The sequence below is a fragment of the Oncorhynchus mykiss genome, chromosome 10 (genome assembly GCF_013265735.2).
Source record: "Oncorhynchus mykiss isolate Arlee chromosome 10, USDA_OmykA_1.1, whole genome shotgun sequence".
NCBI classification, from domain to species: Eukaryota; Metazoa; Chordata; class Actinopteri; order Salmoniformes; family Salmonidae; genus Oncorhynchus; species Oncorhynchus mykiss.
In genome coordinates, this window is record NC_048574.1 from 7,417,786 (window position 1) to 7,489,874 (window position 72,089).

Here is a 72,089-nt window from a genome sequence, read left to right on the forward strand (position 1 = left end):
TCATGCCAGATTGAGTCGAAGGCTTTTTTGAAATCAACAATGCATGAGAAGACTTTGCCTTTGTTTTGGTTTGTTTGGTTGTCAATTAGGGTGTGCAGGGTGAATACATGGTCTGTTGTACAGTAATCTGGTAAAAAGCCAATTTGACATTTGCTCAGTACATTACGTCTCTCTCTCTCTCTCTCTCTGTCGTCTCTGTCGTCTCTGTCTCTCTCTCTCTGTCGTCTCTGTCTCTTTCTCTCTCTCTCTCTCTCTCTCTGTCTCTGTCTCTGTCTCTGTCTCTCCCTTTCCCTCTCTCGTCAAGGTGCTCAAAAATTTAGCTCACAAGCCAGCAACCTGGTAGTAGGTGAATTCTTTGATGGTTAAGTAAGGTACATGGTTAAGCTGTGGTTAGGCTGTGGTCAGGCTGTGGTCAGGCTGTGGTCAGGCTGTGGTCAGTGCTGTGGTCAGGCTGTGGTCAGGCTGTGGTCAGTCTGTGGCCATGCTGTGGTCAGGCTGTGGTTAGGCTGTGGTTAGGCTGTGGTCTGTGCTGTGGTTAGGCTGTGGTCAGGCTGTGGTCAGTGCGGTGGTCAGGCTGTGGTCAGTGCGGTGCTCAGGCTGTGGTCAGGCTGTGGTTAAGCTGTGGTCAGTGCTGTGGTTAAACTGTGGTTAATCTCTGGTCAGGCTGTGGTCAGGCTGTGGTTAAGCTGTGGTTAAGCTCTGGTCAGGCTGTGGTCAGTGCGGTGGTCAGGCTGTGGTCAGTGCGGTGGTCAGGCTATGGTTAATCTGTGGTGAGGCTGTGGTTAAGCTGTGGTCAGTGCGGTGGTCAGGCTGTGGTTAGTGCGGTGGTCAGGCTGTGGTCAGTGCGGTGGTCAAGCTGTGGTCAGTGCGGTGGTCAATCTGTGGTCAGGCGGTGGTTAATCTGTGGTCAGTGCGGTGGTTAATCTGTGGTTAGGCGGTGGTTAATCTGTGGTCAGGCGGTGGTTAATCTGTGGTTAAACTGTGGTTAATCTGTGGTTAGGCTGTGGTTAATCTGTGGTCAGGCTGTGGTTAATCTGTGGTCAGGCGGTGGTTAATCTGTGGTCAGTGCGGTGGTTAATCTGTGGTCAGGTTGGCTGACTGACATGGTAGAGCTGCTTGGGCAGTTTGAACCCAGGAATGATGATGGCTCTTGGTGGATTTGTTCTGTAGCCTATTAGACCTGCACTCTGCTGCTCAACATAGAGGCTAGTCAATTACTGCAACATGCTATTCTAATCAAATCAGATTGTGACTAAACATGAAAGGTACCCTAGGCTCTACAAGTTCTCCCTATAGAGACCCTACGGGAAGTCTACACTAGACCTACTGTCACAGCATGTGTATGACAATAACCCTCTCTCTTAGTCTACGAATGTTCAATTATAGGGTGTGGTTAAATGGTTTAGAATACAACATACCACCTCGATACCACTACAGCACCCTGCACAGAGTAAAAGCGTATGATTCTAACGGTAGAATCCTATTCGTTAACCATTATCAGGCACTGACTGTGCTCCCAATAAGGATTGTTACATCACTACACACTGACACGCCTTTTTTTCTGGCGCTGACGCAATCCAGGGAAAGTGGTAATGTTGGGGAGGGAGTGTCTCGTCCGTACGCACAGACAGCCGGGAGCAGCTGAAGCAAGAGGAGTTCTGGTAACATTTCGCTGCATTGCTGAAAGTGACACATTATCATTTAAAACTTGAACAATTCTAGAATAGCATTGTATCAACGACAGCTAGAATGGTAGATCGCGAGCCACTGGTGCAGAAAGCCAGGCTGGCCGAACAGGCTGAAAGATATGATGATATGGCAGCAGCCATGAAATCGGTAAGTTCTGCTTTGGAATCGTATTTCTGAGTTTAATAAGCGATCATAAATATCCGCCACTAACGGTGTAATTTCCTCCCGTTTAAAAATGATATATACATTTACATACATAACAATTGCGATGTATCTATCCTATGGCAATCATCGTTGCCTGTTTATAGTATTCCATATTTAATTAGATGCATATTCGGTGTATTAAACATGCCCTGAAAGATCATTATTATGACAAAACCTTTACCTTGAATAAGACAGGTGATAGCCAACATATCATGCCATTTACATTTTCGGGAACGTGACAGGCCCATAGCTTACTTACTACAATACATATCCGTTTTGTTTTAAATCCAGCAATTGTTTGCACCACCACATTCGTTATCTAAATGAAAGGCATGTTTAGTGAAACATTGAGTTATGGTCAAGTATTGCCTTATAGGATAAAGTGGTTGTCAGTGTGGCCACGAGCTGTCAGATGAAGGAAACAAAAACTGAATGCGGACTGTTTGATCTTGGGGCGGTGCCTTTTTTTACGGTGGTGCTTTTTAATCAGCTAGACAGCATGGCAACAATGATGGGGAGTAATAACGGAATAACGGCTCTGGCGATGAAACCTGTTTGTTTACTTGTTGATCTAACTGAATGAAATGGGAAACGGATAATATTGGCAAGGAGAGGCAGGGGAATCTTCGTGTAAAATGATGTGCTTTTAGGGGTAGACACCAGAGAGAACAAGCAATTCAGTGGCACTGTAGCCTTTACTTTAAGCTACTGTTTAAAATAGTGACATGGCTGGAGGTAGGGATGGCTCAATCCCCTGATTGTGATACTGATCTCTAACCATGACAATTTCCCGCGAAGATCCATGTTGTATTAGTTCTATCTAACATTGTGAGGAAATACGTTTACGCACCACACACAAAGTCAGTAGCACGCGCTGTGTAGAATAAAGCAAACGTTAGCTGACTGTTGTAGCCTATATCGATTTTCGCAAAATACAATGTGTCGGTAAAATATCATCCTGGGAACGTGAAACGTGGGTGGTAGCAGAAATCCTTCTAGAACGTTCTTTGGTTGTCATATTGCAGTGGGGGCAGACTGGAGCGTGTTAGAATGGTCGGAATGGTTCTGAATTCCATCTCTAAGATAACCGGCATTGTTGCAGCCAATGCTGTATCATTGCATTCTCCTCGACCTCGTCGCAAGGAGGGCGTAGCAGATACTTGTACGAGGCGTGTCGCAGAATGTGCCAAGGTGCAGTACCCGTATTGCACCATTTCAGGAATCGGACTCAGCACCTTTTTATCATTGGCCTACTATTGAGAAATGCATAAGGGGGCTTGATATAATCAGAATGATGATATTGACTACTCGGTGTATAAACACTAGCTGAGATAGTGGATGATATGGTCAGGTCAGTATGTGGTAGTGGTCCCTGGCCTGGGATGTATGTCCAATGTGGTAGCCTGTCAAGCCTATCTCTTATCCTTATCCTGACCAAACAAACATGAAGGTACAATCTACCCAACACAGTAGGTTGGTGGTACCTTAATTGGGGAGGATGGGCTAGAGGTAATGGCTGGAGCAGAATCAGTGGAATGGTATCAAATACACCAAACATCCTTTTATTATTAATAATATTATTATTTGACCCTGCTGGTCATCTATGATCATTTGAACATCTTGGCCATGTTCTGTTATAATCTCCACCCGGCACAGCCAGAAGAGGACTGGCCACCCCTCATATTCTGTTTCCTTTCTAGGTTTCTTCCTAGGTTTTGGCCTTTCTAGGGAGTTTTTCCTAGCCACCGTGCTTCTACACCTGCATTGCTTGCTGTTTGGGGTTTTAGGCTGGGTTTCTGTTTGGGGTTTTAGGCTGGGTTTCTGTTTGGGGTTTTAGGCTGGGTTTCTGTTACAGCACTTTGAGATATCAGCTGATGTAAGACAGGCTTTATAAATGAATACACTTGATTGTGGTTTCCAGGTGTTTGATGCCATTCCATTTGCTCCGTTCCAGCCTTTACTGTGAGCCGTCCTCCCCTCAGCAGGCTCCACTGACACCCAGTAGTATATTCGGTCTCTATTACATCAATAGAATAGAGAAGGAAGAGAGCATAGCAGGCTATTCACCTTAATGAGTACACAAGCCAATAGTGATTGGCTATATTCACCTCTGAGGAAATGCTCTGTCACAGACTACTAGTCCATAGAGGGCATGGCATAATTGCCTTGAACAGGGCGCTCTAATGTTGAACGTTAGGTTGTCACTAAGCAGTTACCGTACTACACTGTAATAACACAGACACAGAGTCCATTGCAGAAGCTGGCTGTAGTATTAGCCAGCAAGTCAGCCAGTCAGTATGTAATGTAAAGGAATCATGTTCTCCAGGGTTAAGGTCAGTATGTAATGTAAAAGAATCATTGCATCCTAATCATTGCATCCTAATCATTGCATCCTAATCCCCAGCCCCCATCCTTCTCCCCCCGTCTCCAACCCCATCCTTATCCCCCATCCCCAGTCTCCAACCCCATCCTTATCCCCCATCCCCAACCCCATCCGTATCCCCCAGACCCAGCCCCAGCTCCATCTCCAACCCCATCCTTATCCCCCCATCCCCAACCCCATCCTTATCCCCCCATCCCCAACCCCATCCTTATCCCCCAGCCCCATCCCCAACCCCATCCTTATCCCCCCAGGCCCAGACCCAGCCCCATCTCCAACCCCATCCTTATCCCCCCAGACCCAGCCCCAACCCCATCCTTATCCCCCAACCCCAACCCCATCCTTATCCCCCCATCCCCAACCCCATCCCCTTATCCCCCCCATCCCCAACCCCATCCCCATCCCCAACTCCATCCTTCCCCCCCCATCCCCAACCCCATCCCCTTATCCCCCCCATCCCCAACCCCATCCCCAACCCCATCCTCCCCCCCATCCCCATCTCCAACCCCATCCTTATCCCCCCAGCCCCATCCTTATCCCCCCAGACCCAGCCAAATCCCCAACCCCATCCTTATCCCCCCAGCCCCATCCCCAACCCCATCCTTATCCCCAACCCCCAACCCCATCCTTATCCCCAACCCCATCCTTATCCCCCATCCCCAACCCCATCCCCTTATCCCCCCCATCCCCAACCCCATCCCCTTATCCCCCCAGACCCAGCCCCATCCTTATCCCCCAGCCCCATCCTTATCCCCAACCCCAATCCCCAGCCCCAACCCCATCCTATCCCCAGCCCCATCCTAATCCCCAGCCCCCATCCTTATCCCAGCCCCAACCCCAGCCCCTACCTCAACCCCAGCGGCAGCTCCAACCCAAGCCTTCTCCGGATTACAAATTACAGTAGACTATTACTATCTGGCTATTACTCAAATCTGCCAAATGGTAAATCCTGCCTCTATGTTGTGAATATACTGCCCCATCCTGATCAATCCTTTCTCAGTATGTTGTGAATATACTGCCCCATCCTGATAAATCCTGCCTCAGTATAATGTGAATATACTGCCCCATCCTGATAAATCCTGCCTCAGTATGTTGTAGCATAGACAGTTATCGCCCTTACTAGTAACATGAACCTGCTTTCATACCAACACAGTTACTAACTCTTGGTTTTTCTTCATGCCTTCTGGGTTATACAACTTTTATCCATTGTATTTTTAGAAGCCTTTAGCAGCTGCAATGAGAGGGAGAGAGAGAGAGAGAGAGAGAGAGAGAGAGAGAGAGAGAGAGAGAGAGAGAGAGAGAGAGAGAGAGAGAGAGAGAGAGAGAGAGAGAGAGAGAGAGAGAGAGAGAGAGAGAGAGAGAGAGAGAGAGAGAGAGAGAGAGAGAGAGAGAGAGAGAGAGAGAGAGAGAGAGAGAGAGAGAGAGAGAGAGAGAGAGAGAGAGAGAGAGAGAGAGAGAGAGAGAGAGAGAGAGAGAGAGAGAGAGAGAAAAAAAAATCTATAAAAAACTGCAGTCGTGTATGGTTATATAACAGCAAAGAGCTACTTGAAGCAACCCCCCCCCCCCCCGACACACACACACACACACACACATCCTCCTTTCTCTCTCTCTCTCTCTCTCTCTCTCCTTAACCAGCCATCCTCTCATAGCTCGTGACGTCAGGTAGCGCGCGCCGTCTTGGTGCTCTGCAGCCTGAGTGAAGGAGAGATGTCACTTTAGCTTAGAGATAAAGAGGGGAAACAAGGTAGTGAGGCAAGATAAAGGACAGTAAGGGTGAGAGGGAGATGGGGAGAGAAAGAGAGAGGTGGGTGGGTGTGAGAGATGGGGAGAGAAAGAGAGAGGTGGGTGGGTGTGAGTGATGGGGAGAAAGAGAGAGGTAGTGGGTGTGAGAAAGAAAGAGAGAGGTGGTGGGTGTGAGAGATGGGGAGAGAAAGAGAGAAATGGTGGGTGTGAGGTGAGTGATGGAAAGATGATGGGTGTGAGAGATGGGGAGAGAAAGGGAGAGGTTGTGGGTGTGAGAGAATGGAGAGAAAGAGAGAGGTAGTAGGTGTGGGAGATGGAGAGAAAGAGAGGTAGTAGGTGTGAGGTGAGGTGAGTGATGGAAAGGTGATGGGTGTGAGAGATGGGGAGAGAAAGAGAGAAATGGTGGGTGTGAGAGATGGGGAGAGAAAGAGAGAGCTTGTTGGTGTGAGAGATGGGGAGAGAAAGAGAGAGGTTGTGGGTGTGAGAGATTGAGAGAGAAAGAGAGGTGGTGGGTGTGAGTGATGGAGAGAGAGAAAGAGAGAGGTTGTGGGTGTGAGAGAAGGAGAGAAAAAGAGAGAGGTGCTGGGTGTGAGAGATGGAGAGAAAGAGAGAGGTGGTGGGTGTGAGAGATGGAGAGAGAAAGAGAGAGGTGGTGGGTGTGAGTGATGGAGAGAGAAAGAGAGAGGTAGTGGGTGTGAGAGATGGAAAGAGAGAGGTGGTGGGTGTGAGAGAAGGAGAGAGAAGAGAGAGGTGGTAGGTGTGAGAGATGGAGAGAGAAAGAGAGAGGTGGTGGGTGTGAGTGCTGGAGAGAGAAAGAGAGAGGTGGTGGGTGTGAGAGATGGAGAGAGAAAGAGAGAGGTGGTGGGTGTGAGAGAAGGAGAGAGAAGAGAGAGGTGGTGGGTGTGAGAGATGGAGAGAAAGAGAGAGGTGGTGGGTGTGAGAGGTGGAGAGAGAAAGAGAGAGGTAGTAGGTGTGAGAGATGGAGAGAAAGAGAGAGGTGATGGGTCTGAGAGATGGAGAGAAAGAGAGAGGTGGTGCGTGTGAGAGATGGAGAGAAAGAGAGAGGTGGTGGTTGTGAGGTGAGAGATGGGGAGAGAAAGAGAGAGGTGGTGGGTGTGAGAGATGGAGAGAGAAAAAGAGAGGTAGTGGGTGTGAGAGATGGAGAGAGAAAGAGAGAGGTGGTGGGTGTGAGAGATGGAGAGAGAAAGGGAGAGGTGGTGGGTGTGAGAGAAGAGAGAGGTGGTGGGTGTGAGAGATGTGGAGAGAAAGAGAGAGGTGGTGGGTGTGAGTGATGGAGAGAGAAAGAGAGAGGTGGTGGGTGTGAGAGATGGAGAGAGAAAGAGAGGTGGTGGGTGTGAGAGATGGAGAGAGAAAGAGAGAGGTAGTAGGTGTGAGAGAAGGAGAGAGAAAGAGAGAAGTAGTAGGTGTGAGAGAAGGAGAGAGAGAGGTAGTAGGTGTGAGAGGAGAGAGAAAGAGAGAGGTAGTAGGTTTGCGTGATGAAGAGAGAAAGAGAGAGGTAGTAGGTGTGAGTGATGGAGAGAGAAAGAGAGAGGTAGTGGGTGTGAGAGATGGAGAGAGAAAGAGAGAGGTAGTGGGTGTGAGTAATGGTGAGAGAAAGAGAGAGGTAGTAGGTGTGAGTGATGGAGAGAGAAAGAGAGAGGTAGTGGGTGTGAGAGATGGAGAGAGAAAGATAGAGGTAGTGGGTGTGAGAGACGGAGAGAAAGAGACAGGTGGTGGGTGTGAGAGATAAAGAGAGAGGTAGTGGGTGTGAGAGATGGAGACAAAGAGAGAGGTAGTGGGTGTGAGAGATGGAGAGAGAAAGGGAGAGGTGGTGGGTGTGAGAGAAGAGAGAGGTGGTGGGTGTGAGAGATTGGGAGAGAAAGAGAGAGGTGGTGGGTGTGAGTCATGGAGAGAGAAAGAGAGAGGTGGTGGGTGTGAGAGATAGAGAGAGGTGGTGGGTGTGAGAGATGGAGAGAGAAAGAGAGAGGTAGTAGGTGTGAGAGAAGGAGAGAGAAAGAGAGAAGTAGTAGGTGTGAGTGATGGAGAGAGAAAGAGAGAGGTGGTGGGTGTGAGCGATGGAGAGAGAAAGAGAGGGGTGGTGGGTGTGAGAGATGGAGAGAGAAAGAGAGAGGTGGTGGGTGTGAGAGATGGAGAGAGAAAGAGAGAGGTGGTGGGTGTGAGCGATGGAGAGAGAAAGAGAGGGGTGGTGGGTGTGAGAGATGGAGAGAGAAAGAGAGAGGTAGTAGGTGTGAGAGAAGGAGAGAGAAAGAGAGAAGTAGTAGGTGTGAGTGATGGAGAAAGAAAAAGAGAGGTGGTGGGTGTGAGCGATGGAGAGAGAAAGAGAGGGGTGGTGGGTGTGAGAGATGGAGAGAGAAAGAGAGAGGTAGTAGGTGTGAGAGAAGGAGAGAGAAAGAGAGAGGTGGTGGGTGTTAGCGATGGAGAGAGAAAGAGAGGGGTGGTGGGTGTGAGAGATGGAGAGAGAAAGAGAGAGGTAGTAGGTGTGAGAGAAGGAGAGAGAAAGAGAGAGGTAGTAGGTGTGCGAGAAGGAGAGAGAAAGAGAGAGGTAGTCGGTGTGAGTGATGGAGAGTTGGGGAGAGCCAGGGACATGTAGAACGAGGCCCACTCTTGTGTCAGCCCTATATTAGCCTATGTCCAGCCTTGTGAGGGGATACAGAGGTAGAACAAAACGAGTGAGGTGGGAGCTTCTTAGTTCTCCCCCTAACTCCTCCACTAACCTCCTCCCCTTGGGAACACCCTCTTATAGGGTTTTACTACTTTTATCTCACGTCTATAGACATCAGACATGTGTTTGCCTGAGGAATGATGCAGAGTAAACAGCCATTAGCCCTCCGAGAGAAATAATTGATCTTTTGGATTTCTGTTGCTTTTGTTGTTTGGAGTTGACAGCAGCTAGTGTGGGGATGAGTCACGAGAGAGCTAGGGACGATTGATGAGCATTACGGGCAGACAGAGGACTCTATTGTGATCCCTGCACCACAGCTTCCGTTAGTCCTTTCAGTTTCACCCCAAATGCTGCTTAAACACCCCCAGGCTCCGTCAAACTGCACACAGAGATATCAACATGGCATCCACAAGTTCACCTGACTCAATTCCAAAATCCCAAAGTATCCCTTTAAAACTGCAACTTATTTGTTGAAGCCCCATGGCATAATGTGTAGAATTGCAGGAAACAAACTCAGACATAATAATAATTTTAAAAAAATCTGTTGTCGAGAGGGAGGACCGCTAAAATGTTTTGCTCAAAAATGTCCCTTACGGCCTCCAAAAGGCTAGGGCCGGTATGTGTGGGTAGGGATGTGCATAAGCAGACCCGCGAGCCACTGTGGCCCCTCATGAGTTCAGATTTTTCAGTGCCCCCCCCCCCCCCCCACCCCTATCAAAGTTGCCCATCCCTGAATTAGCCCATAAACCAGTGATATTCAAACTTTTTCAGCGGGAACCCCATGTTTTTTCTGCTATAATTTCTGGGAACCCCAAATCGAATGACGACCTTAATTTCAATCAATTTTTACACCTTTTTTTTTGTTTACCTTAAATTCATTGCATTTTCATCTCTTATCAAAATAAAAATAAACCAATAAATACTTGTACTTAATAAAATAGTATTTTTCTATTTATCTTTCATTAAAAAACATTTGTATATTGTCCCATAAAATAATATTTTGCGGATCCCACTGTAGTTTCCCGTGACCCGGACTTTGAATACCACTGCCGTAGAGGGAATCGTCTTCTACACATCGATTTGTGGACTGTATATGTGTGTTTGTGTGTTACACCCCAACCTACTACTACCCCACTATACCCAACCCACTAAGCCACTATACCCCAACCCACTACCCCACTATACCCCAACCCACTACCCCACTATACCCCAACCCACTACCCCACTATACCCCAACCCACTACCCTACTATACCCCAAACCCACTACCTCACTATACCCCAACCCACTACCCCACTATACCCCAACCTACTACTACCCCACTATACCCCAACCCACTACTACCCCACTATACCCCAACCCACTACCCCACTATACCCCAACCTACTACTACCCCACTATACCCCACCCAATTCTACTACCCCACTATACCCCCAACCCACTACCCCACTATACCCCACCTACTACTACCCCACTATACCCCAACCCACTACCCCACTATACCCAACCCACTACCCCACTATACCCCAACCCACTACCCCACTATACCCCAACCCACTACCCCACTATACCCCAACCCACTACCCCACTATACCCCAAACCACTACACCCCAACCCACTACCCTACTATACCCCAAACCACTACCTCACTATACCCCAACCCACTACCCCACTATACCCCAACCTACTACTACCCCACTATACCCCAACCCACTACTACCCCACTATACCCCAACCCACTACCCCACTATACCCCAACCTACTACCCCACTATACCCCAACCCACTACCCCACTATACCCCAACCCACTACCCCACTATACCCCAACCTACTACTACCCCACTATACCCCACCCAATTCTACTACCCCCACTATACCCCCAACCCACTACCCCACTATACCCCACCTACTACTACCCCACTATACCCCAACCCACTACCCCACTATACCCAACCCACTACCCCACTATACCCCAACCCACTATACCCCAACCCACTACCCCACTATACCCCAACCCACTACCCCACTATACCCCAAACCACTACACCCCAACCCACTACCCTACTATACCCCAAACCACTACCTCACTATACCCCAACCCACTACCCCACTATACTACAACCTACTACTACCCACTATACCCCAACCCACTACTACCCCACTATACCCCAACCCACTACCCCACTATACCCCACCTACTACTACCCCACTATACCCCAACCCACTACCCCACTATACCCAACCCACTACCCCACTATACCCCAACCCACTACCCCACTATACCCCAACCCACTACCCCACTATATCCCAACCCACTACACCCCAACCCACTACCCCACTATACCCCAACCCGCTACCCCACTATATCCCAACCCGCTACACCACTATACCCCAACCCGCTACACCACTATACCCCAACCCGCTACACCACTATACCCCAACCCGCTACCCCACTATACCCCAACCCACTACCCCACTATACCCCAACCCACTACCCCACTATACCCCAACCCACTACCCCCCAAACCACTGCCCCACTATACCCCAATCCACTACTCCACTATACCCCAACCCACTACCCCACTATACCCCAACCCGCTACACCACTATACCCCAACCCGCTACCCCACTATACCCCAACCCGCTACCCCACTATACCACAACCCACTACCCCACTATACCCCAATCCACTACCCCACTATACCCCAACCCACTAAGCCACTATACCCCAACCCACTACCCCACTATACCCCAAACCACTACACCCCAACCCACTACCCCACTATACCCCAAACCACTACACCCCAACCCACTACCCGACTCTACCCCAACCCACCTCCCTACTATAACCCAAACCACTACACCCAAACCCACTACCCTACTACCCCACTATACCCCAACCCACTACCCCACTATACCCCAACCCACTACCCCACTACCACACTATACCCCAAACCCACTACCCCACTATACTCCCAACCCACTACCCCACTATACCCCAACCCACTACCCCACTATACCCCAAACCCCCTACCCCACTATACCCCAAACCCACTACCCCACTATACCCCAAACCCACTACCCCACTATATCCCAAACCCACTACCCCACTATATCCCAATCCCACTACCCCACTACCCCACTATACCCCAAACCCACTACCCCACTATACCCCAAACCCACTACCCCACTATATCCCAAACCCACTACCCCACTACCCCACTATATCCCAAACCCACTACCCCACTACCCCACTATATCCCAATCCCACTACCCCACTACCCCACTACCCCACTACCCCACTACCACACTATACCCCAACCCACTACCCCACTATACCCCAAACCACTACTCCACTATACCCCAACCCACTACCCCACTATACCCCAACCCGCTACACCACTATACCCCAACCCGCTACCCCACTATACCCCAACCCGCTACCCCACTATACCCCAACCCACTACCCCACTATATCCCAACCCACTACACCCCAAACCACTACCCCACTATACCCCAATCCACTACTCCACTATACCCCAACCCACTACCCCACTATACCCCAACCCGCTACACCACTATACCCCAACCCGCTACCCCACTATACCCCAACCCGCTACCCCACTATACCACAACCCACTACCCCACTATACCCCAATCCACTACCCCACTATACCCCAACCCACTAAGCCACTATACCCCAACCCACTACCCCACTATACCCCAAACCACTACACCCCAACCCACTACCCCACTATACCCCAAACCACTACACCCCAACCCACTACCCTACTCTACCCCAACCCACCTCCCTACTATAACCCAACCCACTACACCCCAAACCACTACCCCACTATACCCCAATCCACTACTCCACTATACCCCAACCCACTACCCCACTATACCCCAACCCGCTACACCACTATACCCCAACCCGCTACCCCACTATACCCCAACCCGCTACCCCACTATACCACAACCCACTACCCCACTATACCCCAATCCACTACCCCGCTATACCCCAACCCACTAAGCCACTATACCCCAACCCACTACCTCACTATTCCCCAACCCACTACCCCACTACACCCCAACCCACTACCCTACTATACCCCAACCCACTACCCCATTATACCCCAAACCACTACACTCAAGCCCACTACCCCACTTTACCCCAACCCACTACCCCACTATACCCTAAACCCACTACCCCACTATACCCCAAATCCACTACCCCACTATACCCCACCCCACTACCCCACTACACCCCAACCCACTACCCTACTATACCCCAACCCACTACCCTACTATACCCCAACCCACTACCCCACTATACCCCAAACCCACTACCCCACTACCCCACTATACCCCAACCCACTACCCCACTATATCCCAACCCACTACCCCACTATACCCCAACCCACTACCCCACTATACCCCAAACCCCCTACCCTACTATACCCCAAACCCACTTCCCCGCTATACCCCCAACCTACTACCCCACTACCCCACTATACCCCAAACCCACTACCCCACTATACCCCAAACCCACTACCCCACTATACCCCAAACCCACTACCCCACTATACCCCAAACCCACTACCCCACTATACCCCAAACCCCCTACCCCACTATACCCCAAACCCACTACACCACTAAACCCCCTAACCCACTACCCCACTATATCCCAAACCCACTACCCCACTATACCCCAAACCCACTACCCCACTACCCCACTATATCCCAAACCCACTACCCCACTATACCCCAAACCCACTACCCTACTACCCCACTATACCCCAACCCACTACCCCACTATACCCCAACCCACTACCCCACTACCCCACTATACCCCAAACCCACTACCCCACTATACCCCAAACCCACTACCCTACTATACCCCAAAACCACTACCCCACTATACCCCAACCCACTACCCCACTATACCCCAAACCCCCTACCCCACTATACCCCAAACCCACTACCCCACTATACCCCAAACCCACTACCCCACTATATCCCAAACCCACTACCCCACTACCCCACTATATCCCAAACCCACTACCCCACTACCCCACTATATCCCAATCCCACTACCCCACTACCCCACTATACCCCAAACCCACTACCCCACTATATCCCAAACCCACTACCCCACTACCCCACTATATCCCAAACCCACTACCCCACTACCCCACTATATCCCAATCCCCACTACCCCACTACCCCACTATATCCCAAACCCACCACCCACTACCGCACTATATCCCAAACCCACTACCCCACTACCCCACTATATCCCAAACCCACCACCCACTACCGCACTATATCCCAAACCCACTACCCCACTACCCCACTATATCCCAAACCCACTACCCCACTATACCCCAACCCACTACCCCATTTCCCCACTATACCCCAACCCACTAACCCACTACCCTACTATACCCCAAACCCACTACCCTACTATACCCCAAACCCACTACCCCACTATACCCCAACCCACTACCCCCACTATACCCCAACCCACTACCCCACTACCGCACTATACCCCAACCCACTACCTCACTACCCCACTATACCCCAAATCCACTACCCACTACACCCCAACCCACTACCCTACTCTACCCCAACCCACCTCCCTACTATAACCCAACCCACTACACCCCAAACCACTACCCCACTATACCCCAATCCACTACTCCACTATACCCCAACCCACTACCCCACTATACCCCAACCCGCTACACCACTATACCCCAACCCGCTACCCCACTATACCCCAACCCGCTACCCCACTATACCACAATCCACTACCCCACTATACCCCAATCCACTACCCCACTATACCCCAACCCACTAAGCCACTATACCCCAACCCACTACCTCACTATTCCCCAACCCACTACCCCACTATACCCCAACCCACCACCCCACTATACCCTAAACCCACTACCCCACTACCCCACTATACCCCAAATCCACTACCCCACTATCCCCCCACCCACTACCCCACTACACCCCAACCCACTACCCTACTATACCCCAACCCACTACCCCACTATACCCTAAACCACTACACCCAAGCCCACTACCCCACTTTACCCCACCCCACTACCCCACTACACCCCAACCCACTACCCTACTATACCCCAACCCACTACCCCACTATACCCCAAACCCACTACCCCACTATACCCCAAACCCACTACCCCACTACCCCACTATACCCCAACCCACTACCCCACTATATCCCAACCCACTACCCCACTATACCCCAACCCACTACCCCACTATACCCCAAACCCCCTACCCTACTATACCCCAAACCCACTTCCCCGCTATACCCCCAACCTACTACCCCACTACCCCACTATACCCCAAACCCACTACCCCACTATACCCCAAACCCACTACCCCACTATACCCCAAACCCACTACCCCACTATACCCCAAACCCCCTACCCCACTATACCCCAAACCCACTACACCACTAAACCCCAAACCCACTACCCCACTATATCCCAAACCCACTACCCCACTACCCCACTATACCCCAAACCCACTACCCCACTACCCCACTATATCCCAAACCCACTACCCCACTATACCCCAAACCCACTACCCTACTACCCCACTATACCCCAACCCACTACCCCACTATACCCCAACCCACTACCCCACTACACCCCAAACCCACTACCCCACTATACCCCAAACCCACTACCCTACTATACCCCAAAACCACTACCCTACTATAACCCAAACCCACTACCCCACTATACCCCCAACCCACTACCCCACTATACCCCAACCCACTACCCCACTATACCCCAAACCCCCTACCCCACTATATCCCAAACCCACTACCCCACTACCCCACTATATCCCAATCCCACTACCCCACTACCCCACTATACCCCAAACCCACTACCCCACTATACCCCAAACCCACTACCCCACTATATCCCAAACCCACTACCCCACTATATCCCAAACCCACTACCCCACTACCCCACTATATCCCAATCCCACTACCCCACTACCCCACTATATCCCAAACCCACCACCCACTACCGCACTATATCCCAAACCCACTACCCCACTACCCCACTATATCCCAAACCCACTACCCCACTATACCCCAAACCCACTACCCCACTATACCCCAAACCCACTACCCCACTATACCCCAACCCACTACCCCATTACCCCACTATACCCCAACCCACTACCCCACTACCCCACTATACCCCAAACCCACTACCCTACTATACCCCAAACCCACTACCCCACTATACCCCAACCCACTACCCCCACTATACCCCAACCCACTACCCCACTACCGCACTATACCCCAACCCACTACCTTACTACCCCACTATACCCCAAACCCACTACCCTCTATACCCCAAACCCACTACCCTACTACCACACTATACCCAAACCCACTACCCCACTACCCCACTATACCCCAACCCACTACCCTACTATACCCCAAACCCACTACCCCACTATACCCCAACCCACTACCCCACTATACCCCAACCCACTACCCCACTATACCCCAACCCACTACCCCACTACCCCACTATACCCCAACCCATTACCCCACTACCCCACTATACCCAAACCCACTACCCCACTACCCCACTATACCCCACCCCACTACCCCACTATACCCCAACCCACTACCCCTCTACCCCACTATACCCCAACCCACTACCCTACCGTATTACCTACACTGGTCATTGTCCTTCTCTCCTTGGCAGTATATCCAGCTGCGGCGACAGATGGTAGAGTATGGATGACCAAAACAAAGCAGATCTCTGTCAGTTTGCATCCCTCCCTGGCCACTAGCTGGCCACTAGCGAGTCATCTAGCCAGAGGGGAAGGTTGGGATTGGCCAGATGTAGGAGGAGGGGAAGATAAGTTGTTTTGACATTGAAGGTACTTTATCGATGAAGGAGTGGAGTGTTATTTATCCTTATTTCACAAGTTAAGTTGACTGTTTTACAGAAACAACCTGGGGAAGAATGCGCCAATTGGAAGCTGGGGATGATTAGGTGGCCATGATGGTATGGAGGCCAGATTGGGAACTTAGCCAGGACACCAGGGTTAACACCCCTACTCTTACGATAAGTGCCATGGGATCTTTAGTGACCACAGAGAGTCAGGACACTCGTTTTAACATCCCATCCGAAAGACAGCACCTTACACAGGGCAATTTCCCATTCATTGCCCTGGGGTATTGGGATCTCCACAGACCAGAGGGAAGAGGGCCCCCTACTGGACCTCCAACACCACTTCCAGCAGCATCTGGACCAAACAGGACCGGCCCTGCTTAGCTTCAGAGGCAAGCCAGCAGTGGGATGCAGGGTGGTATGCTGCTGGCAGGAGGAGTTAGGTGTGAAATCAGTATTTATGTCTATTAATGTTGTCTGTGTGTTTGAGGATAGGCATATACCTGTGAGAGGTACAGTATCATTAGTTAAACATGGTGTTTTATGTATAAAAAAAAAAAATTGCGGGAATAAACAGGTGATTTCGTGACTCAATGTGTTCACGACCTATACTGAGAGAGCGAGTTGGAGGGGGGATTTTGTTTCTTGGGTACCCAGTCCATGGCTCCGAGAACAAAAAAATAACAAATCCCACTTGGTTATCTGGGTAGAAGAGGAAACGAAGGCAAAGTAATCTATTTTTTATTTTTTTATATTTACATATTTTTTATTTTTATATATATATATATTTTTTTTTAATCAAGGGGCTGAAGTCATCATAGGCAGTTTGGAATGTTAGGCTTGGCTATGACTCACAGATTACTTGCTCTGATTCTGGATGTGGACTGTAAGCTGTGATCTGATTCTGGACGGGTTCTAGAACCCGTCTTATGTGGTTTAGGGGAAGGAGATTATGCTGCAAAATGAATCTGGGAAATGGATCTGTTCCAAACTATAGAGAGAGAGAGAGAGAGAGAGAGAGAGCACTGAGAAAGATTAGACAATAAATTAGAGTGAGCAATCTCCTCCCTTCTCAATCAAATGAAAGCTGACATGGAAAGATAACAGGAGTGATTTATGCCTAGACGTCACTGGATAGGCAGGGCTGGTTAGGGGTAGAGTGTAGTGTTGGGCTGGTTAGGGGTAGAGTGTAGTGTTGGGCTGGTTAGGGGTAGAGTGTAGTGTTGGGCTGGTTAGGGGTAGAGTGTAGTGTTGGGCTGGTTAGGGGTAGAGCGTAGTGTTGGGCTGGTTAGGGGTAGAGTGTAGTGTTGGGCTGGTTAGGGGTAGAGTGTAGTGTTGGGCTGGTTAGGGGTAGAGTGTAGTGTTGGGCTGGTTAGGGGTAGAGTGTAGTGTTGGGCTGGTTAGGGGTAGAGTGTAGTGTTGGGCTGGTTAGGGGTAGAGTGTAGTGTTGGGCTGGTTAGGGGTAGAGTGTAGTGTTGGGCTGGTTAGGGGTAGAGTGTAGTGTTGGGCTGGTTAGGGGTAGAGTGTAGTGTTGGGCTGGTTAGGGGTAGAGTGTAGTGTTGGGCTGGTTAGGGGTAGAGTGTAGTGTTGGGCTGGTTAGGGGTAGAGTGTAGTGTTGGGCTGGTTAGGGGTAGAGTGTAGTGTTGGGCTGGTTAGGGGTAGAGTGTAGTGTTGGGCTGGTTAGGGGTAGAGCGTAGTGTTGGGCTGGTTAGGGGTAGAGCGTAGTGTTGGGCTGGTTAGGGGTAGAGCGTAGTGTTGGGCTGGTTAGGGGTAGAGCGTAGTGTTGGGCTGGTTAGGGGTAGAGCGTAGTGTTGGGCTGGTTAGGGGTAGAGCGTAGTGTTGGGCTGGTTAGGGGTAGAGCGTAGTGTTGGGCTGGTTAGGGGTAGAGCGTAGTGTTGGGCTGGTTAGGGGTAGAGTGTAGTGTTGGGCTGGTTAGGGGTAGAGTGTAGTGTTGGGCTGGTTAGGGGTAGAGTGTAGTGTTGGGCTGGTTAGGGGTAGAGTGTAGTGTTGGGCTGGTTAGGGGTAGAGTGTAGTGTTGGGCTGGTTAGGGGTAGAGTGTAGTGTTGGGCTGGTTAGGGGTAGAGTGTAGTGTTGGGCTGGTTAGGGGTAGAGTGTAGTGTTGGGCTGGTTAGGGGTAGAGTGTAGTGTTGGGCTGGTTAGGGGTAGAGTGTAGTGTTGGGCTGGTTAGGGGTAGAGTGTAGTGTTGGGCTGGTTAGGGTATTTCTTATTGTTGTTGCATTATCGAGAAGGAACCTGCAAGTGAGCATTTCGTTGGACGATGTATACCATGTGTATCCCGTACATACAACAAACAAAACTTGAAACTTGAGTGTTGTGTCGTGCTGGTTAGGGTAGGTAGGGGTCTCCAACCATGTTCCTGGAGAGCTACCCTCCTGTAGGTTTTTCACTCCAACCCCAGTTCTAACTAACCTGATTCAGTTTATCAACCAACTAATTATACTAATCAGGTGTGCTAGATTCGGGATGGAGTGACAATTTACAGGATCCGGGTTAGAGAGTCCTGTGGTAGAGTGTAACGTTCCTATGTTCTCGACTGGAAAAATACTTACAAAATCTCCAGGCTGAGTAAGACTTAGAAAGTACCATGTTCTCGTTCTACTTGTAAGGATCTGATCAGAAGTAGAACAGAAATATAAATGCAACATGTAACAATTTCAAAGATTTTTACTGAGTTGGAAATTAATTTAAAAGGGAAATCAGTCAAATTCATTAGGCCCTAATCTTTAGATTTCACATGACTGGGAATACAGATATGCATCTATTGGTCACAAATACTTTTTTTTAAAAAGGTAGGGGGTGTTAATCATCAGAAATCCAGTCAGTATCTGGTGTGACCACCATTTGCCTCATGCAGTGTGACACATCACCTTCGCATAGAGTTGATCAGTCTGTTGATTGTTGGCCTGTGGAATGTTGTCCCACTCCTCTTCAATGGCTGTGTGAAGTTGCTGGATATTGGCAGGAACTGGAACCGGCTGTCGTACACGTAGATCCAGAGCATCCCAAACATGCTCAATGGGTGACATGTCTGGTCAGTATGCAGGCCATGGAAGAACATGTTCAGCTTCTAGGAATTGTGTACAGATCCTTGCGATTATCATTCTGAAACCTGAGGTGATGGCGACGGATGAATGGCACAACAATGGGCCTCAGGATCTCATCACGGTATCTCTGTGCATTCAAATTTCCATCGATAAAATGTAATTGTGTTCGTTGTCCGTAGCCTATTCCTACCCATACCATAACCCCACTACCGCCATGGGGCACTCTGTTCACAACGTTGACATCGGCAAACCGCTTGCCGACATGATGCCATGGTTTGCGGTTGTGAGGCCGATTTAAAGTACTGCCAAAATTACGTTGGAGGCGGGTTATGGTAGAGAAATTAACATGAAATTATCTGGCAACAGCTCTGGTGGGGTGGACATTCCTGCAGGCAACATACTAACTGCGTGCTCCCTCAACTTGAGACATCTGTGGTATTGTGTTGTGACAAAACTACACATTTTAGAGTGTCCTTTTATTGGCCACAGCACAAGGTGCACCTGAGTAATGATCATGCTGTTTAACTTCTTTGGGACTGGGGGGCAGTATTGAATAGCTTGGATGAATAAGGTGCCCAGAGTAAACTGCCTGCTACTCAGGCCCAGTTGCTAATATGTGCATAGTATTAGTAGATGTGGATCGAAACCACTCCGAAGTTTCTAAAACTGTTTGAATGATGTCTGTGAGTATAACAGAACTCATATGGCAGGCAAAAACCTGAGACAAAAATCCAACCAGGAAGTGGGAAATCTGAGGTTTGTAGTTTTTCAACTCATGCCCTATCGAAGATACAGTGGGATATTGGTCATATTGCACTTCATCAGGCTTCCACAAGATGTCAACAGTCTTTAGAACCTATCCATAGGCCTAATGGACACATGTTCAAACTCGCACACTTTTGATAAACTTAAAAAGGTACAATCTGTAGTTGCTACATCCATTTTATGATTTATAAATTACACATATTAATGTAAAGATAGAATTTAATCGTAATATTGTATGTAGTAGAAAGCCTACATAAACAACCCATAAAGTCCAATTTAACACCCATATATGGCCAGCTGTATCATTGATTTACGCTGCAGTAGATGTTGTTCAATTGGTCACATACATTTGTGTCTTCTTCTAATGCCCTCTTAATGGGAAAGTAATCTAAAAGTAGCTGAATGTAATCAGATTACGCTACAGCATTTGGGTAATCTAAAAGTTACGTTACTGATTACAGTTTTGGACAGGTAACTAATAACTGTAACAGATTACATTTAGAAAGTGACTTACCCAACCCTGACAATCAGAATGGAAAAGGACCCATTGAAACCACTTAGAATGTATGTGTTGCCACCCTAGGATCACTCACTACTCATAACGCACCCTGGGATCACTCACTACTCATAAAGCACCCTAGGATCACTCACTACCCATAAAGCACCCTAGGATCACTCACTACCCATAAAGCACCCTAGGATCACTCACTACTCATAAAGCACCCTAGGATCACTCACTACTCATAAAGCACCCTAGGATCACTCACTACCCATAAAGCACCCTAGGATCACTCACTACTCATAAAGCACCCTAGGATCACTCACTACTCATAAAGCACCCTAGGATCACTCACTACTCATAAAGCACCCTAGGATCACTCACTACTCATAAAGCACCCTAGGATCACTCACTACTCATAAAGCACCCTAGGATCACTCACTATCCATAAAGCACCCTGGGATCACTCACTACTCATAAAGCACCCTAGGATCACTCACTACTCATAAAGCACCCTAGGATCACTCACTACTCATAAAGCACCCTAGGATCACTCACTATCCATAAAGCACCCTAGGATCACTCACTACTCATAACGCACCCTAGGATCACTCACTACTCATAAAGCACCCTAGGATCACTCACTACTCATAAAGCACCCTAGGATCACTCACTACTCATAAAGCACCCTGGGATCACTCACTACTCATAAAGCACCCTAGGATCACTCACTACTCATAAAGCAAATGTAGAGCTTTTATTATTCAAAAACATAAAATACCATCAAATATCGTCATAAATTTGAAGAAATACAATTATATGATATTTTGGCCATATCGCCCAGGTTGGGTCATTGTTTTCCAAGTTACTAAATGTTAACTTTGTCTGTCTTTTTTGATAAGACATTTCAGTTCAAGTGATATGTTTCCGTTCTTCTGCCAGCACTGGAAAATGGCAATATATACCCTAAAGGGATAGTGTGCTTTTAGGTTTGGCTGTAAACTGTCACAATCAGCAGAACTGTAGATTTGTTTTCTCGGGATCCCTCAGGCAACAGGCCAAGAGCACTGCAAAGCGCCTTAAAGCAAGCAACCAATCAAGTGGGCTTAATTCTGTGCTTTTTAAAAAAAAATATCACCAACATCTCTCTAGTTTAGGAGGTTTAGAATATAACTCGTTTTTTTTGTGTGTGTTTGTCATAGACAAACACATTCAGTGGGGCTACCATCAGACAGAGGGCTTGGTGTGAACTATAAAGTCACTACCAGGGCCCCCATGCTCTGGCAGTGGAATTAAGGCCCTAGAGAGGAATGAAGGCCCTGAAACAGAGGGTCTGTGTCCCAAATGGGACTCTAATCCCTATATAGTGCACTACTTTTGCCCAGAGCCCCATGGCTGCCATTTGGGACACACTAGAGTAGTAGGCTTTATATCCAGAGCAGAGGGGTTAAGTATGTAAAGATGGCTGTGATGTGTGCTACACTGTATGGTCTCTTCTCTGTGAGGGTATAAAGGAATTAAACCCTGCAGTCAGACAGACACAGGCCTGTGGAAACAAAACAAAACAAGCTTTCAGAGCAGGAGAAAGCCAATGAGCAGCCAGGGACATGACGTCAGCTTACGACAGATAGGCGTGGTCCAGCCCCGGCCTGAAGCTGTTGGATGCCATGACAGTCAGTGATCACTGGTGTTAGAAGATCATGGGAGTTATCCCACCTCTGACCTCTATCGTTGTGTGAATCATCATGAATGACTAACTGTGTATTCCAATAGCCTCCTTAGTTTTCCTGGTTCAGCATAGAGTATGTTATCTTGATTTTCCTAGCTAACCTAGCTACTCAATATTTCTTTGTTTATCATGACGAGCTATGTAGGTTATACCAATATAAAACGTTGTTTCAGCCAGTAAGGGAACACATGGCGAAATTAACATATGGCACGGCCAAATTTTCAAATCTGCCAATAGAAGTCATTTACAAGATAAAAATACTGTTTTAATGTAAACTGAATATTGAAAATATGAAAATTCTGTTTTAAGGTAAACTGGAAATTATAAATATATGATAAAACTGCAACACCGAGCCATTCCTGTTCCTATTTTTTCCCCTCTCTGTCTCCTAGGTGACAGAGTCGAACGAGGCCTTGTCCAACGAGGAGAGGAACCTGCTCTCTGTGGCCTATAAGAACGTGGTGGGGGCGCGGCGCTCGTCCTGGCGCGTCGTCTCCAGCATCGAGCAGAAGACCTCGGCGGACGGCAACGAGAAGAAGATGGAGATGGTGCGCGCGTACCGCGAGAAGATCGAGAAGGAGCTGGAGACCGTGTGTCAGAATGTGCTCAACCTCCTGGACAACTTCCTGATCAAGAACTGCAACGACACGCAGCACGAGAGCAAAGTGTTTTACCTGAAGATGAAAGGCGACTACTACCGCTACCTGGCCGAGGTGGCCACGGACGAGAAGAGGGTCGGCGTGGTGGAGTCCTCTGAGAAGTCCTACAGCGAGGCCCATGAGATCAGCAAGGAGCACATGCAGCCCACCCACCCCATACGCCTGGGTCTGGCCCTCAACTACTCCGTGTTTTACTACGAGATCCAGAATGCACCTGAGCAGGCCTGCCACCTGGCCAAGACCGCCTTCGATGACGCCATCGCTGAGCTAGACACCCTGAACGAGGACTCCTACAAAGACTCTACCCTCATCATGCAGCTGCTACGAGACAACTTGACACTGTGGACGAGCGACCAGCAAGACGACGAGGGTGGCGAGACCAATAACTAGAGAGTCCCTAAAGAGACCTCCGTGTCCTGTTTCAGCCAATACACACAACACGTCCACGCGCTCACAAATGACAACAAACAAAAATTAAACAGTTCTTAGAAATTTTTAAATGTTGGCTGGTGGAACTTTGGCAGCCAATTTTGCCGATGATACAACAGCAGCTGCAGTTCTTTATTTTTCCCAACGAATATAAAAAGTGAAGAAACAATGTAATTAAAAAGAGGAGTAGGACAGGAGATGAGTTTAGTTTCTAGTGTCGTTAAAAAAAAAAAGGAAAAAAAATAATATATAAACCCCTCCCTTCTTGATTGCCTCTGCAACTTTTGTCAAAACACCACTTGAGAATGAAGAAGGTCTGTGGTCAGTGAGTCAGTCAGTCAGTCAGTGAGTAGAGTGTGGCTGTTAGAGACGACACCCTCACGCTGGCATGGAGACCGGCATGTTATGTCGTTAGCTACATGAAGTGGAGCTGCTAATTTAACTTATGTGGTAAGGGAGGAGGAACATTCAAAATTGTAAGGGGCGATCGACGCTTGTGCATAAAATAAAATTAATATATAGAATATTAAAAAAATATATAATAATAATTAATCACCTCGCAAAAAAAAAAATAAGAGTAATAACAGTTTCCTGATAGGGTGAAAGAGCTATCTTATCTCTAGCCAGACACCTCAGACTTACCACCATGGGAATCTAGAAGTACGCCTCACCCTGTAATGGTAATCGTTGAGTGAAGTCAGTTATTGTTTGTGGTTATTGAACATAACCCAATGATTTGTTCCCATGATCTCAGCAATTGGTTTGGACCCAGTCATCTAGAGTACTGTAACGAACGCAGGAGGAAACAAGTACAGTCCTCTCATGCACTGATACGCTACACAGTCATCTAGAGTACTGTAACGAAAGCAGGAGGAAACAGACCGCCAGTACAGTCCTCTCATGCACTGATACGCTACACAGTCATCTAGAGTACTGTAACGAAAGCAGGAGGAAACAGACCGCCAGTACAGCCCTCTCATGCACTGATACGCTACACAGTCATCCAGACTAGAGTACTGTAACGAAAGCAGGAGGAAACAGACCGCCAGTCCTCTCATGCACTGATACGCTATACAGTCGTCCAGACTAGAGTACTGTAACGAAAGCAGGAGGAAACACACCGCCAGTCCTCTCATGCACTGATACGCTACACAGACACAAAACATTTTCAAGTACACGGTTATCATTATTATTACTACTCACCCCTTACCGAGGTTGTCAAGGGTGCCATATTATTAGAATATCAAAAATATGCTAACACAATGAAAATGAAAACGCTAAAACGTACCAAATGTAATTATTTTGTAGAGGGGATCATTTGATATCGTTAAAGCAACAGAATTTTGCCCTAAATTAAGGTACATTTATGTTTACAATAATTACTTATTGTAGATCTTTGAAATGACACACAGTTGACTGGAACCACGCGCTCCACGATACACCTTTCTTTTGGGCGCTGGCCAATATATAAAAACAGTTTTGTTTTTCTTCTTTCTGTTAACCTTTTAATTGTCAAGAAATACATTTGCCTATCATACTGTTCCTTGAGTGTAAAATGGTGACTACTCCAATAGCAGGGTGGCCTAGTGGTTAGAACGTTGGACTAGTAACTGTAAGGTTGCAAGTTCAAACCCCCCTCCCTACCTGACAAGGCACAAAGCTGTCGTTCTAACCCACTGTTCCCCGGTAGGCCGTCATTGAAAATAAGAATTTGTTCTTAACTGACTTGCCTAGTTAAATGAAGGTTAAAAAAATATATATTCTCCATATTATAATACTGTGCATGCTGGTGACGTATTTACCTACATTAACTTGACTGCCTTACTATGAACTTATACTGTAGACGTGATGTAATTCATATGAACATGAAATGACTGGATTTCAATCTGATTTTTTTTCTATTTATACTTTATAGTGGATTTGTTTGAACATTTATTTTCATATTTGTTTTTCTTTTCTCCATCTGCTGGAAGTACACTATACCAAAAACAGTGACTGTTAACATTAAATCGATCTGTAATGGACATTGCTATTGTGACATGCAATTCTTGTATTGACGGGAGGGGAGGGGAGGGGAGGCATGAGGGGAGGGGAGGGGAAGCATGAGGGGAGGGGAGGTGAGGCATGAGGGGAGGGGAGGGGGAGAGGGAGGTGAGGCATGAGGGGAGGGGAGGGGAGGCATGAAGGGAGGTGAGGCATGAGGGGAGCGGGAGGGGAGGCATGAGGGGAGGGGAGGTGAGGCATGAGGGGAGGGGAGGGCGAGGGGAGGCAAGTGTTAGCTTGACCTTTGACATTACCATCTGGTGTTTTTGTCATAGTGACATATAATGATCACATTGTAAAATAGTGGATTTATTTACAGTATCTTAATAATGACCTTTCTGTCAGTGCTTTTAAATGTCATGATGTCATTATTATTATTGCAGTGAGATAGCCAAGGTAAAACAGTGTTTTGTTTTTCTTACGTAGGAATTCACCCATGGACCTGGTATCTTAATGTGAGTCATGTAGTTGTGACTCAACAGAAAAATAATAACAGTTATAAAATTACAACAATAATTCAACTGTAATTTAAATATTACTAAGAGTTTCAAAAGATATTTCAGTGCTGCTGTTGTTAGATTCATATCAACCATATAGGTGTTTGGCCTTTTGCGATTAGTTAGGTGAAATTAGATCTAAGATTACCTCTGGATGACAGAAAGAGAAGACGACCTTCATGCTGGATCAGAGCCTGTCCCCTATTCACCGACACCCCTATCCAAAGTCAACAGCATTATCTATCTGCCTGAGTAGAATGGAGTCAGTAGGGTATCTGTAAGCAGATTGTGTTCATTACCTAGAGTAGTTATTGATTTTGGTATCAGGGTTGGTTCCTCTACAGTCAATGGAAGGCAGGGGAAGTAAATCAATCCTTGATGAAGCACTGGAGGATTCCGGTACAGCATGGCCTATACAGCTGACTGGTGGACAGACATGTCTGCTTCAGAGAACAGGAGGGTTGCATATAACCCATCACATAGGCTTTCAGCAAATAACCTAGGCAGTACATGACCAAGGAAGTCAATGAACAAGGCAGTAAATGAACAAGGCAGTAAATAACCAAGGCAGTAAATGACTAAGGCAGTAAAAGACCAAGGCAGTAAATGATTAAGGCAGTAAATGACCAAGGAAGTAAATGACCAAGGAAGTCAATAAATAAGGCAGTAAATGACCAAAGCAGTAAATGACTAAGGCAGTAAATGACCAAGGAAGTAAATGGTTAAGGCGGTAAATAACCAAGGCAGTAAATAACCAAGGCAGTAAATGACTAAGGCAGTAAATGACCAAGGCAGTAAATAACCAAGGCAGTAAATGACCAAGGCCGTAAATGACCAAGGCAGTAAATAACCAAGGCAGTAAATAACTAAGGCAGTAAATAACTAAGGCAGTAAATGACCAAGGCAGTAAATAACCAAGGCAGTAAATGACCAAGGCAGGAAATAAATAAGGCAGTACATTATTAAGGCAGTAAATGAACAAGGCAGTAAATGAACAAGACAGTAAATAACTAAGACAGTAAATGAACAAGGCAGTAAATAACCAAGGCAGTGAATGACCAAGGCAGTAAATGACTAAGGCAGTAAATTATTAAGGCAGTAAATGAACAAGGCAGTAAATGAACAAGGCAGTAAATAACTAAGGCAGTAAATGACCAAGGCAGTGAATGACCAAGGCAGTAAATGACTAAGGCAGTAAATTATTAAGGCAGTAAATGAACAAGGCAGTAAATGAACAAGGCAGTAAATAACCAAGGCAGTAAATAACCAAGGAAGTAAATGACAAAGGCAGTGAATGACTAAGGCAGTAAATGACCAAGGAAGTAAATAACTAAGGCAGTAAATGACTAAGGCTGTAAATAACCAAGGCAGTAAATGACTAAGGCAGTAAATTATTAAGGCAGTAAATGAACAAGGCAGTAAATGAACAAGGCAGTAAATAACTAAGGCAGTAAATAACCAAGGCAGTAAATTACTAAGGCAGTAAATGACCAAGGCAGTAAATAACCAAGGCAGTAAATAACTAAGGCAGTAAATGACTATGGCAGTAAATGAACAAGGCAGTAAATAACCAAGGAAGTAAATTACCACGGTAGTAAAGGACTAAGGCAGTACATGACCAAGGAAGTAAATAACTAAGGCAGTAAATGACTAAGGCAGTAAATGACTAAGTCAGTAACTGACCAAGACAGTAAATAACTAAGTCAGTAAATGACCAAGGCAGTGGGAAGGTGACTCCTGTCCTCTTGTTAGGAATGTGACTCCTGTCCTCTTGTTAGGAATGTGACTCCTGTCCTCTTGTTTAGGAAGGTGACTCCTGTCCTTTAGTTTAGGAAGGTGACTCCTGTCCTCCTGTTTAGGAAGGTGACTCCTGTCCTCCTGTTTAGGAAGGTGACTCCTGTCCTCTTGTTTAGGAAGGTGACTCCTGTCCTCTTGTTTAGGAAGGTGACTCCTGTCCTTTTGTTTAGGAAGGTGAGTCCTGTCCTCTTGTTTAGGAGGGTGACTCCTGTCCTCTTGTTTAGGAAGGTGACTGGTTCTGTGATCTCAGACAGCTTTGCTGGAGTGGATCCATCTGATCTTGGGAGAGAGGGTTCACTTTGGGCCCATAGGATTGCTGATGGTGCAGTCTTTCTCAGAGGCATCCTGAAATAAATTTGCACCGGAGTGATTTTGTCCAATGTGGTGAGTGAGTTCAAGGAGGAACGTATTTGTTTAGTGATTGCGAAAGGTACGTCATCTGTGGACGCTGGTTGACTGCAACTTTCCTCTACCTGGCAGGTACTGTATGTCACTGACAGTGAACAGGTATACATTACAGACAGTGAACAGGTAAACATTACAGACAGTGAACAGGTGTTGTAGCTCTATGTCTTCTGCTAAATGTAGTTAGAGTTATATTGGTGGTTGTACGATGCATTCCAAAAATGCTAAAAAATCCCTAAAATGTGACAGAGTCCATCTTTAACTGGTACTGTATGTAGATACAGAGGTAATGCATCTGAGAACAGTGGGGAGGGGGGAGGTTAGAGGGATGAGGGAAGGGTATAGAGGGATGAGAGGGATGATAGAGGGAAGGGGGAGGATAGAGGGAGGTTAGAGGGATGAGGGAAGAGGATAGAGGGATGAGAGGGATGATAGAGGGAAGGGGGAGGATAGAGGGAGGTTAGAGGGATGAGGGAAGAGGATAGAGGGATGATAGAGGGAAGGGGGAGGATAGAGGGAAGGGGGAGGATAGAGAGAAGGGGGAAGATCGAGGGAAGGGGGAGGATAGAGAGAAGGGGGAGGATAGAGGGAGGTTAGAGGGATGAGGGAAGAGGATAGAGGGATGAGAGGGATGATAGAGGGAAGGGGGAGGATAGAGGGAAGGGGGAGGATAGAGGGATGATAGAGAGAAGGGGGAGGTTAGAGGGAGGTTAGAGGGATGAGGGAAGAGGATAGAGGGATGAGAGGGATGATAGAGGGAAGGGGGAGGATAGAGGGAAGGGGGAGGATAGAGAGAAGGGGGAGGATAGAGGGAAGGGGGAGGATAGAGAGAAGGGGGAGGATAGAGGGAAGGGGGAGGATAGAGAGAAGGGGGAGGATAGAGGGAGGTTAGAGGGATGAGGGAAGAGGATAGAGGGATGAGAGGGATGATAGAGGGAAGGGGGAGGATAGAGGGAAGGGGGAGGATAGAGGGATGATAGAGAGAAGGGGGAGGTTAGAGGGAGGTTAGAGGGATGAGGGAAGAGGATAGAGGGATGAGAGGGAGAATAGAGGGATGAGAGAGGAATGAGAGGGATGATAGAGGGAAGGGGGAGGATAGAGGGAAGGGGGAGGATAGAGAGAAGGGGGAGGATAGAGGGAGGTTAGAGGGATGAGGGAAGAGGATAGAGGGATGAGAGGGAGAATAGAGGGATGAGAGAGGAATGAGAGGGATGATAGAGGGAAGGTGGAGGATAGATGGATGAGAGGGATGATAGAGAGAAGGGGGAGGATAGAGGGAGGTTAGAGGGATGAGGGAAGAGGATAGAGGGATGATAGAGGGAAGGGGGAGGATAGAGGGAAGGGGGAGGATAGAGAGAAGGGGGAGGATAGAGGGAATGGGGAGGATAGAGAGAAGGGGGAGGATAGAGGGAGGTTAGAGGGATGAGGGAAGAGGATAGAGGGATGAGAGGGATGATAGAGGGAAGGGGGAGGATAGAGGGAAGGGGGAGGATAGAGGGATGATAGAGAGAAGAGGGAGGTTGTAAGGTGAAAGAGACTGGCTAATTATAGTAATCAGCTTGCCATCATGTGTATTAGTGGTATATGGGAGGGAGTCTGTGAGAGGAAAGTGTCTAGAAGTGTATTTATTAAATGTATCAACTCCTGACCCGGCATCACTATTGTACGATATGTAATCATGTACTTACCCATGTCACCACTCCTCAACCACGGTGAAATCAGAAGAATCAGAATACATTTCAACAGGGTCACTGGAAAAATGCAGACAAGAAAAAGCACTAACAACATTGTCATGAGCCCTGAGAATGGGGGCCCTGCTCGATCCTCTTTTTCCTGTAGTCCACAATCATCTCCTTTGTCTTGATCACGTTGAGGGAGAGGTTGTTACCCTGGCACCATACGACCATGTCTCTGTCCTCCTCCCTATAGGCTGTCTCGTCGTCGTCGGTGATCAGGCCTACCACTGTTGTGTCATCGGAAAACTGAATTATGGTGTTGGAGTTGTGCCTGGCCGTGCAGTCATGAGTAAACAGGGAGTACAGGATGGGACTGAGCACGCACCTCTGAGGGGCCCCCGTGTTGAGGATCAGCGTGGCGGATGTGTTGTTACCTACCCTTACCACCTGGGGGCGGGCCGTCAGGAAGTCCAGGATCCAGTTGCAGAGGGTAGGGTTTAGTCCCAGGGTCCTTAGTGTAGTGAGAATCTTTTCCTTCAGTTGGTCAACCTTCACATTTACCTCTACCCCAGTAATCACTCCTTTCAATGGCACCCTTCTTGAGAGCAAAACTATTCACATCTCCTGCCCCCATTCGTTTAACACGGAGTGCCTGCACCCTCTGACCAGCAGAAACACAAACAATTACCACAAGACCACTTCTGGTTACCCTCACCGATTCCACAGAACCCAACTCTGTGTTCACCCACCCTGAAACCACAAATGGATCAGCCAAAAGGCAAGGGTCCACTTTTTCCAAAAACTTCTCTCCTGTCACAGACTCATCTTTATCCTGACCGCTGGTGCAAGCCTCAGGCTCCAATAACTTCACCACACCTACCACCTCTTATACTTCGCACTCATTCACTTCCATTTCTCCTCTTGTCTTCAGCTCACTCTACTTACACTTTCTACCATTCCTCTTTAACAAATGTCCCTTTTTCCCAGAATTTAATTTCTTTGGGACTGGGTGGCAGTATTGAGTAGCTTGGATAATAAGGTAATGCAGGCAATGCAAATAGTCTGGGTAGCCATTTGATTAGATGTTCAGGAGTCTTATGGGTTGGGTTAGAAGCGGTTTAGAAGCCTCTTGAACCTAGACTTTGGGCTCCAGTACCGCTTGACATCAACCAAATTCATGGTACTATCCTGAATTTAATTATTTAAAAAAATTGTTCTCCTTCAGTTGGATTTAAATGTCTATTCAGATCCCCACATAGGCTCAGGAACCTGGGAGGGGGAACTTCTTCATTCAGTACTCCCTGTAACATTAAGGCTGTAAAGCCTTGGAGATCCAGAAATCTATTTGCGCCTTCACAATGATGTCTAGCTTCTTATATTTTTTATTTGTTTGTCTAGTGCAATTTATCACTTGCGCTATAAAAGCGACAAAGTCCACCTTCTTCAACATTGGTGTGTCGGGATCCTTCTCCTACATGGTTTTCACAGCAGACTGTGGGACATCCACTACCATCTCTCTGCTCACTCCTATGTCCACTGCCTCCACATAGGAGACCTGCTGGATGGCCCTGATCCTAGCTACTGCGAACCCCTTCATCCTTACAGGGCACCACGGGAACTCTGGGAACATGATTTCCATCACAATTACAGCAACATGCTTCATTTGACTCTTCAACTACGACATAGTTATTCCTTCGACATTCACGTGACCAAACTTTTTACCATTGTAACACTGCAGCGACTTCTGTACATACAGTCTCACCTCATATCTCACATACCCAAGTTCTATGTAAATTGTGAGAACACACTTCATCAGACGACAGTAAAACCGATAGGCTTTGCTCCTGCTTTCCGTCTATCATTCGATTCAAGCCTATCATTGTCCAGTCTTGCAACAGCAGTGCGAACCGCGACACATTGAAGCGTATGATTGGTCTAGTAACGTAAGGGATCAAGGGGATTGGATGCGTGTTTTAAAGAAACGCCCCTCTAGATTAGAGTGGAGCTGAATGTCGAGAGGAAGCGTTCTCCGCTGAGTTTATAAAACTGTAAAAAACAACAACATCAGGGTAGTGCTGTTATATGTACAATGTAACTTGTCAACAAAATGAGGTTGCTGTTACTCCCGTCCCTATTTTTGCAGAATGCAGCCTTTTGACAGCATGTACTAAAATCAATTCAATCTACACCTGCATTAGTCCCCTCGTTTTGGTGTTTGGCATTTCGGCTGTGACAACGAAAAGGCAGCAGACAGACCTACAGTATGTTTTAGCAGGGGAGTTTGGTAGGGCGGACCTGATTTGTATCTATGAAAAACAATGCGTCAGACAGATTGGGAACCAAAAAGTGTCAGTTTGATTCTAGAGGACGGACAATGTGTCATGTACTGTCATGTTGTCTTGTCTCTGTCCTTTCCCTTCACCCTGTCTCCCTCTGCTGGTCGTGTTAGGTTACCTTTTCTCCCCCGCTTTCCCCCAGCTGTCCCTTGTCTCCTCTAACTACCCATTCACCCCGTTCCCCACCTGTTCCCTTTTTCCCTCTGATTAGGTCCCTATATCTCTCTCTGTTTCTGCTCCTGTCCTTGTCGGATTCTTGTTTGTTTGTGTCATTCATGCCTGAACCAGACTGCCGTCATGTTTGCTGTAACCTTGTCCTGTCCTGTCGGAATCTGCCGGTCCATCTGAGCCTACCTATGTTTGGTAATTAAAGAAGCTCTGTTTAAGTTGATTCGCTTTTGGGTCCTCATTCACGCACCGTAACAGAAGAATCCGACCAAGAATGGACCCAGCGACTTCGGATCCTCTCCACTCAGCCGTCGAGATCCAGGGAGCGATGCTAGGCAGACACGAGCAGGAATTGTCTGCTGCTCGACATGCCGTTGAGACCCTGGCCACCCAAGTCTCCAACCTCACAGAACAGGTTCACCATCTCCGCCTCGATCCACCGGCCACTTCCAGGGCTTTCGAATCTCCGGAGCCCAGAATCAATAACCCGCCGTGTTACTCTGGGGAGCCCACTGAATGCCGCTCGTTCCTCACCCAGTGTGATATTGTGTTTTCTCTCCAGCCCAACACTTACTCCAGGAGCACTGCTCGTGTCGCCTACGTCATATCTCTCCTTATTGGACGGGCTCGTGAGTGGGGCACGGCAATCTGGGAGGCAAGGGCTGAGTGTACTAACCAGTATCAAGACTTTAAGGAGGAGATGATACGGGTTTTTGATCGATCTGTTTTTGGGGAGGAGGCTTCCAGGGCCCTGTCTTCCCTATGTCAAGGCAATCGATCCATAACAGACTACTCTATTGAGTTTCGCACTCTTGCTGTCTCCAGTGGCTGGAACGAGCCGGCCTTGCTCGCTCGTCTTCTGGAGGGTTTCCGCGCAGAGGTAAAGGATGAGATTCTCTCCCGGGAGGTTCCTTCCAGCGTGGATTCCTTGATTGAACTCGCTATTCGCATTGAGCGACGGGTTGATCTTCGTCACCGAGCTCGTGGAAAGGAGCTCGCGCTCTCCGTCGCCTCCCTCTCCGCATCACTACCATCTTCCTCTGCCGGCTCGGGTGCTGAGCCCATGCAGCTGGGAGGTATCCGCATCTCGACTAAGGAGAGGGAACGGAGAATCACCAACCGCCTCTGTCTCTATTGCGGTTCCGCTGGTCATTTTGTCACTTCATGTCCAGTAAAAGGCCAGAGCTCGTCAGTAAGCGGAGGGCTACTGGTGAGCGCTACTACTCCTGTCTCTCCTTCAAGATCCTGCACTACCTTGTCGGTCCATCTACGCTGGACCGGTTCGTCAGCTTCCTGCAGTGCCTTAATAGACTCTGGGGCGGAGGGCTGTTTTATGGACGAGACCTGGGCTCGGGAACATGACATTCCTCTCAGACAGTTAAAGGAGCCCACGGCCTTGTTCGCCCTGGATGGTAGTCCTCTCCCCAGGATTCAGCGTGAGACGCTACCTTTAACCCTCACTGTTTCTGGTAATCATAGTGAAACCATTTCTTTTTTAATTTTTCGTTCACCTTTTACACCTGTTGTTTTGGGCCATCCCTGGCTAGTTTGTCATAATCCTTCCATTAATTGGTCTAGTAATTCTATCCTCTCCTGGAACGTCTCTTGTCATGTGAAATGTTTAATGTCTGCTATCCCTCCTGTTTCCTCTGTCTCTTCTTCACAGGAGGAGCCTGGTGATTTGACAGGGGTGCCGGAGGAATATCACGATCTGCGCACGGTGTTCAGTCGGTCCAGGGCCACCTCTCTTCCTCCACACCGGTCGTATGATTGTAGTATTGATCTCCTTCCGGGAACCACCCCCCCCCCGGGGTAGACTATACTCTCTGTCGGCTCCCGAACGTAAGGCTCTCGAAGATTATTTGTCTGTAGCTCTTGACGCCGGTACCATAGTCCCCTCCTCCTCTCCCGCCGGAGCGGGGTTTTTTTTTGTCAAGAAGAAGGACGGGTCTCTGCGCCCCTGCATAGATTATCGAGGGCTGAATGACATAACAGTGAAGAATCGTTATCCGCTTCCTCTTATGTCTTCAGCCTTCGAGATCCTGCAGGGAGCCAGGTTTTTCACTAAGTTGGACCTTCGTAACGCTTACCATCTCGTGCGCATCAGGGAGGGGGACGAGTGGAAGACGGCGTTTAACACTCCGTTAGGGCACTTTGAATACCGGGTTCTTCCTTTCGGCCTCGCTAACGCTCCAGCTGTCTTTCAGGCATTAGTCAATGATGTCCTGAGAGACATGCTGAACATCTTTGTTTTCGTTTACCTTGACGATATCCTGATTTTTTCACCGTCACTCCAGATTCATGTTCAGCACGTTCGACGTGTCCTCCAGCGCCTTTTAGAGAATTGTCTTTTTGTGAAGGCTGAGAAGTGCACTTTTCATGCCTCCTCCGTCACATTTCTCGGTTCTGTTATTTCCGCTGAAGGCATTAAGATGGACCCCGCTAAGCTCCAAGCTGTCATTGATTGGCCCGTCCCTAAGTCACGCGTCGAGCTGCAGCGCTTTCTCGGCTTCGCGAACTTCTATCGTCGTTTCATCCGTAATTTCGGTCAGGTGGCAGCTCCTCTCACAGCCCTTACTTCTGTCAAGACGTGCTTTAAGTGGTCCGTTTCCGCCCAGGGAGCTTTTGATCTCCTCAAGAATCGTTTTACATCCGCTCCTATCCTTGTTACACCTGACGTCTCTAGACAGTTCGTTGTCGAGGTTGACGCGTCAGAGGTGGGAGTGGGAGCCATCCTTTCTCAGCGCTCCCTCTCTGACGACAAGGTCCACCCATGCGCGTATTTTTCTCATCGCCTGTCGCCGTCGGAACGTAACTATGATGTGGGTAACCGCGAACTGCTCGCCATCCGGTTAGCCCTAGGCGAATGGCGACAGTGGTTGGAGGGGGCGACCGTTCCTTTTGTCGTTTGGACTGACCATAGGAACCTTGAGTACATCCGTTCTGCCAAACGACTTAATGCGCGTCAGGCGCGTTGGGCGCTGTTTTTCGCTCGTTTCGAGTTCGTGATTTCTTATCGTCCGGGCTCTAAGAACACCAAGCCTGATGCTTTGTCTCGTCTCTTCAGTTCTTCAGTAGCCTCCACTGACCCCGAGGGGATTCTCCCTGAGGGGCGTGTTGTCGGGTTGACTGTCTGGGGAATTGAGAGGCAGGTAAAGCAAGCACTCACTCAAACTCCGTCGCCGCGCGCTTGTCCTAGGAACCTTCTTTTCGTTCCCGTTCCTACTCGTCTGGCCGTTCTTCAGTGGGCTCACTCTGCCAAGTTAGCCGGCCACCCTGGCGTTCGGGGTACGCTTGCTTCCATTCGCCAGCGTTTCTGGTGGCCCACCCGGGAGCATGACACGCGTCGTTTCGTGGCTGCTTGTTCGGTCTGCGCGCAGACTAAGTCCGGTAACTCTCCTCCTGCCGGCCGTCTCAGGCCGCTTCCTATTCCCTCTCGACCGTGGTCTCACATCGCCTTAGATTTTGTCACCGGACTGCCTTCGTCAGCGGGGAGGACTGTTATTCTTACGGTTGTCGATAGGTTCTCTAAGGCGGCTCATTTCATTCCCCTTGCTAAGCTTCCTTCTGCTAAAGAGACGGCACAAATCATCATCGAGAATGTTTTCAGAATTCATGGCCTTCCGTCAGACGTCGTTTCGGACAGAGGTCCGCAATTCACGTCTCAATTTTGGAGGGAGTTTTGCCGTTTGATTGGGGCTTCCGTCAGTCTCTCTTCCGGCTTTCACCCCCAGTCTAACGGTCAAGCAGAACGGGCCAATCAGACTATTGGTCGCATCTTACGCAGTCTTTCTTTTCGCAACCCTGCGTCTTGGTCAGAACAGCTCCCCTGGGCAGAATACGCCCACAACTCGCTTCCTTCGTCTGCGACCGGGCTATCTCCTTTTCAGAGTAGCCTCGGGTACCAGCCTCCGTTGTTCTCATCTCAGTTCGCCGAGTCCAGCGTCCCCTCCGCTCAGGCTTTTGTCCAACGTTGCGAGCGCACCTGGAAGAGGGTCAGGTCTGCACTTTGCCGTTATAGGGCGCAGACTGTGAGAGCTGCCAATAAGCGTAGAACGAAGAGCCCTAGATATTGTCGCGGTCAGAGAGTTTGGCTCTCCACTCAGAACCTTCCCCTTAAGACGGCTTCTCGCAAGTTGACCCCGCGGTTCATTGGTCCATTCCGTATCTCTCAGGTCATTAATCCTGTCGCAGTGCGACTTCTTCTTCCGCGATATCTTCGTCGCGTCCACCCGGTCTTCCATGTCTCCTGTGTTAAGCCCGTTCTTCGCGCCCCCGCTCGTCTTCCCCCCCCCCCCCCCCATCCTTGTCGAGGGCGCACCTATCTACAGGGTCCGTAAAATCTTGGACATGCGTCCTCGGGGCCGTGGTCATCAGTACCTAGTTGACTGGGAGGGGTACGGTCCTGAGGAGAGGAGTTGGGTTCCCTCTCGGGACGTGCTGGACCGTGCGCTGATTGATGATTTCCTCCGTTGCCGCCAGGTTTCCTCCTCGAGTGCGCCAGGAGGCGCTCGGTGAGTGGGGGGGTACTGTCATGTACTGTCATGTTGTCTTGTCTCTGTCCTTTCCCTTCACCCTGTCTCCCTCTGCTGGTCGTGTTAGGTTACCTTTTCTCCCCCGCTTTCCCCCAGCTGTCCCTTGTCTCCTCTAACTACCCATTCACCCCGTTCCCCACCTGTTCCCTTTTTCCCTCTGATTAGGTCCCTATATCTCTCTCTGTTTCTGCTCCTGTCCTTGTCGGATTCTTGTTTGTTTGTGTCATTCATGCCTGAACCAGACTGCCGTCATGTTTGCTGTAACCTTGTCCTGTCCTGTCGGAATCTGCCGGTCCATCTGAGCCTACCTATGTTTGGTAATTAAAGAAGCTCTGTTTAAGTTGATTCGCTTTTGGGTCCTCATTCACGCACCGTAACACAATGAATATAAACATTATTTGGTTAGGGTGGAGGGGCAGATTTACATTCTCTCGTCTTCAGGAGATTTTATCATCGATTTACTTTACTTAGTCTGATCAGTGGAACAATTCTCATTATTAACAATGTGCTAAAATATAGGGTAATTACCGTGCTTCTCAGCAAAAACACTACTGTTATTCTCCACACTGATTTTAAGTTCTTCCCAGATCTGCCAGTGTTATTGCATATTTTAAATCTGATATGCCTAATTTTGTCTTTGAAAATGAATGATGTGAGGCTGTGTATGTTTGCAGCCGTTCATTGACAGTTTTGAATAAGTCATACAAATATGTGTTGGATATTAAATCAGGAGGTGAAAATAGTGCCCCCTACCCTAATGAAGTTAACCTCCTGAAGTGTGGGCGAAACAGGAGGCAAAGTACCTGGGTTACCAGCTGGGTAAAGGTGAAGTTCGGCCTCAGATGGACAAAGTGGAGTCCATCATGAACAGCCCTCAACCCAGAACCAAGACACAGGTGAAGTCCTTCCTAGGTCTGGTAGGTTGGTACCGGAGATTCATTCCGCAGTTCTCGACCATCGGTGTCCCTCTGACCAACCTCACTTCAAAGGTGGCCACCAACCCTGTGAAGTGGACTGAGGAGTGTGAGGAAGCTGAAAAAACGACTGTGCTCATTCCCTGTTCTGCAGACCCCGGATTTGCTGAAGAGGTTTCTCGTGCAGGTGGACACTTCGGTTGTGGGAATTGGAGCTGTACTGGCCCAAGGGGAGCCAGGAGAAGAGCTTCCTGTGCTGTACCTGAGTCGAAAGCTGTTGCCCAGAAGAAGACAGGCTATGTGCACACTGCCCACAAAATGAGGTGGAAACAGAGCTGCACTTCCTAACCTCCTGCCCAATGTATGACCATATTAGAGACACATATTTCCCTCAGATTATACAGATCAACAAAGAATTTGAAAACAAACCCAATTGGGATAAACTCCCATATCTACTGGGTGAAATTCCAGTGTGCCATCACAGCAGCAAGATTTGTGACCTGTTGCCACGAGAAAAGGGCAACCAGTGAAGAACAAACACCATTGTAAATACAACCCATATTTATGCTTATTTATTTTCCCTTGTGTACTTTAACCATTTGTACATTGTTACAAGACTGTATATATATATATATATATATATATATAACATGGCATTTGTAATGTCTTTATTGTTTTGAAACTTCTGTATGTGTAATGTTTACTGTTAATTTGTATTGTTTATTTCACTTTATATATTATCTACCTCACTTGCTTTGGCAATGTTAACACATGTTTCCCATGCCAATAAAGCCAGAGAGAGAGAGAGAGAGAGAGAGGACAACGATGATGCAGACAAACGACAGGCTGTTTGCAGATGTAATAGATTTCAGTGTCTAACAAGCACATAATATAGATGAGGAGGGTGTGTGTGTCTGTGTGTGTCTGTGTCTGTGAAACAGATTTGTTTCCCTGATTCAAATGCAGACAGTAATTACTGGAGTGTGAGATATAGCATGCTAGATGGTGTAGATGTGTTGACAGCCAGCCACACAGCAGCCACACACACATGGACAGGGTGAGGGTGGATGGTTGAATGAAAGAGAGGGCAATCTCTAATGTATCTTGTTTCTCCCTCACAATGTTCAAGGCGTGAGAAAGTGTGAAACATTTTCTTGATGCATTTCAAGATGCATCAAGATGCACCCCACCGCCTGTCTCACAATTTCCTCTGTGTCTAGGATAAATGTTTGTGATGTGTGTGTGTGTGTGTGTGTGTGTGTGGAGATTCTTCACTCCTCTTCTTCCTCATCGTCATGTTAGTCATGGTGGTACCCGTTGCCACTTCCCTTCCTCATCGTCATGTCGTCAGGGTTTTGGTCTTGCTGCTGCCCATGATGACAGGAATGGAGATCTCTGCAGCCTTGATGGCCTGCTTGTTCAGAGGAGCCTCCACGGTCAGAACTCCCTCAGAGGACAGGGTGGACGTCACCTTCTCAGCGTCGGCCATAGGGGGCAGGCTGGAGCAGGAAGGAGAAGAGACCACAGTTCATGGATAAAGTACTGGACTGGAGGCAGACAGAGCTTTTAACTCTCGATATATCTTCATCTTATCTCCTTCATCTGATATTTTATTCAGATTTCCTGATGTCTAAACTCTAGGGGAAACAGCACAGTCAGAATATGGTACAACCCCCACATACATTGGGAAGCTGTTGCCAATGGCTTTATGATCCAGGAGGATGGAGGAAGAGGACTCGAGGAAGGAAGGAAGGAAGGAAGGAAGGAAGGAAGGAAGGAAGGAAGGAAGGAAGGAAGGAAGGAAGGAAGGAAGGAAGGAAGGAAGGAAGGAAGGAAGGAAGGAAGGAAGGAAGGTTACTATTAGGTTGCTGTCTATAAAATAATTAATTGAGACATATTTTATCATTTTCTTTCAATGTAATTCAGATCAAATCAAATTGTATTTGTCACATGAGCAGAATACGACAGGTACCTTAGTATGAAATAATTACTTTCAAGCCCTTAACCAACAATACAGTTTTAAGAATAGTAGAGTTAAGAAAATATTTACTAAATGAACAAAAGTGATAATAAAAAATAAAGGAAAAAATTACCGCAATAAAGTAACAATAACGAGGCTATATACAGGGGGTACCGGTACAGAGTCAATGTGGAGGCTATATACAGGGGGTACCGGTACAGAGTCAATGTGGAGGCTGTATACAGGGTATTACGGTACAGAGTCAATGTGAAGACTATATACAGGGGGTACCGGTACAGAGTCAATGTGGAGGCTATATACAGGGGGTACCGGTACAGAGTCAATGTGGAGGCTATATACAGGGTATTACGGTACAGAGTCAATGTGGAGGCTATATACAGGGTATTACGGTACAGAGTCAATGTGGAGGTTATATACAGGGAGGTACCGGTACAGAGTCAATGTGGAGGCTATATACAGGGTATTACGGTACAGAGTCAATGTGGAGGCTATATACAGGTTATTACGGTACAGAGTCAATGTGGAGGTTATATACAGGGAGGTACCGGTACAGAGTCAATGTGGAGGCTATATACAGGGGGTACCTGTACAGAGTCAATGTGGAGGCTATATACAGGGTATTACGGTACAGAGTCAATGTGAAGACTATATACAGGGGGTACCGGTACAGAGTCAATGTGGAGACTATATACAGGGGGTACCGGTACAGAGTCAATATTGAGGCTATATACACGGGGTACCGGTACTTAGTCAATGTGGAGACTATATACAGGAGGTACCGGTACATAGTCAATATTGAGGCTATATACAGGGGGTACAGGTACAGAGTCAAAGTGGAGGCTATATACAGGGGGTACCGGTAGAGTGTCAATATTGAGGCTATATACAGGGGGTACCTGTACAGAGTCAAAGTGGAGGCTATACACAGGGGGTACCGGTACATAGTCAATGTGGAGGCTATATACAGGGGGTACCGGTACAGAGTCAATGTGGAGGCTATATACAGGGAGTACCGGTACAGAGTCAATGTGGAGGTTATATACAGCGGGTACCGGTACAGAGTCAATGTGGAGGCTATATACAGGGGGTACCTGTAAAGAGTTAATGTGAAGGCTATATACAGGGGGTACCTGTACAGAGTCAATGTGGAGGCTATATACAGGGGGTACCGGTACAGAGTCAATGTGTAGGCTATATACAGGGGGTACCGGTACATAGTCAATGTGGAGACTATATACAGGGGGTACCGGTACAGAGTCAATGTGGAGGCTATGTACAGGGTGTACCGGTACAGAGTCAATGTGGAGGTTATATACAGGGAGGTACCGGTACAGAGTCAATGTGGAGGCTATATACAGGGTGTACCGGTACAGAGTCAATGTGGAGGCTATACACAGGGGGTACCGGTACATAGTCAATGTGGAGGCTATATACAGGGGTACCGGTACAGAGTCAATGTGGAGGCTATATACAGGGAGTACCGGTACAGAGTCAATGTGGAGGTTATATACAGGGGGTACCGGTACAGAGTCAATGTGGAGGCTATATACAGGGGGTACCTGTACAGAGTTAATGTGGAGGCTATATACAGGGGGTACCTGTACAGAGTCAATGTGGAGGCTATATACAGGGGGTACCGGTACAGAGTCAATGTGGAGACTATATACAGGGGGTACCGGTACAGAGTCAATGTGTAGGCTATATACAGGGGGTACCGGTACATAGTCAATGTGGAGACTATATACAGGGGGTACCGGTACAGAGTCAATGTGGAGACTATATACAGGGGGTACCGGTACAGAGTCAATGTGTAGGCTATATACAGGGGGTACCGGTACATAGTCAATGTGGAGACTATATACAGGGGTAATCGGTACAGAGTCAATGAGGAGGTTATATACAGGGTGTACCGGTACAGAGTCAATGTGGAGACTATATACAGGGGGTACCGGTACAGAGTCAATGTGGAGGCTATATACAGGGTGTACCGGTACAGAGTCAATGTGGAGGTTATATACAGGGAGGTACCAGTACAGAGTCAATGTGGTGGCTATATACAGGGGGTACTGGTACAGAGTCAATGTGGAGGCTATATACACGGGGGTACCAGTACAGAGTCAATGTAGAGACTATATACAGGGGGTACCAGTACAGAGTCAATGTGGAGACTATATACAGGGGGTACCGGTACAGAGTCAATGTGGAGACTATATACAGGGGGTACCGGTACAGAGTCAATGTGGAGGCTATATACAGGGGGTACCGGTACCGAGTCAATGTGGAGACTATATACAGGGGGTACCGGTACAGAGTCAATATTGAGGCTATATACACGGGGTACCGGTACAGAGTCAATGTGGAGGCTATATACAGGGGGTACCGGTACAGAGTCAATGTGGAGGCTATATACAGGGGGTACCGGTACAGAGTCAATGTGGAGACTATATACAGGGGGTACCGGTACAGAGTCAATGTGGAGACTATATACAGGGGGTACCGGTACAGAGTCAATATTGAGGCTATATACACGGGGTACCGGTACTTAGTCAATGTGGAGACTATATACAGGAGGTACCGGTACATAGTCAATATTGAGGCTATATACAGGGGGTACAGGTACAGAGTCAAAGTGGAGGCTATATACAGGGGATACCGGTAGAGTGTCAATATTGAGGCTATATACAGGGGGTACCGGTACCGAGTCAATGTGGAGGCTATATACAGGGTATTACGGTACAGAGTCAATGTGGAGGCTATATACAGGGGTACAGGTACAGAGTCAAAGTGGAGGCTATACACAGGGTGCTCCCCCATATTCATGGTATTTTTAGGTTTGACTCCAGTTTCATAGTATGTGTAGTGTTGACTCCAGATGCATGGTATGTGTTGTGTTGAATCCATAGTCATGGCATGTCTAATTTTGACACTAGATTCAAGGTATGTATAGGGTTGACATCAGATTTATGGCATGTGTGGTGTTGATTCCAGATTAATAGTAATGTATGTGTCGTGGTATGTGTAGTGTTGACTCCAGAGTTATGGTCTGTATAGTGTTGACTCCAGATTCATGGTAATTGTAGGGTTGACTCCAGATTTGTAGTATGTGCAGTGTTGACTCCAGATCCATGGTACTCTATGTGTAGTGTTGATTCTAGATTCATGGTATGTGTAGTGTTGACTCCAGATTCATGGTATGTGTGGTGTTGACTCCAGATTCATGGTATGTGTGGTGTTGACTCCATATTCATGGCATGTGTGGTGTTGACTCCAGATTCATGGTATGTGTAGTGTTGACTACAGATTCATGGTACTGTATGTGGTGTTGACTCCAGATTCATGGTATGTGTGGTGTTGACTCCATATTCATGGTATGTGTGGTGTTGACTACAGATTCATGGTACTGTATGTGGTGTTGACTCCAGATTCATGGAATGTGTTGTGATGACTCTAGATTCATGGTTGGTGTAGTGGCCCCTGGATGGCGGTATTGTGGAGCTCTTCTTACACGGAAGAGAGCTGTACTGTGCCGGTGATGCTTCGCTCAGCCTTCCACTACACTCAACCCTTTAGAGGCTTGACCAATCAACCCTCTACTGGATTGACCAATCAACCGTCTACAGTCTTGACCAGTCAAACATCTACAGGCTTGACCAATAAACCCTCTACAGTCTTGACCAATCAACCCTCTACAGTCTTGACCAATCAACCGTCTACAGGCTTGACCAATCAACCCTCTACAGTCTTGACCAATCAACCCTCTACAGGCTTGACCAATAAATCCTCTACAGTCTTGACCAATCAACCCTCTACAGTCTTGACCAATCAACCGTCTACAGGCTTGACCAATCAACCCTCTACAGTCTTGACCAATCAACCGTCTACAGTCTTGACATATCAACCGTCTACAGGCTTGACCAATCAACCGTCTACAGCCTTGACCAGTCAACCCTCTACAGGCTTGACCAATCAACCCTCTACAGTCTTGACCAATCAACCCTCTACTGGCTTGACCAATAAACCCTCTACAGTCTTGACCAATCAACCCTCTACAGTCTTGACCAATCAACCGTCTACAGGCTTGACCAATCAACCCTCTACAGTCTTGACCAATCAACCCTCTACAGGCTTGACCAATAAACCCTCTACAGTCTTGACCAATCAACCCTCTACAGTCTTGACCAATCAACCGTCTACAGGCTTGACCAATCAACCCTCTACAGTCTTGACCAATCAACCGTCTACAGTCTTGACCAATCAACCGTCTACAGGCTTGACCAATCAACCCTCTACTGGCTTGACATATCAACCGTCTACAGGCTTGACCAATCAACCGTCTACAGCCTTGACCAGTCAACCCTCTACAGAATTGACCAATCAACCCTCTACAGTCTTGACCAATCAACCCTCTACTGGCTTGACCAATCAACCCTCTACAGTCTTGACCAATCAACCGTCTACAGGCTTGACCAATCAACCCTCTACTGGCTTGACATATCAACCGTCTACAGGCTTGACCAATCAACCGTCTACAGCCTTGACCAGTCAACCCTCTACAGGCTTGACCAATCAACCCTCTACAGTCTTGACCAATCAACCCTCTACTGGCTTGACCAATAAACCCTCTACAGTCTTGACCAATCAACCCTCTACAGTCTTGACCAATCAACCGTCTACAGGCTTGACCAATCAACCCTCTACAGTCTTGACCAATCAACCCTCTACAGGCTTGACCAATAAATCCTCTACAGTCTTGACCAATCAACCCTCTACAGTCTTGACCAATCAACCGTCTACAGGCTTGACCAATCAACCCTCTACAGTCTTGACCAATCAACCGTCTACAGTCTTGACCAATCAACCGTCTACAGGCTTGACCAATCAACCCTCTACTGGCTTGACATATCAACCGTCTACAGGCTTGACCAATCAACCGTCTACAGCCTTGACCAGTCAACCCTCTACAGAATTGACCAATCAACCCTCTACAGTCTTGACAAATCAACCCTCTACTGGCTTGACCAATCAACCCTCTACAGTCTTGACCAATCAACCGTCTACAGGATTGACCAATCAACCCTCTACTGGCTTGACATATCAACCGTCTACAGGCTTGACCAATCAACCGTCTACAGCCTTGACCAGTCAACCCTCTACAGGCTTGACCAATCAACCCTCTACAGTCTTGACCAATCAACCCTCTACTGGCTTGACCAATCAACCCTCTACAGGCTTGACCAATCAACCCTCTACTGGCTTGACATATCAACCGTCTACAGGCTTGACCAATCAACCGTCTACAGCCTTGACCAATCAACCCTCTACAGTCTTGACCAATCAACCCTCTACAGTCTTGACCAATCAACCCTCTACTGGCTTGACCAATCAACCCTCTACAGTCTTGACCAATCAACCGTCTACAGGCTTGACCAATCAACCCTCTACTGGCTTGACATATCAACCGTCTACAGGCTTGACCAATCAACCCTCTACAGTCTTGACCAATCAACCCTCTACTGGCTTGACCAATCAACCCTCTACAGTCTTGACCAATCAACCCTCTACTGGCTTGACCAATCAACCGTCTACAGTCTTGACCAATCAACCCTCTACTGGCTTGACCAATCAACCGTCTACAGGCTTGACCAATCAACCGTCTACAGCCTTGACCAGTCAACCCTCTACAGGCTTGACCAATCAACCGTCTACAGTCTTGACCAATCAACCCTCTACTGGCTTGACCAATCAACCCTCTACAGTCTTGACCAATCAACCCTCTACAGTCTTGACCAATCAACCGTCTACAGGCTTGACCAATCAACCCTCTACAGGCTTGACCAATCAACCGTCTACAGGCTTGACCAATCAACCCTCTACTGGCTTGACCAATCAACCGTCTACAGGCTTGACCAATCAACCGTCTACAGGCTTGACCAGTCAACCCTCTACAGGCTTGACCAATCTATCGTCCACAGGCTTGACCAATCAACCCTCTACAGGCTTGACCAATCTATCGTCCACAGGCTTGACCAATCAACCCTCGACAGGCTTGACCAATCTATTGTCCACAGGCTTGACCAATCAACCCTCTACAGTCTTGACCAATCTATCGTCCACAGGCTTGACCAATCAACTGTCTACAGGCTTGACCAATCAACTGTCTACAGGCTTGATGGATTTTAGTTGTTGACGAAATCAACGTTAAAAGGAGTCCGAGTCAACTTAATCTCTGAAGCAAATGGGAGAGACATTTATTATTTTGTCCAGTCATTGACATAGGCTCTACGTCATATATTTTATTTTAACGATTCCTATTTCGTCATGGTGACAAATTGTAACAGCGCGTCATGCGACAGTGGATTTATTTATTTGTTGCACAGTCGTCCAGGTTCTTTGACAACAGTGCAGTTTTATTGCTGTTGATGTCACTTACGTGTATTTCCTGGTGAAGCATCTGGACACGAATCCATGTTCGTCCTTCCTCTCCTCATGCTTGCCTGTAGACACACACACACACACACCGGTCTTAGCACTCTCTCACACACCGGTCTTAGCACTCTCTCACACACCAGTCTTAGCACTCTCTCACACACCGGTCTTAGCACTCTCTCACACACCGGTCTTAGCACTCTCTCACACACCGGTCTTAGCACTCTCTCACACACCGGTCTTAGCACTCTCTCACACACCGGTCTTAGCACTCTCTCACACACCGGTCTTAGCACTCTCTCACACACCGGTCTTAGCACTCTCTCACACACCGGTCTTAGCACGCGCTCACACACTGGTCTTAGCACTCTCTCACACACCGGTCTTAGCACTCTCTCACACACCGGTCTTAGCACTCTCTCACACACTGGTCTTAGCACTCTCTCACACACCGGTCTTAGCACTCTCTCACACACCGGTCTTAGCACTCTCTCACACACTGGTCTTAGCACTCTCTCACACACCGGTCTTAGCACTCTCTCACACACCGGTCTTAGCACTCTCTCACATACCGGGGACTGCAGTCACTTTCTTGACCACGCCCAGCTCATCCAGAGTTTGTTTGAGGAAGAACACATGCTCTCTCTATGTGTTGCTGTTGCCTCTCTCTCTGTCTGAAAGTTCCCCTGATACTTCAACACAATCAAGGGAGCTACTGGTTCACTCTTTAGGAGCGACCATCTGTTCTGTTTTACGAGGGGCTGAGAATAGAAGTCATGCCCCCCCCCCTCCCTGTCCCCCTTGCCTGGTGTCGGTACCGTTTATCCATGTCCCCTTTGACACGCTACACGTTACACGTTACACGTTACACGCTACACGCTACACGTTACACGGAGGCGCTAACTCAACCTCTTAAGGATCCGCCCCTTTTTTGTCCATTTTGTTGCCTAAAATGACGTACTTTTTTGACTGGTTTTTAAACCAGCTCCCTACATGCCAGGCCTGAAATACTGCCCTGTTACCTCACAGCATATCTGTTTGTTATGATGACAGCTGAGCTGCTGAAAGGAGTGTGCCACAGGGACCTGTCCCCCCTTTCCCACAGGACCACAACACCGAGGAGAGAGGGTGTGAAAGGACCTTTAAACAGGCATTCATCAACACTGGGGAGAGACTGTGACATTACCTTTAATAACCAGGGCCTAAAACCCAGGGCCTTAAACCAGGGCCTTTAACCAGGGCCTAAAACCAGGGCCTTAAACCAGGGCCTTTAACCAGGGCCTTTAACCAGGGTCTTTAACCAGGGCCTTTAACCAGGGCCTTTAACCAGGGCCTTAACCCAGGGCCTTCACCCAGGGCCTTAACCCAGGGCCTTTAACCAGGGCCTTAACCCAGGGCCTTAACCCAGGGCCTTTAACCAGGGCCTTAACCCAGAGCATTTAACCAGGGCATTAAACCAGGGTCTTTAACCAGGGCCTTAACCCAGAGCATTTAACCAGGGCATTAAACCAGGGCATTAACCCAGGGCATTAAACCAGGGCATTAAACCAGGGCCTTTAACCCAGGGCCTTAACCCAGGGCCTTTAACCAGGGCCTTAACCCAGGGCGTTAAATCAGGGCATTAAACCAGAGCATTTAACCGGGGCCTTTAATTAACCCAGGGCATTAAATCAGGGCATTAAACCAGAGCCTTTAACCAGGGCATTTAACCAGGGCATTAAACCAGGGCATTAAACCAGAGCATTTTACCGGGGCCTTTAACCAGGGCCTTAACCCAGGGCATTAAACCAGGGCCTTAACCCAGGGCATTAATAGTAGTTTGAGTTCATAGCTAACCACAAAGTAAGTAAGGGAATATATTCAATGTAAAGATGAAAAAGTGTTGTTTGAAGTCCAATCTAGAGTTTGTACACCATTACCCTCACTGTCCATCTATGACACAGTAACACCTCACTGTCCATCTATGACACAGTAACACCTCACTGTCCATCTATGACACAGTAACACCTCACTGTCCATCTATGACACAGTAACACCTCACTGTCCATCTATGACACAGTAACACCTCACTGTCCATCTATGACACAGTAACACCTCACTGTCCATCTATGACACAGTAACACCTCACTGTCCATCTATGACACAGTAACACCTCACTGTCCATCTATGACACAGTAACACCTCACTGTCCATCTATGACACAGTAACACCTCACTGTCCATCTATGACACAGTAACACCTCACTGTCCATCTATGACACAGTAACACCTCACTGTCCATCTATGACACAGTAACACCTCACTGTCCATCTATGACACAGTAACACCTCACTGTCCTCTGTGACACAGTAACACCTCACTGTCCTCTGTGACACAGTAACACCTCACTGTCCATCTATGACACAGTAACACCTCACTGTCCATCTATGACACAGTAACACCTCACTGTCCATCTATGACACAGTAACACCTCACTGTCCATCTATGACACAGTAACACCTCACTGTCCTCTGTGACACAGTAACACCTCACTGTCCATCTATGACACAGTAACACCTCACTGTCCATCTATGACACAGTAACACCTCACTGTCCATCTATGACACAGTAACACCTCACTGTCCATCTATGACACAGTAACACCTCACTGTCCATCTATGACACAGTAACACCTCACTGTCCTCTGTGACACAGTAACACCTCACTGTCCATCTATGACACAGTAACACCTCACTGTCCATCTATGACACAGTAACACCTCACTGTCCATCTATGACACAGTAACACCTCACTGTCCATCTATGACACAGTAACACCTCACTGTCCATCTATGACACAGTAACACCTCACTGTCCATCTATGACACAGTAACACCTCACTGTCCATCTATGACACAGTAACACCTCACTGTCCTCTGTGACACAGTAACACCTCACTGTCCATCTATGACACAGTAACACCTCACTGTCCATCTATGACACAGTAACACCTCACTGTCCATCTATGACACAGTAACACCTCACTGTCCATCTATGACACAGTAACACCTCACTGTCCTCTGTGACACAGTAACACCTCACTGTCCTCTGTGACACAGTAACACCTCACTGTCCATCTATGACACAGTAACACCTCACTGTCCTCTGTGACACAGTAACACCTCACTGTCCATCTATGACACAGTAACACCTCACTGTCCTCTGTGACACAGTAACACCTCACTGTCCATCTATGACACAGTAACACCTCACTGTCCTCTGTGACACAGTAACACCTCACTGTCCTCTGTGACACAGTAACACCTCACTGTCCTCTGTGACACAGTAACACCTCACTGTCCATGTATGACACAGTAACACCTCACTGTCCTCTGTGACACAGTAACACCTCACTGTCCATCTATGACACAGTAACACCTCACTGTCCATCTATGACACAGTAACACCTCACTGTCCATCTATGACACAGTAACACCTCACTGTCCTCTGTGACACAGTAACACCTCACTGTCGTCTGTGACACAGTAACACCTCACGTACTAAGCCAAGTGAAACACTAAGTGTACTTGGTAGTGTTTAGTAAGTGTGACGTCTCATGTGACTCGATCATTAAATGCAGGTAATTTATATATGTACCCGCCAAAATAAAGGAAACACTTGAGTAAATGAGGGACATAGTAGGCGTTTAGGAAATGAACATCCCATCATGCTTTGGGTCATCGATAAAAACTTTGAAAGAGGGGTCTCAAATGAGCATGTGTGTGTGTGTGTGTGTGTGTGTGTGTGTGTGTGTGTGTGTGTGTGTGTGTGTGTGTGTGTGTGTGTGTGAGTCAGTCAGTCAGTCACTAGATCTCAACCCAATTAAACACTTTACGGGAGATTCTGGAGCGGCGCATGAGACAATGTTTTTTCACCACCATCAACAAAACACCAAATCATAGAATTTGTTGTTGAAGAATGGTGTCACATCCCTCCAATAGAGTTCCAGACACTTGTAGAATAGACCACCACCCTATTAAGACACTTGATGTTGGTGTTTCCTTTATTTTGGTAGTTACGTGTGTATACCCATTGAAACACATGGGGACTGTTGCATGGAGAGTTGGCCAGCGTACTAAAACAAGGTTCTCTCTCGTTAAAATATCAATACGCACTAAAATCACCCGCAAAGCTGATTTCAATTGTAACCATCATTGGCCAGTGGCCACCAAAATTATCACTCCATTGTCCTGATTTCATGGCCGGTGCCAGAATGAACCAGTTGGAAGGGCATTTGACTTCCATCGCTGTCAAACGTTTTCAAGACTATTTCGGCCTCTGGTGGGTGTTATTACTGGAACAAATGAATCTTGTTTTTTACTAACGGCGAGGCCAGACTTACAGAGACAGAGATAGAAACAGATATAGAGATAGAGACAGACAGAGATAGAGACAGACAGCGACATAGACAGATATAGAGAGACAAAGAGAGACAGAAGCAGGGAAAGCCAGAGACAGAGACAGACAGAGACAGACAGAGACAGACAGAGACATAGACAGATATAGAGACAGACAGAGACAGACAGAGATAGAGACAGACAGAGACAGACAGAGACAGACCGATAAAGAGACAGAGATAGAGACAGACAGAGATAGAGACAGACAGCGACATAGACAGATATAGAGAGACAATAGAGACAGAAGCAGAGAAAGCCAGAGACAGAGACAGACAGAGACAGACAGAGATAGAGACAGACAGAGATAGAGACAGACAGAGACAGACAGAGACAGACCGATAAAGAGACAGAGATAGAGACAGACAGCGATAGAGACAGACAGATAAAGAGACAGACACAGAGACAGACAGAGACAGACAGAGATAGAGACAGACAGCGATAGAGACAGACAGATAAAGAGACAGAGACAGACAGAGACAGACAGAGATAGAGACAGACAGCGATAGAGACAGACAGAGATAGGGAAAGAGACAGACAGAGACAGAGACAGAGACAAATAGAGACAGTTAGAGCCAGAGACAGACTGACAGAGACAGACAGAGACATAGCCAGAAACAGACACACAAAGAGATCTCCAGATATGAGCTACTCACCAGTGATCTCCACCACACCATCCTTGGTCTTGATCACCAGCTCCTCAGGGGAGAAGTGGTTGACGTCCAGAGTGACCTTCCAGGTCTCCTGGGTCTGCTTGATCTCAGACATGCCAGAGCTGAGCTGGCGGGAGAGGGCAAGGGCGTACGATGCTGCCCCAGCCTGAGCCATCATGGGGGCCTGGGGAATCACCGCGGCCTGGGGCATCATGGCAGCCTGCATCATGGCACTATGCAGGGGGGACATCACAGGGCTCTGGGGCATCATGGAGGGTATGAATCCAGCAGTGGACATGTCAGGGCTAAGGACAGATGGGCGAATGTAGCCGGGCCAGTGGGTGCTGGGGAAGGTGGGGAACTCCTCAGGGAGGGCCGGCATGCCGAAGGCCTGGTCAAAGAGCCGGCTGCCCTGGTAACAGTCACGGAAGGGGTCCCAGCTGGGGGTGCGGAGCAGGCTGAAGGGGATATGTCTCTCTGTCATGGTTGCTGGAGGAAGAGGAGTAGTACTGTACCAGTAGAAGAGCTGTGGGCTGGCTGACTGGCTGGCTGACTGGCTGACTGGCTGACTGGCTGACTGGCTGACTGGCTGACTGGCTGACTGACTGGCTGACTGGCTGACTGGCTGACTGGCTGACTGGCTGACTGGCTGTCTGACTGGCTGACTGGCTGACTGGCTGACTGGCTGACTGGCTGTCTGACTGGCTGACTGGCTGACTGGCTGACTGGCTGACTGGCTGACTGGCTGACTGACTGACTGACTGACTGGCTGACTGGCTGACTGACTGACTGGCTGACTGGCTGACTGGCTGACTGGCTGACTGGCTGTCTGACTGGCTGACTGGCTGACTGGCTGACTGGCTGTCTGACTGTCTGACTGGCTGACTGACTGACTGGCTGACTGGCTGACTGGCTGACTGACTGGCTGTCTGACTGGCTGACTGGCTGACTGGCTGACTGGCTGTCTGACTGTCTGACTGGCTGACTGGCTGTAGATGACTTTGGTTGGTCTCTCTCAAACTTCCAATGAAAGTGCTCCTCGGCCGAAGGCTTTTATGCACACAGCAACCGCCCACCTCTCGTCAACACTGTCACTGGCCCTCCCTTCTCAACCCCTCCGCCCTGTCCCCCCCACACACCTCCCTCAGCCAGATATTTATAGAAGGTACTAGAATGTCTATTCATGGCAGATGTAGCACTAGAATGGAATCTAAATCCAAGGACCTCCCATCGACCAAGTGCTGCCCAGCACTTTGTTTCACCCCCTCCCTCCCTCCCTCCCTCCCTCCCTCCCTCCCTCCCTCCCTCCCTCCCTGTCCTGCCAATTGTAATCCCCACTCCAAGCTCACCATAGCCATGACACAGGGCTAGAGGAATCTGAGAGTCTGCTGTAAAGCAGACAGCCCTGCTCAGCAGGTCTACAAGCATAGCGGGGAGATGTAAATATACCGTTGCTAACACACAGGCTGGTAGAGAACAGTACGTTATGTGACAAGCCAGCCACTTATGTGTAATTAGCAGCTATACATTAAGAACGCACACTGGAATCCTAGGAGCTCAAACAAGCATAACACAACAGACACCCACACCCACACCCATGCTTGCATACAATACATGTTATGTTGGAGTTGTTTGGTGTAGGAGATAGTCCTGACATGGAGGAATGGAACGAGACCTTGGTTAGACAGGTGTTGACGCTGACAATGTCATGTAGAACATACAGTTGAAGTCGGAAGTTTACATACACTTAGGCTGGAGTCATTAAAACTAATTTTTCAACCACTACAAAAAATCCTGTTAACAAACTATAGTTTTGGCAAGTCGGTTAGGATATCTACTTTGTGCAAGACACAAGTAAAAAATTGTATAATTGTTTACATACACATTATTCCATCTATAATTCACTGTATCACAATTCTAGTGGGTCAGAAGTTAAAATACACTAAGTTGACTGTGCCTTTAAACCGCTTGGAAAATTCCAGAAAATTATGTCATGGCTTTAGGAGCTTCTGATAGGCTAATTGACATAATTTGAGTCAATTGGAGGTGTACCTGTGGATTTATTTCAAGGCCTACCTTCAAAAATGCCAGACTTCGGTTTGCAACTGCACATGGGGACAAAGATCGTATTTTGAGAAATGCCCTCTGGTTTGATGAAACAAAAATAGAACTGTTTGGCCATAATAACCATCGTTATGTTTGGAGGAAAAAGGGGGAGGTTTGCAAGCCAAAGAACACCATCCCAACCGTGAAGTACAGGGGTGGCAGCATCATGTTGTGGGGGTGCTTTGCTGCAGGAAGGACTGGTGCACTTCACAAAATAGATGGCATCATAAGGATGGAAAATTATGTGGATATATTGAAGTAACGTCTCAAGACATCAGTCAGGAAGTTAAAGCTTGGTCGCAAATGGGTCTTCCAAATGGACAATGACCCCAAGCATTCTTCCAATGTTGTGGCAAAAAGTACGACAAAGTCAAGGTTATCAGAGTGACCATCACAAAGCCCTGACCTCAATCCAATAGAAAATGTGTGGGCAGAACTGAACAAGTGTGTGCGAGCAAGGAGGCCTACAAACCTGACTCAGTTACACCAGCTCTGTCAGAAGGAATGGGACAAAATTCACCAAACTTATTGTGGGAACCTTGTGAAAGGCTACCCAAAACATTTGACCCAAGTTAAACAATTTAACAGCAATGCAACCAAATACTAATTGAGTGTATGTAATCTTCTGATCCACTGGGAATGTGATGAAAGAAATACAAGCTGAAATAAATAATTATCAAATCAAATCAAATGTATATATACATTCTTACACCAGCTGATATCTCAAAGTGCTGTACAGAAACCCAGCCTAAAACCCCAAACAGCAAGCAATGCAGGTGTAGAAGCATGGTGGCTAAGACAAACTAGAATGGCCAAAACCTAGTAAGAAACCTACCTACCAACCTCATCTGGCTGTGCCGGGTGGAGATTATAACAGAACATGCCCAAGATGTTCAAATGTTCATAAATGACCAGCATGGTCAAATAATATCAGCACCTCAGGAGTAAATGTCAGTTGGCTTTTCATAGCCGATCATTAGGAGTATCTCTACCGCTCCTGCTGTCTCTAGAGCGTTGAAAACAGCAGGTCTGGGACAGGTAGCACGTCCGGTGAACAGGTCAGGGTTCCATAGCCGCAGGCAGAACAGTTGAAACTGGAACAGCAGCACGGCCAGGTGGACTGGGGACAGCAAGGAGTCATCATGCCAGGTAGTCGTGAGGCATGACACTAGGGCTCAGGTCCTCGAGAGAGAGAGAGAGAGAGAGAGAAAGAAAGAGAGAATTAGAGAGAGCATACTTAAATTCACACAGGACACCAGATAAGACAGGAGAAGTACTCCAGATTTAACAAACTGACCCTAGCCCCCCGACACATAAGCTACTGCAGCATAAATACTGGAGGCTGATACAGGAGGGTTCAGAAGACACTGTGGCCCCTATCTCTACAATTATTCTAACATTTCACATTCTTAAAATAGAGTGGTGATCCTAATTGACCTAAAATAGAGAATTTTTACTTGGATTAAATGTCAGGAATTGTGGAAAAACTGAGTTTAAATGTATTTGGCTGAGGTGTATGTAAACGTCCGACTTCAACTGTATATCTCCTCTCTGTCTAATCTATGTCTCCTCTCTGATTCCTCTCTAACTCCTCTCTGTCTCCTCTCTGATTCCTCTCTAACTCCTCTCTGTCTCCTCTCTGATTCCTCTCTAACTCCTCTCTGTCTCCTCTCTAACTCCTCTCTGTCTCCTCTCTAACTCCTAACTACTCTCTGCCCCCTCTCAGTCTCCTCTCTAACTCCTCTCTGTCTCCTCTCTAACTCATAACTCCTCTCTGCCCCCTCTCTGTCTCCTCTCTAACTCCTAACTCCTCTCAAACTCCTCTCTAACTCCCCTCTAACTCCTCTCTGTACCCTCTCTGTTTCCTCTCTAACTCCCCTCTAACTCCTCTCTGCCTCCTCTCTGTCTCCTCTCTGTTTCCTCTCTAACTCCTCTCTGCCCCCTCTCTGTTTCCTCTCCAACTCCTCTCTGTCTCCTCTCTGACTAATCTCTGTCTCCTCTCTAACTCCTCTCTAACTCCTCTCTGTCTCCTCTCTGACTAATCTCTGTCTCCTCTCTAACTCCTCTCTAACTCCTTTCTATCACCTCTAACTCCTCTCTGCCTCCTGTCTGTCTCCTCTCTGTCTCCTCTAACTCCCCTCTGCCTCCTCTCTGTCTCCTCTCTAACTCCTCTCTGTCTCCTCTCTAACTCCTCTCTAACTCCTCTCTGACTAATATCCGTCTCCTCTCTAACTCCTCTCTGACTAATCTCTGTCTCCTCTCTAACTCCTCTCTAACTAATAACTCCCCCCTAACTCCTCTCTAACTCCTCTCTGACTAATATCCGTCTCCTCTCTAACTCCTCTCTGACTAATATCCGTCTCCTCTCTAACTCCTCTCTAACTCCTCTCTGACTAATATCCGTCTCCTCTCTAACTCCTCTCTGACTAATCTCTGTCTCCTCTCTAACTCCTCTCTAACTAATAACTACTCCCTAACTCCTCTCTAACTCCTCTCTAACTCCTCTCTGACTAATCTCTGTCTCCTCCCTAACTCTTCTCTAACTCCTCTCTAACTCCTCTCCGACTAATCTCTGTCTCCTCTCTAACTCCTCTCTAACTCCTCTCTAACTCCTAACTCCTCTCTGTCTCCTCTCTAACTCCTCTCTAACTCCTCTCTAACTCCTAACTCCTCTCTAACTGCTCTCTAACTGCTCTCTTTTTCCTCTCTAACTCCGCTCTGTCTCCTCTCTTACTCCTCTCTAACTCCTCTCTAACTCCTAAAGGGAGTTTTCAGGTGAACAAAAGAGAAAAGAGAAAAGAGAAAAAAGAGAGAAAAAAAAGAGAAAAGCTTTTGTGGATATAGTCAATAACAAACAATTTCATTTTAATTACAAGTACCAACAGGGAGACCTTTCGCACAAAAGAGAAAATGTCTAACTTGGCCTTTGCCGAGAAGGCCCTTATATCCTCATTCCACAGAACCAGGAAGTCAAAACAATGTTGTCATCAGCTAGAGAATGGCACAGTGTTCCTGTCACGTTCTGACCTTTATTTCCTTTGTTTAGTCGTTATTTAGTATGGTCAGGGCGTGAGTTGGGGTGGGCAGTCTATGTTTGTTTTTCTATGATTTTGGGATTTCTATGTTTCGGCCTAGTATGGTTCTCAATCAGAGGCAGATGTCATTAGTTGTCTCTGATTGAGAATCATACTTAGGTAGCCTGGGTTTCACTGTTTGTTGGTGGGTGATTGTCTATGTTAGTTGCTTGTGTCAGCACAGTTCTCATTATAGCGTCACGGTATAGTTTGTATTCAGTGTTCAGTGCTTTCTTTAATTAAAAAATCATCATGAACACATACCACGCTGCATTTTGGCCTGCTCCTTACGACGATCGTGACAGATTCACCCAATACCAAGGACCAAGCGGCATGGTGACAGGCAGCAGCAGCAGGAGCAGCGCAAGGAGGAATGGACATGGGAGGCCGAGTTGGACGGTAAAGGACCCTGGGCACAGCCAGGAGAATATCGCCGCCCCAAAGAAGAGCTGGAGGCAGCGAAGGCGGAGAGGCGCTGGTATGAGGAGGCAGCACGGCGGTGTGGATGGAAGCCCGAGAGTCAGCCCTAAAAATGTATTGGGGGGGGCACACAGTAAGTGTGGCGAAGCCAGGTAGGAGACCTGCGCCAACTTCCTGTGCTTACCGGAGGGCGAGAGAGACCGGGCAGGCACTGTGTTATGCTGTGGAGCGCACGGTGTCCCCAGTGCTGGTGCATAGCCCGGTGCGGTACATACCAGCTCCTCGCATCGGCCGGGCTAGAGTGGGCATCGAGCTAGGTGACATGAAGCCGGCTCTACGCATCTGGTCTCCAGTGCGTCTCCTTGGGCCAGCGTGCATGGCACCAGCTTTACGCATGGTGTCCCTGGTTCGCCAGCACAGCCCAGTGCGGGCTGTTCCACCTCGCCGCACTGGCAGGGCGACCGGGAGCATTCAACCAGGTAAGGTTGGGCAGGCTCGGTGTTCAAGAGCTCCAGTGCTCCTGCACGGTCCGGTCTATCCAGTACCACCTCCACGCACCAGCCCTCCGGTCGCAGCCCCCCGCACCAGGCTGTCTCTCCATCTCATCCCTACAGAGCTCCTCCGTCCAGCGCTGCCAGAGCTTCCGCCCCTCAGTCCAGAGGTGCCAGAGCCCCTCAGTCCAGAGGCGCCGGAGCCTCCCGCCTGTCCGGCGTTGCCGGAGTCATCCTTCACCCCGGCGCTGCCGGAATCTCCCGCCTGTCCGGCGCTGCCGGAGTCGTCCTTCACCCCGGCGCTGCCGGAATCTCCCGTCCATTCGGGACCCATTTCTAGGGTCACCAGTCCGAGGTCGGCGGCGAGGGTCGCCGTGTTTAGGATGCCACGGAGGCGGACAATGAGGCGGAGAAAGACTGTTGAAGTGGGGTCCCGCGCCAGAGCCGCCACCGCGGACAGATGCCCACCCAGACCCTCCCCTATAGGTTCAGGTTTTGCGGCCGGAGTCCGCACCTTTGGGGGGGGGGGGGGGGGGCTGTCACGTTCTGACCTTTATTTCCTTTGTTTTGTATTTAGTTAGTATGGTCAGGGCGTGAGTTGGGTTGGTCAGTCTGTTTGTTTTTCTATGATTTGGGGATTTCTATGTTTCGGCCTAGTATGGTTCTCAATCAGAGGCAGGTGTCATTAGTTGTCTCTGATTGAGAATCATACTTAGGTAGCCTGGGTTTCACTGTTTGTTGGTGGGTGATTGTCTATGTTAGTTGCTTGTGTCAGCACAGTTCTCATTATAGCGTCACGGTCATTATTTGTTTATTGTTTTGTATAGTTTGTATTCAGTGTTCAGTGCTTTCTTTAATTAAAAAATCATCATGGACACATACCACGCTGCATTTTGGTCTGCTCCTTACGACGATCGTGACAGTTCCACAGAACACAACAACAATCAGTGTCCTTGGTCCTTGGACCTCCAGTCTGGCGTCAATCCCGATCATCAGATATGAGTTTAAAATACAGCATAGTGTCTAGTGACTAAATCCCGTGACACTAATGAGTGTCACAAATATAAAGCTTCAAATCATGTGAATAACAGTAAGGGGAAATACAGAAATATGCTAAGCATTGTGTTAATTACTCTTAAGTGAATATTAATGTTATTCATCTTAAATATTTTTCTAACTGTGATTTAAAGCATTTTTATTCCACCGGCAAATACAACAACAAAAAAATCTGGAAGAAGGACAGTTTTGGCAGTGCTCAACCTATATTACGGTAAATTCATAAAATATCAGATTATCCTCGGTATCTCTCCACTGCCTGTGTCTAAAATCTGTTCTCCAGGTTACAGATTACTGTGGTCCTCACATGTGTATCAGCTTGGCAGAATATTTATTTATTTAACTTATATTTTATCATGGACTCATACTGAGACCAAGGTCTCTTTTACAGATGAACCCTGAATTACAGAAAATACACACATGCAAATTAAAATCCAAAACGCAAGCAGAAAGAAAAAAAACTGTCATTAAACATCTCTATCAGCTTTCTACCAAAACATAAAATGTCATGTTTTAAGGATTTTGTCACAAATAAGGTGCAAGAACACTAAACTCTGATTTACTCAGTAGAGACCAAAGGAATTTCCTGAAACAGGGTGTGGAAACTCAAATGTCTAAAGTTAGCCAAGACAATGCGCAGGAGTGGCTTCGGGACACATTTCTGAATGTCCTTGAGTGGCCCAGCCAGAGCCCGGACTTGAACCCGATCGAACATATCTGGAGAGACCCGAAAAATGCTGTGCAGTGACACTCCCCATCCAAACTGACAGAGCTTGAGAGGATCTGCAGAGAAGAATGGGAGAAATTCCACAAATACAGGTGTGCCAAGCTTGTAGCGTCATACCCAAGAAGACTCGAGGCTGTAATCGCTGCCAAAGGTGTTTCAACAAAGTACTGAGTAAAGGATCCGAATAGTTACGTAAATGTGTTTCCATTTTTTTAATAAATTTGCACAAATTTTTATGTCTTTGTCTTTATTGGGTGTAGATTGATGAGGGGAAAAATAATTTAATACATTTTATAATAAGGCTGTAACGTAACAAAATGTGGAAAAAGTCAAGTGATCTGAGTACTTTCAGAAGTCACTGTATGCTTAAATCATAAGAGTTATTTTTATGCACTCTATTGGACAAAATGTTCTTAGTTTTATCTGCATTCAAAACGGACTTCAAGTCAATAAAGTTTTTCTGTAATACAATGAATTCAGACTGTAGTTCAGATAGAGCCTGGTCAACCGTGGAGGCAATAGCATACACAACAGCATCGTCGTCATACAAGTGCAGGTTACAATATTTTACGGACAAGTCGATATTGTTTATGTAAAAAGTAAAAAGTACAGGACCCAGAATCGACCCTTGCGGGACACCTTTCATAATATCCAGGAAACCTGATTTAACACCATCAGTAGCTACACGTTGAGTTCTATCTGTCAAGTCATGTTTAAACCAGTTACATGCAGCCTGGTCAAGGCCAATTGAGGAAAGCCTCTAAATTAGCAGTGAGTGAAAAACAGTATCGAAAGCCTTTGACAGGTCAATGAAGAGGGCAACAAAACGATGCCTTTTATCCATACAGTTAACCATATCATTTATAACTCGGGATGCAACAGAATTAGTGCTATGACCTGATCTAAAACCCTGACTGATGTACATTAATATACTGTATACTGCAGATCTACATGCCCTATGAAGTAATGAAGGACCCAGGGTTGGGATAGGTCGTTGGCATTGTCACGCACATGACAGTTTCTCCATCTTGTCTGAGGGTGTTGTTGAAACACAATAGTGTCCTGTGTCTCTTCCAACGAGCAACACTGGATGTTCTATCACATTAACTCTACTGGATGGCAGTCAGTATTCTATCACATTAACTCTGTGGATGGCAGTCGGTATTCTATCACATTAACTCTGTGGATGGCAGTCAGTATTCTATCACATTAACTCTGTGGATGGCAGTCAGTATTCTATCACATTAACTCTGTGGATGGCAGTCAGTATTCTATCACATTAAGTCTGTGGATGACAGTCAGTATTCTATCACATTAACTCTGTGGATGGCAGTCAGTATTCTATCACATTAACTCTACTGGATGGCAGTCAGTATTCTATCACATTAACTCTGTGGATGGCAGTCAGTATTCTATCACATTAACTCTGTGGATGGCAGTCAGTATTCTATCACATTAACTCTGTGGATGGCAGTCAGTATTCTATCACATTTACTCTGTGGATGGCAGTCAGTATTCTAAACCCGGACGACGCTAGGCCTATTGTATATTGTTGTATATCTCAATAGTAAAGAGGCTGGGGGTAGGGTTAGTGTTAAGGTTGTGGTTGAGGATAGGGATAGGGTTAGTGTTAAGGTTGTGGTTGAGGATAGGGATAGGGTTAGTGTTAAGGTTGTGGTTGAGGATAGGGATAGGGTTAGGGTTAGTGTTAAGGTTGTGGTTGTGGATAGGGATAGGGTTAGTGTTAAGGTTGTGGTTGAGGATAGGGATAGGGTTAGTGTTAAGGTTGTGGTTGAGGATAGGGATAGGGTTAGGGTTAGTGTTAAGGTTGAGGATAGGGATAGGGTTAGTGTTAAGGTTGTGGTTGAGGATAGAGATAGGGTTAGTGTTAAGGTTGTGGTTGAGGATAGGGATAGGGTTAGGGTTAGTGTTAAGGTTGTGGTTGTGGATAGGGATAGGGTTAGTGTTAAGGTTGAGGATAGGGATAGGGTTAGTGTTAAGGTTGTGGTTGAGGATAGGGTTAGTGTTAAGGTTGTGGTTGAGGATAGGGATAGGGTTAGGGTTAGTGTTAAGGTTGAGGATAGGGATAGGGTTAGTGTTAAGGTTGTGGTTGAGGATAGGGATAGGGTTAGTGTTAAGGTTGTGGTTGAGGCTAGTGGTAGGGCTAGTGTTAAGTTTGTGGTTGAGGTTGAGGCTAGGGGTAGGGCTAGTGTTAAGTTTCTGGTTGAGGCTTGGGATAGGGCTAGTGTTAAGGTTGTGGTTGAGGTTGTGGTTGAGGCTAGGGGTAGGGTTATCATTAAGGTTGAGGTTGAGGCTAGGGGTAGGGTTAGTGTTAAGGTTGTGGTTGAGGCTAGGGTTAGTGTTAAGGTTGTGGTTGTGGTTGAGGCTAGGGCTAGTTCTAAGGTTGTGGTTGAGGGCTAGGGTTAGTGTTGTGGTTGAGGGTTAGGGTTAGGCTTGTGGTTGTGGTTGAGGGTTAGGGTTAGTGTTGTGGTTGTGGATGAGACTAGGGTTAGTGTTGTGGTTGGGGGTTAGGGTTAGGTTTGTGGTTGTGGTTGAGGGTTAGGGTTAGTGTTGTGGTTGTGATGAGGCTAGGGGTAGTGTTGTGGTTGAGGGTTAGGGTTAGTGTTGTGGATGTGGCTAGGGTTTGAGGTTGTGGTTGAGGGTTAGGGTCAGTGTTGTGGTTGTGGATGAGGTTAGGGTTGTGCTATTGTTAGGCTTAGGGCTGGGATTAGGGCAGACTTGGGGTGAGGCCTTTTCATAAATTCACCAGCCTTAGATTTATCTATTTCGCAACAAAGCCTACTTCACTCACGCCGCCAAACTTACCCTAGTAAAACTGACTATCCTACCAATTCTCGACTTCGGCAATGTCATCTACAAAATAGCTTCCAAAACTCTACTCAGCAAATTGGATGTAGTCTATCACAGTGCCATCCGTTTTGTTACCAAAGCGCCTTACACCACCCATCACTGCGACCTGTATGCTCTAGTCGGGTGGCCCTCGCTACATATTCGTCGCCAGACCCACTGGCTCCAGGTCATTTATAAGTCTATGCTAGGTAAAGCTCTGCCTTATCTCAGTTCACTGGTCACGATGGCAACAACCACCTGTAGCACGTGCTCCAGCAGGTATATCTCACGGGTCATCCCCAAAGCCAACACCTCCTTTGGCCGCCTTTCCTTCCAGTTCTCTGGTGCCAGTGACTGGAACGAATTGCAAAAATCACCTAAACTGGAGACTTACATTTCCCTCACTAACTTTAAACATCAGCTATCTGAGCAACTAACTGATCGCTGCAGCTGTACATAGTCCACCGGTAAATAGTCCATCTGTAAACCTAATCTACCTACCTCATCCCCCATATTGTTTTTATTTACATTTCTGCTCTTTTGCACACCAGTATCACTACTTACACACCATCATCTGCTCATCTATCACTCCAGTGTTAATCTGCTAAATTGTAATTACTTTGCTACTATGGCCTATGTATTGCCTCACCTCCTAATTCCATTTACACACACTGTATATAGACTTTCTTTTTTTCTCTATTGTGTTATTGACTGTACGCTTGTTTATTCCATGTGTAACTCTGTGTTGTTGTTTCTGTTGCCCTGCTTTGCTTAATCTTGGCCAGGTTGCAGTTGTAAATGGAGAACTTGTTCTCAACTTGTTTACCTGGTTAAATAAAGGTAAAATAAAATTAAAATTAAAAAGGAGTGTCTGATATTTTTTTGGAAGCTATTTAAAAAAATATATATATATATTTCACCTTTATTTAACCAGGTAAGCTAGTTGAGAACAAGTTCTCATTTACAACTGAGACCTGGCCAAGATAAAGCATAGCAGTTCGACACATACAACAACACAGAGTTACACATGGAATAAACAAGCGTAGTCAATAACACAATAGAGAAGAAAAAAAAGTAAGTCTATATACTATGTACTATGCTGCATTCATCATATATTCACCGGTTACCGTAACATACTGTAGGTTGAGTTCATGGACTTGGGAGGAAAAATAAAACAGGCAGTTCTTTGAGGAGCTGGAAAAGTACACCAGGTTACAGAATATCCCAGTCCATCCAGTCTAGATGCTTCCAGACGTATCATTAAGAAATAAAGAAAATAGTTAACACTAGCACCCTCTGCAGGTGGCACATACACATAGCACATGGACGTATTACTTTATGACTCGGGTGTGAATAGTATGTAGAGTTCCAATGTGTTTTTGTTTTTTTCATGTCAAAAAAGAGTAGCGATCTAAAGACGACAACACAAGTAGCTCATTTTCCATTGGTTTATATTTATTGTCCTGTATATAATAACTGGTAAACTACAACTAAGTGACTTTTATACAATTCAAAGGTTTAGCATTGTACTCTTAATAACGAAACATGTTTAGATTATGAAAGTAACACTGCATGAGTGACGGGAGGCTTGACAAATGGGAAGGAAGACAGGGTCTCTGGTTGCATCATCACCAGCAGCTGTCCCAGCTAGCACATTTGGTTCCTTGGAAGCTGTGGGAACGTACGTTTTAAGTAGTTAAGATTCCTGACGGTTAAAAACAAAAAAAACGTTTTGTATTACTTTCTGAGAATAGAAGTGAAAACTTAGCCTGTTCTGGGCACGTTAATATTTAGGTTGCAAGGTTCCCCTGAAAGCCAGCCTGGGAGTTTTTTTTATTAACATTCTGAGAACGGAAATTCAAGGATATTTTTAAGGTAATTAAATAACGTTCTGAGAACATATTTTCAATAAGACTTTTAATAACACTGCTAGTTTAGTTTGGGTTAACTGTTATGAACTCCCAGCACAGATGGACATTTATTTTTCTGGGCATTAATCATGCAAACACATTCCTTTTTTATTGTGGCATTTGAGATTCAAACCTATGATCTTCTGTTCTCTATCCATGGAAATAGTCCACAGCTCCACCAAGATGGAGCTAGCATGCCATGTTAAAAAGAAACCCTCAAGCAAAGCTGTTCATTTTAGTCTTTACAAACAGACCCTAGTTATTTCTTAACGTTCTCTGAACGTTCTGTGAACGTGACTTTAAACAGAACCATGAAGAAACCGGTAGAAAACGTTACGCTGAAGTACTGAAATTCCCTCAGAAGAACGTTATCTCTGAACGTTCTGAGAACATAACTTTCAATAGAACCGCGAAGAAACCTGTAGACAACATTTTTTGCTGAAGTACTGAAATTCCCACAGAAGAACGTTATCTCTGAACGTTCTGAGAACATAACTTTCAATAGAACCGTGAAGAAACCTGTAGACAACATTTTTTGCTGAAGTACTGAAATTCCCACAGAAGAATGTTATAAAACTGAAGTAAATGTTATGGGACAGTTGTATGCTAAATAAACATAGGACGTTCACTCTCTAACCAAGCTCTAAGAAACATATGGTTTTCAGAACGTTATGTGCTAGCTGGGGACCTATCAGCACAGAGACAGGGAACATGTTGGGCATCTAGTGGGACTACCTGTGTCTGGGTGCCAGCGTTTTGCTAGCTGGGGCATTTGCCGCATACATAGTTTAGGTGACCCACTGGCTTGTAAAACAAGCAGACCCTCTGTCTTTGACCTCATGTCAGGTCAGAGCCAGTTACCAGGACACCTCTGGTTAAAAGCAGGGTGTAGGGGATAGATCAGCCTTATACAGCAGGGGCAATGTGATTGGTAACACCGACCACAAACTCGCCCAATCAACACACCTTTGTCTGCAGAGAGCCAATCCAGGACTGGTTTATGAGTTTGACAGTAGGAGTTGGTAGAAGTGGAGCTTTGGAGCCCTGCACCAGGAGACAGACAGACAGGTAACAGTCCCCCTAAGACTGTAACTAGGCGTCCCCTGCACCAGGAGACAGACAGACAGGTAACAGTCCCTCTAAGACTGTAACTAGGCATCCCCTGCACCAGGAGACAGACAGACAGGTAACAGCCACTCTAAGACTGTAACTAGGCATCCCCTGTACCAGGAGACAGACAGACAGGTAGCAGCCCCTCTAAGACTGTAACTAGGCATCCCCTGCACCAGGAGACAGACAGACAGGTAACAGTCCCTCTAAGACTGTAACTAGGCATCCCCTGCACCAGGAGACAGACAGACAGGTAACAGTCCCTCTAAGACTGTAACTAGGCACCCCCTGCACCAGGAGACAGACAGACAGGTAACAGTCCCTCTAAGACTGTAACTAGGCACCCCCTGCACCAGGAGACAGACAGTCAGGTAACAGTCCCTCTAAGTAACCCTGTGTAAGAGCATTATACATCAATCAGGTAAGGGATTGAAAACCCGGTCCCCATAGCAACAAGCTATTAAAGGAAGCAGAAGGTTTCATGACAAAAAAAAAAAAGGATTTGGGTTAAAACATCAATTGACGTTCTGTATGTTCATAGATGAGAACATATGCAGCAATTCTATCTCCCATTAAATATTAAGATCTCAACAACACGGTTCTTCAAATTGTTTTAAAAAAAAACATTCGATGAGACAAAAAAAAACAAATAAATAATCAAATGAATAAATAAATAACATAAGAAATAGATAAATAATTGGAATAAATAACTGAACAAATAGCTGTGGATAAAAGATAGACCCACATGATCGCATGGATGCTTTTGCAGAAAATATCTTTAGAAAGAGCATCTTTACAGAGCGACCTCACGTCACTGGTCATTGAGCAAGAGGTCTGGACATAATAAATAGTGGAATAAGGAAGTGAGGAAAAAGTACATGATAACATCAAACATCTGTCCCTTGTTTTTTTTTCTTCCTCTGTGTGTGATTCCAGGTCAGGAATGTCAGGGCCATGTTCGGTACCAAAATGTTCTCGATCGTATCAGATAGAAATACCACAAATAGGGCCGACGTGATTCCTTATTCTACATCTCAGAGATCCATGTTTGTTCTACATAGCATACTTCTATCTGAATGTGCCCCAAGTCAGAATAGGGGGCAGGGACAGATGCACCCTGGGACCTGTAGTACTGTATTGGGAGGGGCAGGGACAGATGCACACTGGGACCTGTAGTACTGTAGTGGCAGGGACAGATGCACCCTGGGACCTGTAGTACTGTATTGGGAGGGGCAGGGACAGATGCACCCTGGGACCTGTAGTACTGTAGTGGCAGGGGCAGATCCACCCTGGGACCTGTAGTCCTGTAATGGCAGGGGCAGGGACAGATGCACCCTGGGACCTGTAGTCCTGTAATGGCAGGGGCAGGGACAGATGCACTCTGGGACCTGTAGTCCTGTAGTGGCAGGGGCAGATGCACCCTGGGACCTGTAGTACTGTAATGGCAGGGGCAGGGACAGATGCACTCTGGGACCTGTAGTCCTGTAGTGGCAGGGGCAGGGACAGATGCACCCTGGGACCTGTAGTCCTGTAGTGGAAGGAGCAGAGGCAGATGCACCCTGGGACCTGTAGTCCTGTAAAGGCAGGGGCAGGGACAAATGCACCCTGGGACCTGTAGTCCTGTAGTGGCAGGGGCAGGGACTGATGCACCCTGGGACCTGTAGTCATGTAGTGGCAGGGGCAGGGACAGATGCACCCTGGGACCTGTAGTCCTGTAGTGGCAGGGGCAGGGACAGATGCATCCTGGGACCTGTAGTCCTGTAATGGCAGGGGCAGGGACTGATGCACCCTGGGACCTGTAGTCCTGTAGTGGCAGGCAGCTCTCTGGTACAAGCAGCAGTCTTCCTCCTTTCTGTTTCATCATCATGCGAAGTCACCATCAAATAACAAGCCTCTTCCAAAAAAAATCACATAGAATATACAGTGCATAGTTTACAAGCCAGAACTTACAGTTTAGAATCATCTATACATCCTGATATATCAGTTCCCTTCTGCATGCTAAATCGTCAGCCATCTTTTCTTTTGTTCTTTATCGCATCTGTTTTGATCTCTCTGGTTCCTAAGCATAAGTGTCTTTGGGGAAATTACGTAATGACATTGGAGGAAGAATTGCCCAGTGCTGTTTGATTTGATTTGATTTCTTTCTTTCACTTGTATCTCTTCTTTTCATCTTCTTTGACAAACATTTTTTTGGGGGGGTTTACTTTTGCTATGCAGAAACATATGGAGAAAGTGCTTACAGAATTGTTCTTTATCAATTATTTTCTAAAAGCATGATCTGAAAAATGTTATTTTAAATAAGTGCCTGTGTGAAGACAAATCGATATTTCAGATCCAGGCTCTGGTTAATGCTGGTATACAGAGATGGAGACTGAGGATGGTATAAAAAACAGAGAAGGTCTGACCCTGTGTTTGGACCAATCAGGGACGCATAACATGATTTATCTCCCTCCCCCTCTCTCTCCCTCAATCTCTCCTGCTGTTCTCCCCCATCTATCTCCCCCCCCCCCCCCCCCCAACTCTCCCTCTCTCTGTCTCTCTCTCATCAGAAGCCGGGGCTTTCATAGCTGCTGCGACTGTAGTTGCTGTGGCTCCTGGGGCTGCGTGAGCGGCTGTGGCTCCTGGGGCTGCGTGAGCGGCTGTGGCTCCTGGTGCGGCTGTGACTGCAGCTGTAGCTGCGGCTGCGACTCCTCCCTGAATGGGAGGGGCTTGACATGGAACTGGAGGAGGAAGGGCTGGGGCGGTAGTACGGGATAGGCCGCTTCCGAGCGCTGAGGAGAGGAGAGGGTAGGAGATTAGACAGTGCATAAAGCTCTTGTAGGAGTTAGTTAGTGTGAGGAGGACCAGCACATTGACAGCTGACCAGAGAGCGTGTTTTCTTGTCTCTGTTACAGTATGGTCCAGTAGGAATGCTGTACGTTTTGCAACATAATCCATTTTTTAAATACTCTCAGAATTTAAATATCAAATGTATTTAAAAAAATATGTATAAATAATCCATGTACGGTACCACGTCAAATCTATAACACGTTTGAATCTTCATAAAAGTTTAACAAAAATAAAAAATAAGGCACTTGGTCAGCTGTCATGAAAAGCAGACCAGAGAAATAGGCTGTAGTTATTATTGTATTTATTTCTATAGTTATTACTGTGGTTGTTACTGTAGTTATTAGTGTGTTTATTACTGTAGTTGTTACTGTAGTTATTATTGTATTTATTTCTATAGTTATTACTGTGGTTGTTACTGTAGTTATTAGTGTGTTTATTACTGTGGTTGTTACTGTAGTTATTATTGTGTTTATTACTGTGGTTGTTACTATAGTTATTAGTGTGTTTATTACTGTAGTTGTTTCTGTAGTTATTAGTGTATTCATTACTGTAGTTGTTTCTGTAGTTATTAGTGTGTTTATTACTGTAGTTGTTTCTGTAGTTATTATTGTGTTTATTACTGTAGTTGTTACTGTAGTTATTATTGTGTTTATTACTGTGGTTGTTACTGTAGTTATTATTGTGTTTATTACTGTAGTTGTTACTGTAGTTATTATTGTATTTATTACTGTAGTTGTTACTGTAGTTATTATTGTATTTATTACTGTGGTTGTTACTGTGGTTATTATTGTGTTTATTACTGTAGTTGTTACTGTAGTTATTATTGTATTTATTACTGTAGTTGTTACTGTAGTTATTATTGTGTTTATTACTGTGGTTGTTACTGTAGTTATTACTGTGTTTATTACTGTGGTTGTTACTGTAGTTATTAGTGTGTTTATTACTGTGGTTGTTACTGTGGTTATTATTGTGTTTATTACTGTAGTTGTTACTGTAGTTATTATTGTATTTATTACTGTAGTTGTTACTGTAGTTATTATTGTGTTTATTACTGTGGTTGTTACTGTAGTTATTACTGTGTTTATTACTGTGGTTGTTTCTGCAGTTATTATTGTGTTTATTACTGTGGTTGTTACTGTAGTTATTATTGTGTTTATTACTGTAGTTGTTACTGTAGTTATTATTGTGTTTATTACTGTGGTTGTTACTGTAGTTATTATTGTGTTTATTACTGTAGTTGTTACTGTAGTTATTATTGTATTTATTACTGTAGTTGTTACTGTAGTTATTATTGTATTTATTACTGTAGTTGTTACTGTAGTTATTATTGTATTTATTACTGTAGTTGTTACTGTAGTTATTATTGTGTTTATTACTGTAGTTGTTACTGTAGTTATTATTGTATTTATTACTGTAGTTGTTACTGTGGTTGTTATTGTATTTATTACTGTGGTTGTTACTATGGTTATTAGGTGGTACAGTCAGATTGAGAGGTGCTGAAAGAGAGCAGATGCATATGTTAGTTAGTAGGCATCCGCACACACACACACACACACACACACACACACACACACACACACACACACACACACACACACACACACACACACACACACACACACACACACACACACACACACTTCAATGGGTTAAAAGCGCTGAGATTGCCTTGTTAGTGGACATCCTCAAGGTGCAACCTAAGTGACACTTGCAGAAGTTGAGAGGTATGAGAGGTTGCTGCTGGTAAGTTAAGAGCTGTTAGCCACACAAAAAGGACAGGAAGATTATCTGAAGGTTTAGCCATCAACCACAAATCAGGTGATTTAACGATCTAGGAACGACGTCAGCTCTATCAAGGTGCTTCTGCTACTGAATGAGAATTCACTGGAAACATCTCAAAATAATTTCTGTAGATCCACAATTTGGGACAACGGCCAAGTTCAAGGAAGACATTACTGACCAAGATGAAGGCCTTGATAGCACCTTCATCAAAAACACCTGTGTTATAACATTAGTGGATATCTGACTGTTTCTCTAGTGCTTGTGTGAGTTTATTCAAGCGGCTTTACAAAATGAAAAGAGGATAGAAAGAAGGAGAGAGACTCGAGGGAAAGGAGAGGCAGCAGTGTTACTCTTGGGAAGTTTGTTCTGTTGGTTAGCTGCTTCACCAGACTTCAGACAGGAGAACTAGGAGAGTCCTGCTGCACGGCAACTGTTACCACAGTAACCTAGCCTGCAGCTCAGCAGCATTCTGTTGTCTTGGCTTCCGGGGGACTCTTCCTTTGTACAGGATTGACAGAGGAGTGACAGAACCAGCATTTTATCGAAAAGCACTCCACACACATTCTGGGAAATACAATTGAATCATATTATTGCTGATGTGTGCCATCGCTCGGCTGTGTCAAATAATAAAACATTTTCAGTTCCACTTGATTAAGGATAAAACACACACTATGTACATAAAATAACCCCACATTTACAGTAATTATGCTGAGTATTCACAATCAAATTGTTGAGAAAAAACCAAAGAAAAGCTGAGAGGGAGAAACCTTGACAATCTCTCCCATAGACGTCAGTGTTACAATTTTATTCTGCTTTCACTGAGGGAGCATACTGTAGATACTGTAGATCTTCTGTTACCTGGTGATCCTGCGAGCCTCCATGAAGCTGGGAGAGTCTCGTCTCCTCTTCCTGATGGGAGAGTAGCTCCTGGAACGACGGTGAGCACGGTCAGCGTCAGAGTGGTGAGGACTATCTCTGTCCTTAGCGGAAAAACTGAAAAATACACAGATATTGTCATGTGTACTGGACAGGCAAAACAAACAACAAATGTATGAAAAAAGTCATGTTTGTGTCAAAATAAAATCACTGGGGAGCTAAACTAAACTAAACAAGTTTCTAGTAGACCTAAAACCAAGAGGTTAATCTGGCCTTTAAGGTAGGTTAACTATCATCCACAGACTAGTAAGTAACCCTTCCTCTTGGTGGTAGGTTAACTCTCATCCACAGACTAGTAAGTAACCCTTCCTCTTGGTGGTAGGTTAACTCTCATCCACAGACTAGTAAGTAACCCTTCCTCTTGGTGGTAGGTTAACTCTCATCCACAGACTAGTAAGTAACCCTTCCTCTTGGTGGTAGGTTAACTATCATCCACAGACTAGTAAGTCACCTTTCCTCTTGGTGGTAGGTTAACTCTCATCCACAGACTAGTAAGAAACCCTTCCTCTTGGTGGTAGGTTAACTCTCATCCACAGACTAGTAAGTAACCCTTCCTCTTGGTGGTAGGTTAACTCTCATCCACAGACTAGTAAGTAACCCTTCCTCTTGGTGGTAGGTTAACTCTCATCCACAGACTAGTAAGTAACCCTTCCTCTTGGTGGTAGGTTAACTCTCATCCACAGATTAGTAAGTAACCCTTCCTCTTGGTGGTAGGTTAACTCTCAGCCACAGACTAGTAAGTCACCTGGAATTGTTCTGTCTGGCATGGACGTGGAGGGACTTGACCTTGCTGGGGCCTCTCTCTCTGGAGACAGAGCATGATGAGGACCGTCCTGAGCTCCAGGAGCTGCTGCGCTGCCGGACACCGACACCGCCCCGCCCCCGAGACTCACTCTTCTTGGTGCCTGACCCAGACGCATGGTGGTGCCGCCCTGGGGATGCAGACAGCCTCTGGTGATGGGCCTGTCCCCGACCCCCACGGCGGTGACGCTTGGAAGAGTGGGATCTTTTAGTCCTGGATGGGTAACGAGTATCATTTGATTAGTGGTAACAGATAAAAGATGGCGGTCATGGTGGATAACTTTAGTAGGTTTTACTTGTTTTAATTTTTTATTTAACCTTTATTTT

The 72,089-nt window shown here is 46.8% G+C and overlaps 3 protein-coding genes across 3 annotated transcripts in view; 1 reads left to right on the plus strand and 2 right to left on the minus strand.

Annotated features, from left to right (window-relative positions):
- Positions 1-1,588: 1,588 nt before the first annotated feature.
- Positions 1,589-25,834, plus strand: LOC110533300 (14-3-3 protein gamma-1-like). Its single transcript, XM_021617393.2, has 2 exons — positions 1,589-1,836; positions 23,113-25,834. Exons 1-2 carry the CDS (start codon positions 1,750-1,752, stop codon positions 23,767-23,769), a joined length of 744 nt encoding a protein of 247 aa, XP_021473068.1. The 5' UTR covers positions 1,589-1,749; the 3' UTR covers positions 23,770-25,834.
- A 13,684-nt stretch (positions 25,835-39,518) lies between these two features.
- Positions 39,519-52,154, minus strand: LOC100136697 (Hsp27beta). The gene is given in 3 exon segments (NM_001124665.1): positions 39,519-39,678; positions 46,591-46,654; positions 51,674-52,154. Coding segments are annotated over 3 exon segments (705 nt in total).
- An 11,674-nt stretch (positions 52,155-63,828) lies between these two features.
- Positions 63,829-72,089, minus strand: part of LOC110533304 (serine/arginine repetitive matrix protein 3-like) — a 189,165-nt gene continuing 180,904 nt past the window's right edge. Inside the window, exons 12-14 of the mRNA XM_036989600.1 lie at positions 71,707-71,976; positions 70,884-71,018; positions 63,829-68,185 (exon numbers count right to left, since the gene is read on the minus strand). Coding sequence (XP_036845495.1) covers positions 67,960-68,185; positions 70,884-71,018; positions 71,707-71,976 — 631 coding nt within the window. The 3' untranslated portion in view covers positions 63,829-67,959. The remainder of the gene's footprint in view (positions 68,186-70,883; positions 71,019-71,706; positions 71,977-72,089) is intronic.

Bases quoted from the DNA above. Each gene is read 5' to 3' on its own strand.
- LOC110533300 (XM_021617393.2), top strand. From the start codon at position 1,750: ATGGTAGATCGCGAGCCACTGGTGCAGAAAGCCAGGCTGGCCGAACAG. The intron at 1,837-23,112 runs GTAAGTTCTGCT...TCTGTCTCCTAG, and splicing joins TGGCAGCAGCCATGAAATCG to GTGACAGAGTCGAACGAGGC.